The following is a 72089-nucleotide window of genomic DNA, read 5'->3' on the forward strand; positions in this document are numbered from 1 at the left end:
ACGTGATCCTACGCAAAGCCTACAAAAGCGCACTCCACCTCCCTCACAGCACTTCATCCGAAAAGCTTCTCGCCCTAGGACTACACAACACTTTCGATGAATTGAGAGAGGCACAACTAGTCTCCCAACTGCGCAGACTACAGCAGACCCCACCTGGCAGGGAGCTCCTAACGAAACTGGGCCGCGCCGATCCAATTCAAGAGATACAGAGGACAGAAACAATCCCGGACGAATATCGCAAAACTCTAAAAGTAACGCCCATACCCAGGAACATGGATCCCAACCTGCACAAAGCACGCAAAGAGGCAAGGGCTGAATACCTACAAAAGACATTAGCATCCCAAGAAACGACGGTATACGTGGACGCAGCTACGTACACCAGAACAGCGGGGCAGCACAACCGCAATGCGGTAACAACAGTGATTGACTCGACCCTACGCGAGATCACCAGCGCATCACTACAAGACTGTACTACAGTAGAGGCTGAAGAAGCGGCCGTCGCTCTAGAGGCAGCGCAGGGCTATCGATCTAAACGGTCTCCAACAATCCTTACAGACTCACAAACAGCATGCCGCAACTACCTACGCGGCAGAATAGGGCACAGAGCGATCCGCATACTCCGCTCTGGGGGCCACATAACACAACGACAACCATACGAAGAACCAATCAGGCACACGATAGTATGGACGCCGGGACACGCGGGAGTAACAGGGAACCAAGAGGCGGACAGGATAGCTCTAGGGTAGACTTACTACCAAGCATCCAAAGTAGGCGACTTCGAGGGGAACGAACCTGTACCCCAATATTATTCGGCGATACTAAACTATTACAAGGGCTGCAGAAAGCGGTATCCATCACCACACAACTCCCTTAGCAGAGAGGACTCTGTCGCGTTTAGGCAGCTACAAACGGGCTCGTACCCGAACCTACACGTAATGAACAAAATGTATCCCACACAATACACTGACAAATGCCCTTGGCGCCAAGAACCACCCACGCTGTACCACATAACGTGGGCATGCCAGAGGATAAGCGTGGTGCCCGTTATAACAAACCAGTTGGTAGGCCCGTGCACTCTCCTTTTCATCCTTCAGTCACAGCGCGGTGGGGCAGTGGTTAAGGCGCTCGGCTACTCAGCCGGAGTCCCCGAGTTCTAACCCGACCCCGGTGGCCGCGTTTCGATAGAGGCAGAACGTAGAAGCCGCCCATGTGCTGTGCGATGTCAGTGCACGTTAAAAATCCCCAGGTGGTCGAAATTTATTGTGGAAACCCCCACAACGGCACCTCTTTCTCTCTTTCTTCTTTCACTACCACCTTCCTCCCTTCCCTCACGGCGCGGTTCTGGTGTCCACCGAGATATGTATATCAGATACTGCGCCATTTCCTTCCCTGGTCCCTGGGCGTCGCCTGCTAAATCGCTTACACATCCAACAAGACTGCACTCCAGAGAAGGCGCAGCGTATCCCAGTACTGTGGCGCCATATGCTCTGGGTCTCCCCGCTCCCCCGTAACATGGACACCGACATACATGAAAACAGACGACAAGCGCGGGCTCGGGTTCTTGAGAGACAACACGGCTCCCGACCCGATGTATATTATGTAGACGTAGCAGGGCCATCGCCCACGGGATTTTACACGGCCGCTGTCGTTCTCCAAGAAATGCACGTTGATGGACTCTTCCTTCGAGCCCCGAATTCAATACGAGCCGATGAAGTAGCGATAGCGCTTGCTGCCGCCCACGCCAATTCGAGAATCATCATTACGGACTCCCGAAAAGCATGTGATCATTACTTGGCAGGGGAGATCTCCCCCTTAGCTGGTTGCATTCTAAGACGGACTGCCACTGATCCAACACCGAAAAGAATCATTTGGGCTCCTGGCCACCAGGCCTTACGAGGTAATGAGGCCGCGGACGCGGCTGCCCGAGCGCTTATTCAGCGGGCTCCTCATCCCAGCTCTTCTGGCTCGGAGACTCGCCAGCCGCTGCTGCGATTCAGGGAAATAATAACGCATTATAGCGACAACCACCGCCTTTTCCCGGCCCCTGCAAAGGGGCTGAGTAAGACGGAGGAGCGAACTTTAAGGCGCCTGCAGACAGGTACTCTACTCTGTCCTGCAATCATAAAACACTACGATCCTAACACGGATGGGCGATGCCCTAACTGTGGGGAGACCTGTGATATCTTCCACATGGTGTGGGCATGTACTCAAAATCCCCACCTCCCACCTTCCCCTACCCCTTCCAGAGAGGCATGGAAGACTGCCCTCCTCCACTGCTCCTCGCTTGAGTCCCAAAAGGCTCTGGTGAAACGGGCGAGAGACGGAGCTTTGTCATGCGGTGTCCCGGACTAGGGACGCAGACCATGTAGCGGGGCCACTCTGTGGCTCCCAAACTCTATCTCATCAATTGAAAGTTTTCACCATCACCACCACCGACGTGATGATAGCGCAATTTCGAAGTACTTGCGCAGACCTCGTCTTTGAGAACCAGGCATTGGTGCAGCAAGTAGAGCATACATCCGTTTGTCCGTCCACAAAGCTTCCCTCATGACATTTCGGCAGCGGTTAGCTTCGTCATGTGGCTTTAAATTGTATCGTCGCCACCGCGTGGGCTCAGTGGTTATGGCGCTCGGCTCTTTTAAAGACGAATGATCGGTCTCAGCCACGACAGTCGAATTTCGATTCTTGAGCCAAGTGTACGTGCACGTTAAAGAACTCCAGGTAGTAGAAATTTCCGCAGCCCTTCACTACGGGTTCCCCCATAGCCCGAGTCACTTTGACACGTTGTACCCCAATAAACCAAATTATATTGTCGCAAGTCTTGTAATGTTCACTTCATAACGAATGGCGCTTGCATTCAGGTTTATCACTGTGCGACGGTGGTGCTGGTTAAACGTTATTTCCAGCGGATATTGAGGAGCGAACCGAAGTCCCCCCCACTTAAACGGCAGCCGCTATCCCTTGGCAGGCGGCGGCGTCTACAGACCGCTGGAGGAGCTTGATCTGTGTCCCCCAGTCGGGGCTGAGCAATAGAACCTCCCAGTGATCAGAGTCGGTAATCAATTGACTCGAGAAGCAAGACTCGAAGAGAGAGATCTCGAGTGATCGCAGTCAGGCCGAACTGATTGTAAGTTGATCGAGTGTGCCCTATAGAAGCGAAAGGTGAAGTCAAGGTGACCGTGTCTGGAGATTTCACCTTCATTTGGCCTTCAGATAAAGCAAAGGGAAGGCAAGGAGCATAACTGGAACGCGCTTTATGCGACGAAACCGGTAAAGAGCGGTCACTTCAAAAGCAAAAAAAAGGCGCATACCTGGCCCCCTGGGAAACTGGACACCTCTTATTTATTTACTTATTTTCAATGACCCTAAGCGGTCCTGTGTGAGGGTACTACAAAGGAAGGGGGGAGATACAAGCAGGAAAATACGGCACAGGCAAGTGAAATAAAACAAAACAACAAACAATTAACATGAATAAAATATTAAGCAAAGGTATATTGCGCATAATTATGTGCTTAATTGTATTTTGGTTTTGTATTTTTGTTGTATTAATACATCGAAAACACAAAACTAGTTAGTCCATGGTTTGTATTAACCAATGCTGAAAGGATTTTAAGTTAACCTCAGTAGCTATATGTGATGCAGGTTATTGCAGTCTATTATGGAGCAATGAATGAATGATCTCGCGTAAAGCGATGAAAGGCACATTATGCGTTTTATTTTGTTATCGTGGTCACGGCGAGGAAAGACTGCAAAGTGTGGCCAAAAAAATTCATCGTAGAGGGTGGTGGTGGTGAAAAACATTATTGAGGAAGGCCTAAAAAAAGCGAAAATTATACAGCAGCATTGCGGGCGGCCTTCACGCTAACGGTTGTGGCGTCCAGGCCGTGCCTAATCGCGACGTCCTCTGCCCAGGTCACCAGCCGAAGTTGGAGATTCAGCTCGGTGGGATGCTGATAAAATTTGTGAAGTAAGGTTCGGCGAGGGAAATGGCGAAGACGTGATAGTAGTTTCAACTCGGCACGTTTAGTGCTTTGACAATGATGAAATGTGAATAATCTGAAAAGATAAAGCGAATAGCACTGTTTTACAGAGATTTATTGCCGTTTATGACGTATGCTTATTGAGGATGCCATATAGCAGAAGCGTACTCAACTTTAGGGCGGATTAGCTTCAAGTAGTCGTTTTTCGAATTGTGAAAGAGCGTGTTTGAGATTACGTCTAAGAAGGTCGAGTGCGCGGTCTGCTCATGCTAAGATTGTGCTAATATGGTAATAGTTAGTGCATACAGAAAGTGAACTATTAGGTCCTTATAAGGTCTTGCAAGTTCTACGCTATCGTTATTGAGGAAGTAGGCTGTAGGAGTTCGAGTGGAGCGGTCAGGTTAGTAAACGAAATGAACTTTGTTTTTACCCGCCGCGGTGGCTCAGTGGTTATAGTGCTCGGCTTCTGACCAGAAAGACGCGGGTTCGTTCCCGGCCGCGGCAGCTGAATTTCTATGGAGGCGAAATTCTAGAGGCCCGTGTACTGTGCGATGTCAGTCACGTTAAAGAACCCCAGGAGGTCGAAATTTCCGGAGCCCTTCACTACGGCGTCTCTCATAGCCTGAGTCGCTTCGGGACGTTAAACCCCATAAACCTAACCAACCAGATTGATTGCGGGACATAAGCCAGGAGGAACAGCAAGCCGTTACAGCGTCAAGATAAGTTTGAAGGGAATGGCGGTCGTTTTCAATAGTAATATTACAATATATCACACAATCATCCGCGAATATCCTAATTTGAGACGATACACACTTCGGTAGATCGTTAATAACGACTTTAGTTGTGCTTTAAGCTACACGGCGGTATGGCCAGATGTGGACTGCATTCGTTGGCAATGACAACGTTGTGGCAGAAGTGTGAGACAGGTTCTATTTACTTTTCACATAGGCCATCGGCGTTCATTCTCTTATTGGCGTTAGCGTCTTTAGAGTCCGACTATTTATTTTATTTATTTTTCATTCAGAGAAAATATTGGAAACTGAGGCAAGGAGGTAGCGACGAAGAGCGGCTGCGGCCGCTCATATGTTTCTTCAGCCAGCGTCCGCTTCGGCGGACCTGGTTGTTGCAGCGACACGCGTCTTTTCTTTCCTTTTTCTCTTTTCTCTCATCTTTTAACTCTCCTCTATCTGCATGTGGCAGCGGTGGTGGCTCAGTTGGAGCCAGTCGGCAGGCCCGTGTACTTTCCTTTTCATTCTTCTCTCAGTCGCAAAAACACAACAAGAACAACAAAAGCTGCATAAGCAGCATAAAGGAAAGGAAGTGCGCGTAACTAGCTTCTTGGGTCTGTGGACTCCTGAATCGTGTTTTCAGGTACGTGGAGGTGATGATGAGAATGATGAAAACGTTTATTTAAAGCCACAAGGACTTACATTAAGGGAAGCCTGATCGGATTCCTAATCCAGGACACCGTTGATAAAAGCCGCTGCCCGTCCTCTGGCGACAAGGGCTCGTTGTTCCTTGAGGTACAAGCTCGACAGGGCCAAACGTTGGCAGATTTATTATGTCAATACTATAATGTTCCTCACAAGCCCATACCAGAGGGTATAAGTTTGCCTTCTGGCCACAACAGAATCATCACTGTACACAACAGAATCATCATTTGCACTGTGCCGAAAAGAACTCGGGATCAATGGCGTGAAGCGTAGCTGGATTATTAAACGACATGTTTTGTAGCCTCAGAAGGTGGCATTCTTCTGATTTACTAAAACACTTAGCGGTCCTAGGGAGCGTTTGCCTTTCAAGGTGCAAGTGCTGTAATATCTCTGAATATGTTCTAAACAGAGAGGGTGAGCCTGAATCAGTGAGGGAGGATGTAGAAGGATTCCGCGGAAGAAAAGCTCCTTCCGTGCAGCTCAAGTCCTGCATTGACTCAGAATTTTGCAGGCTAGCGGGGTGATTCTGCCACGTATATACTTCGTTTTTATAAGCCGGCTGGGAATCTGTAACTATGTATTTCGATGCGGAGAGTGTTGCGGCCACGGCTATCGCTACTTCCTCCATAGCCTGTGCATCCCCGTTGCGAACTGAAAGCCCGTCCACGACCTGCATTTGGTGCACCCCTGAGATTGTTGATCTCCCCTCTACAGGACCCGCAGCGTCCACGAAGACGTCTCCCTCTTCTCCTGAATAGCACTCGTTCATCTTCCTGCTCCTCTCCACTCGTCTAGCATGATGATGCTCCGGGTGCATGTCTTTGGGAAGCGGAAGCGTAAGCAATTTGCTCATCCACTCTCTAGGTACATCTTGTCTACCAGCGACTTGTAGCGTAAAGCTAATGTTTAAATCTTCTAAGACCGTGCGGCCTGTTTTAGTTGTGACCATTCGCATTACCTGGCTTGCAACATGGGCTGTAATCAATTCATCAGCGGTATTGTGTACCCCCAGTTCAAGCAGACGCTCCGTAGATGCTTTCATGGGTAGCCCGAGCGCCTCCTTATAACCCCGTTCTGATGATAACGTCCAGGTGGTTTAGATTGGTCTTCCTCATATGAAGGCACATGGCCAAGTACAATACACTGCAGATGATAAAGTACTGTATTAGGCTAAGGGTATTCAGTTCTTGCATATCGTTCTTCAGGTTGTGATCCGAGATATGATACGGATGAATTGCTGGCGCACCGCTCGGTGTTTGGTGTTCGATGCTGCGTTCACACCCTTGTTATTAATAAGCAGCCCAAAAATCCGTATTGTTTTCACCTCGGGAAATGGTGTATCGTGGACCGAGATTTCCAGTGGTGCTGTATTCCCCTTCCCGCGCAGGACTAGGAGCTCGGACTTCTCCGGGCAACAGCGAAGTCCGCATTCTTCTGCATACTTTTGAACTGTAGTGGCAGCCTCTTGGATGGTCTCCTCCATCTGACCCAAGTTTCTCTCCGTTGCCCGTATGGTTATGTCATCCGCGTAGAGGGCGTGGCGGGTTCCCCTTATGGCAATAAATTGTTCCGGTAGGTGCATGAGGGCAACGTTGAAGAGCAGTGGAGAAAGGACTGCTCCCTGAGTCATCCCCCCGGTGCCCATGGGTATTGGCTCGGATCTCGTGTCGCCAGTTTTGATGTGCGCCTGCCTATCTTGCAAGAAAGCCTTGAAGTAATTAAAGATGGGCTTTCCGCAGCGAGTACCCTGTAGATTTCCAACAATATTGGAGTGTTTCACGTTGTCGAAAGCCCCCTTGAGATCTAGTGCCAGTATGGCCCGAGTGTTGCTTTTGCGCGGGGGATCGATAACCTCCATCTTCAACTGCAGTAACACGTCCTGGGTTGATAAGTGTGCCCTTAACCCAAACATTGCGTGAGGTATAATATCTTGGCCTTCAATATACGTAAAAAGCCGCATTTGTAGCGTTTTCTCCATCAGTTTCCCAGCGCACTACGTGAGCGAGGTACGTGGGGTGGTGAAAGAGAGATGTGGCTGCATGGATTAGCTTGGTGTACGTTTATGGGTACGTAACGTCCCAATGCGACTCAGGCTATGATGGACGCCGTAGTGAAGGGCTCCGGAAATTTCGACCACCTGGGGTTCTTTAACATGCAATGGCATCGCACAGTACGCACACATCTAGGATTTCGCCTCCATCGTAATGCGACCGCCGCGGCCGATTCAGTATGTTTCGGGCGTCTTTCGGGTCAGCAGCCCAGCGGCATAACCACTGAGCCACCGCGGCGGTTACATGCGTTAGCGCTGGCAACGTTGTGGTAGATACGCAGCACTGAAGCAATAAGCCGCGCCTTCTCACCAGTACATTCCTCTAAATCACCAAGTAGGATATTTCTATTCCCCCCGGATTTTTGTCTCCCCAACAATGAGGCGAGCATCTGGGGGAGGTTACAAGCTGGAAATTACATCTGCCCAGTCTGGGTCTACTTGACACAGACCCGGGATGAAAACGCCGCTAAATATAAGAGTTGCGGAAAAAGAGGCACTCTTCATCACATTATTTTTGAATGCGCCGATTCCCCCGCCGTCGGCATAAACACTAACAGTAGTAGCCCGGGAAGTTTTGCTGCGGAGCGAGTACCCCGCATTCCAGCAGCAAGTCAACCACCTGGTGGCAGAGGGCGTGAAGCAACATTGTAACTTCGCTAGTCATTAGTCTGCGGAGCACCCCTACCCGCGTCCCAGGCCTGCTTGCCGGAACCGGGGATCCGGGGGCTCCTTCTCGGCGGATCAAGAAACGTTTTGTTCCTTCATTGAGCAGCTAAATTTTCGTACTTTGTCTTGAAATTTTCGGCAAGCTTTAAACTTAGTGCCGCGGAAAGGAGCGTTTTTTTTGTGCGCACGGATCAGCTGATTGAAGAGGTACTTTTGGAAGCCTTTTTGCTGTCTTTGTGACTGCCGTGACCACTACGTGACAATTTGAATCTGTACTGATATTTTATAGAGCAATGGGCGCTAAAACAGAGTCCGTTACACCAATATAAGAATACAAAGGATCTTTTACATTTGCAGAGAATTCTGACTTCGTTTTGGTAGTTTTTTAGGAACGAAATTACGCAGTAAATATCACACCTCGGTGTACAACTTAGCAGCGCCTTAAGGGAACGGAGAAAGGGAGGAGCCGAAAAAGAAAGGCACCATCCAATAACGCTCCCAAGAACGAAAACAATAGAGGGCACTGCGGAAACCGCATTGTAGTAATGCGAAAGCGCTGATGTCTCCTCACCACCTCTAATTGGACCTCTTTGCCTCTAGATGCTCCTCTTTGCCTTTATGTCAATTGTGACGTCGTGTCTGACAATCGAATCACATAATTCACCTGAACCCATTGTAAATGCACGCTGCCTTATAATTAATTCGCATTTAATTCACGCTTAATTCGCTTACATCAATGTTTGACACAATTAACTCACAATTTATCCTTTTAAGTCCGCACTTAATTCACTTTTCCAGAATTGATTCTTTTATTTTACATTGAATCACAATTAATTCGCAATTTATTTACTCTAATTCACTTTTAATTCATTCCAATTCATTCCATTAAGTCACAATCAACCTACATTAACTCACTTATTTGATAATTCACTTTAATGCAATCTACTGCACCTGATTTCATCTTAGTTTACTAGTGGCGTTTCTATACTTTATTATTGATTAGATTTCGATTAACTCCAAAGCCGTCACCATTTCAACTCAGTATTCATTTCGAGCATTCAAATTTCGCGCCGCGCGTTGGCTCCGCAAAACTTTCTAGTCACGTGGGTCAATCACGTGGTGCATCACATGTTGTCACACGTGTCATCGCTCTTCCGGCGATTAAAATTTCGCGGCACTCCCGGCCCTACACGCTAACTCTTGGGCACTTCTCTGGCTCTAGTTAACTAAGGATCCGATCGGTACCAAAATTTTCGCGCCGCATCCGCACATCATCCTCCTTCAATTATAACCGGTTTTGAGACGATATCTTTTTAGTAGTTTCCCACAATCGCTGCGGACACGGTTTTTTGATGACAGAAACCCATCGATATAACCTAGTAATGCTTATGCACTAAGAAGAAACCGGATTCATACAAATCGCTTACCGAAAAAAAAAATTGCTGACGATATCGTTACTTCCTAATGCGAAATTTGAGCGCAGCTGATAGCTGTTCCAGCTTTTCGATAAACCAAGGCAAATAATTCGACAGCGACGACGGTGGCTTTCTGTTTCGGCGGCACGCACCTCTGGATTCTGGCGGTGACGGCGCTGGGCCTCTGCTCTGGCAGCTCGTTTAGCAGCAGCGGCAGTCGAATAACATCCACCGGTCGCCTCGCTCATGGCTCACAAAGAACTGGCAGAGAATAAACTATTAATGCGACAGCGCTAAAGGCCCCGTTGCGCAGAAAAGCCGGTGTCGGCTTCGGCAGCGTTGGCCGTGAGCGAAAAATCCTAGAAGCCCCTACATTTCGCTTGACTACGCTTGACGCCCACGTAGCGCCATCAGACGGCGCCCACTGAAACTTCCTCATCCTCGCAATGTACGCCACTGCCCGAACAGATAGCGCACTTCGGCAGCCCTGCCTAAGACCCCTAGAGGGGCTTTAGCCCGGCTTAGCGCCTCCCGCCCTTCTCGTTCGGGAGCAGTGGGGCCGTGCGGGGAAGCAGGAGTCAGACGGTGGGTGGTGAACAACGCAGCGCACATTCAAGGCGTGTTCACCATAAAGCTTGCGGCTTTGTGCATCGGGTTTGATTGAGAGGTCTCTTAGAGACTCCGCGCGATTTGTCCAACAGGCTAGGCGTCGCGCAGAACGGGCGATGGCGTTCCGTGGACTCCCTGGCAGGCTGCGACACGCTGTCGCATTCCACTCTTAAAGGCGAAGATTAAGCGTCCTCCAACTTTATATATAGGCAGGCGGTTCGCAGTGGCGAACGGCGGTGTCTATGCGTATCGGCCCGGGCGGTGCACATATCGTGAACCACCGCCACCGATCCGGCGCTCTGACTGGCGCCGCAAAGGGGTTTCATTGGAGGAGGCGCCAAGAGAGCAATTAAGTCGTCGGGAAGTCTTGATATGGCGCCGTGAGCGCTCGCAACTAGAGCAGCGCGCTGCCCCGGCTGGTGACCTGGTTACGAGAGACAACGGCGACGGCGACGCCGCGAGAGGCGGGAGCGGGCGCCAAAGAGCTGCGCTCTAAAACGTGCACCCGTACCTTAATACGGCAAGGAGAGAGTCCAGGGCAAGACCCTTACACACTTCGAGATCACGTGTGATGGTCGAAATGATTCCGAAGCTCTCCACTACGTCGCCTCTTACCCGACAGCGTATACACGTCGTTCGGTCGAAAAGCTATCGTAGTACTATCAGTCGGCACCGAGTGTCGGAAATAATCGGGGGCTGCGTAAAATCAATAGTGTCATGCCAACCATTTGCCGCAGAATGTTCCGAATATTGTCATACAATTCAGCATTTCGTGCAGCAGAAATTGCTGGTAAGTTAGAGCCTAGGTCACCCAGAGATTCGAGTCGGCGATCTGTAGGAATCATGCGGCGGTTGGGGTGTCCACGAAGACAAGTGAAACTGTTACCGCGTCATTTCCCTTCTTCAAAAAAGCCTATTTTCGATCTTTTTCCAACGGGCCACGCGTCGCATTGGATGGGGGATCGTGTTCCCTGAACCTTATGGCATCGCTGCAGCATGCAGTTGCGTTCTACTCTTAGAGAAGCTTAAGCGTCCTCCAATCTTTTTTCTTTCACCTTCCTACCATCGGTAGGTAGGTAGGAAATACTTTTATTGCTCTAGAAAGGTGCTAGTAGCAGACGAGGAAGAAGAGGTCCATCTTCCTTCTTCTCACAGGGTCGGTGCCCCTATTCCACGGCTCCGCTGAGCTTCGCTGCTCGTTCGGCGTGCTGGATCAGACCTTGTTGGCAACCCAGATCGCCGCTGGAGAGCCGGCTCTCCCACTGTTCTGCACTCGGGTCTTTGCGAAAGCTGTCGCTCTTACTGCATTCCCACGTGATGTGGTACAACGATCCATCGGGCTTTACGCGAAGCACAAACCCCTGGAATCCTGGAATAGTTGGGGAGCACCGTGGAAGAATTATTTTATTGTGAAAGCAATAATACGCCAGGTCTAACCGCTCGTGGCGTGGTCCGTTGACCCCCCAGCTCCTCGAGGAGCCGCCGCCGCGCATAACAGACGGTGTGACATCAGCCTCTCCGTTGCTATGGCGACGCGTGACGCCAGCTTGCTCTCTCCACCGCAGCTAGGACGAGCCGCGCACCGCAGCCGCGCTCCTCCAGGAGTCTCGCCATGGAAGTCACCGACGAAGAGTGAATCTGATAGGATAGGATAGGATAACTTTATTCGGCTCTAGCACAAGGTTTTTTATGTGGTCAGATGAGTCTATCCGCAACGGTCGGTTGCCCCTATTCCAGGGCTCCGCTGGATGCTGCCGTCAGCTGAGCTCGCCGTATCAAACCGATCTGGTCATCGCGGCAGTCGCTGGAGAGCAGACCCTCCCATTGCTCCACACTTGGGTTTTGTATAACTGGCACGATGTAAGAGTGAATCTGAAAAATTGGCAGAGGCTCAGCTCTGCTATGCCAGGATATACAGGGTCTGTTCTGAAAGTAGTAGGACTGGTATTTCCTGGGTGAACGGGCGGACGAGAGGTGGTCTGCGCGTGCAGGATCGCTGAAGGGGGATATTGGGAATGCTGGGGAAAATCGGCAGTCGGCTCTCGGCCGTTGAAGAGAGGAGGTCGCTTGTACTGTGAACCCCTGTCGAAACGTCTCGTCACGCAGAATCATCGAGCGTTTACTGGATCAGCGATACGCGATCAAATTTTGAGTAAATCTTGGTAAAATGGGCAAGGAGACTCACAGCATGATTAAGGAGGCCTACGGTGACGCTTCCATGGGTAGATAAGGTGTTTTTCGAGTGGCACAAGCTGTTCCGAGAACGTAAGAAAAGAGTGGAGGAAGACGACCGCTCCAGACGCCTTTCGACCAGCAAGACCAACGAAAATGTGTAGCGAGTGAAACATTTACTTAACAATCATCGTAGCATGAGTATCAGAATGATTGCTGATGACTTGAGCATTTCTCAAACCCAGGTTTTTGAGATCGTGACAGAAAACTTATCCATGAGGAAAGCGTGCGCGAAGTTGGTGCCGGGAGTGTTGTCAGAGGAGGAAAAGGCCAACCAGTGGGATCTTCTTCATCATGTGAATGAGGACTCCAATTTTTTGCCCAGCAAAAGGCGGCAACACTGCCTCAGCCCTCCTACAGTATCGACTTGGCCCCGCCAGACTTTTTTCTATTCCCGGGAATAAAATCGACGCTCAAGGGGAAACAACACGGATCGGTAGAGGAGGTTCAACAGGCCGTGACGAAGGAGCTAAACAGCATTCCGGTCCAGGCGTTCCTGGAGGCGTACGAAAACTGTAAAACTAATTGGCAGCAGCGTGTAGGTACGGAAGGGTGCTACCTTGAAAAATTGTAATCGTTTGTACAATTCTAACGAATAATTTTTTTTTTAAATGAGGCCTACTACTTTCAGAACAGACCATGTACGTAGCATTAGGTGAGGGCGAGGTGTCCACATCACGGTGGACACCTGAACCAGAGGGAAGGAGCATACATAACTGCCCCCTTGGAACAGTGGGCACCTCAACGTGCTTTAAGCTAAGCGGCGGTAGTGACAGGTGTGCGCTGCATGCATTGGCATTGAACACGTTGTGCCAGAAACGCCGCGCTGAAGCCATAGGCCGTCGGACTTCGTTGGGTTCGTTGGCGTTGACGATGTTTTACACTGCGATCATTTTAAGGAAAGGAAGTGCGCATAATGGCTCCCTGGGTCAGTGGACGCCTGAATACTGCTGACAGGCACGTGGGGTGATGAGAGGGAGATGTAGACTGCAGCCATTGACAGGGTTGCGTGACGTCAGCTTGCTCTCTCCACCACAGCCAGGAGGAGCCGGTCGTGCCGCCCTCGTCGAGGATTCTCGCCATGGAAGTCGCCAACGAAAAGTCTATATCTGAATCTAGTTGCTCTACAGCTCCTGAACAGTTTAACTCTATGGCGACAGCCAAGCAAGCTACGAAGAATGGAAGAAAGTGGTTACAACGTGCCCAAGAAACGGAAGAACGAGAACGACTGCGGAAACGACGAGAAGCCGAAGCAGCTAAATGAGCTGTATCGAGTTCAGAATCTGGGATTAGGCAAGCTAAACGGAATGAAGCCAAGCGAAAACAACGTTCCCAGGAAACATAGGAACAACGAGATAGTTTGCGAAAATGACGGGAATCAGAAGCAGCTAACCAATCCATGCTTTCTCAACCAACCAGGTTTAACCAGAGCTAAACCACACCAAATTTTCTAATAAAATTGTTGCCATTCACTCATCCTCCCTTCCTTTACGACACGGTTCTTGTGTCCACCGAGAGTCGAGACAGTTACTGCGGTATTTCCTTTGATAAAAAAATTCAGGGGCGCTGTGTCTCAAGTTCTGTAAAGGCGAAAGCGTTTTCTGCACCACTTTCCCTGCCTCTTTAGCAGTGACGACGCCACCACTGGTTGAAGTCACAAAATAACTAATGACTAATTACTAGGTAATGACAAACTACTAATTAATCGTTAATTATAGATTAACCACCAAATACTGATTAACTGTAAAATAAGGACCCTTTAGCTTCTTGGTCAGCTGTGGAATGCGACAGCGTGTTGTAGCGCTGCCAGGTAGCCCACGGAACGCCACCACCCGTTCGTCGCGGTGCCTTGCCCTTTGAACGCAACGCTTTTTGAGGAAGGGAAATGGAGCAGTAATTCTCTCTCATCTCGGTGGACACCTGAACAGCACCTTAGAGGAAGGGAAGTGGGAGTGAGAGAAGAAAGTGGGGCCACAATAAAGAAAATGAAAATTGTATTTGAGGAAAGGAAGAGTGAGAAAGAGACTGTCGGCGAGGCGATGGAGAGCGCGCGACTCCGGCGGCCAGCTGTGCTCCATGTGGCGTCACCCTCTCCTCGCACATGCGCAGTTTGGCCTTTCAAGAGCTCCGCGAATGAATGAATGAATGAATGAATGAATGAATGAATGAATGAATGAATGAATGAATGAATGAAAAACTTTATTGTATTACAAGGGTTCTTTCTCGCAGCGTAGGTGGAGCCCTCAGTCCAGGGCCCCAGCGGCTTTTGCAGTCTTGCCAGCCTTGTCGATCAGCTTGAGCTGCTCTTCAGGCTTCGAGCTGGACAGCGCAGCCTCCCACTGCTCCGGTGTTGGTGTGTTGTTTATATCAGAAAAATGTGAAACTGCCTTTGTATGCTCTTGGTAACCAATACTTCACAAAAAAGCATAAACAACCCGATACCTTAAGTACTTAATAAATTGGGTCGCGTCCTCGTATGTACACAGTGTGACTCAATACAACTAAGTCAGCAAAAGATAACTGAAGGCTATATTGCACGAAAATATTAAAGGTTGAGCAATAAAACATACATTCATTGGTCTCGACCGGTAAGGAAGACTTTTTTGTTCAGCCTTCTTCTTTACTTGGTGTGATATTCAAAAAAGCAGTCATTAGTGGCAGAACAGCCCGTGCCGGGCGTGCGCTCCGAGCCCGCGCTGTCCATCTTTATTTTCCTCTATCGCGGGCTGGTAACGCCGATCTCAGCGTCTGCGCTTTATAGCGTCGCCAGGCTCTATAGGGCCCCCCCGCCTAGACGGAACGGCAAAATTTATGCGCCGACCTGGCGAAGATGGAGACCACTTGTTGAGGACGTCGGGAAGGGGCGAACGCGTTCGCATTTTTGAAGCTGGCCCGAGGAACTGCGGTGGCAGCGTCCTGCCAAGTCCGAAATCCGACAGCGTTGTCCGAAATCCGACAGCGTTGTCCCACGGCGGTGGTGGTGAAAACATTTATTACGAATGAGCAGGAGGTATGTTTGGATCAGCCCGTAAGGGACCGATCCTTACAAACACTAGGTGGATGTCCCTAGTATGGGACCCCAGTGGCGGTTGCCGCCGCCCGGGCGCGCCTGACTAAGGCTTGTTGGGCCTGTAAGTCGTGGCAGCCGAGCAGGGTCGCCTCCCAGTCCTCCCGGGTTGGGTTGGGGATGGGGGGAATAGCGGGATTGGAAGGACAGGCCCACACCATGTGATAAGTGTCAGAAGACACTGCACTACAGTGTGGGCAGCTGCCGCTAAAGGAGGGGTCAAAATGTTTTAGCGCTGCCGGGCACAGCAATGTATTGGTGAGAAGGCGGAGAAGGAGCCGCTCATCCGCCTTCTTAAGGCCTTTACATGGGCTAGGGTAAAGGCGATGACAATTTTGATAATATGTTGTAATATCTTTGAATGTATAGACCGGATTAAAATCGGGTTCCTGATCGGACGGGGAGGAGAAAACAGCCCGGTGAGAGAGCGCGCGGGCGGCTGCGTCTGCTGCCTCGTTTCCTGCCAACCCCTGATGAGCAGGGGCCCATATGAGGTAACGGTGTGCGGGGTCCGTATCCCGTATGCAATTTTGGTATATTCGATAGGCTAAGAAGGGAGTCACGCGGGGAACCCCTCAAGGCGCGGTACTTTCCCCGCTGCTCTTCAATCTGGGCATGATGCACCTGCCGGCCCAGCTGAGTGGTGTCGCCGGCGTGCAGCACGCCCTGTACGCCGATGACATCACTCTGTGGGCCACGCAGGGCAGCACAGGAGACATTGAAACCAGCCTGCAAACAGCGGCGACGATAGTTGACCGCTACGCCCGCAGCTGCGGTCTTCAATGTTCCCCTCAAAAATCGGAATTTGTGCACCTCCGCCCCTCACAGAAGTGCACAACTAAAATATCTCTCTCTCTTGAGAGTGGTCCCATACGCGAAAGTGATGAGATACGGGTACTCGGACTCTACATCCACAAACACAGGCGGCCAGACACTACATTGGCCAAACTCCGTAAGGTGGGGGACCACAGGTGGGCCGCATGGTCCGCCGGGTTTCCAACAAACGCGGAGGGTTACGAAGTAAGGATGCCTTGCGGCTGGCAAACGCCTTTGTAACCAGTCGAATTCTCTATTCGACTCCTTATCTCCACCTACGGAAACAAGAGGAGGACGCCCTTGAGGTCATCCTTCGCAAAATTGTTAAACGTGCCCTTGACCTCCCCATCACTACTTCAAACAGCCGGCTTATGGCTCTTGGGGTGGTGAATACTTTCCGGGAACTCCGGGAGGCGCACCTTACAAACCAGTACACACGCTTGTCGCTAACGGAGTCGGGTCGCCGCCTTCTTGCTCGACTCCATATCCAACACACCCCTCCAATGGAAGACAGGTTTCGCATCCCGGAACTGTGGAGACGTTCCCTCCACGTGCGGCCTCTTCCAGCAAACATGTCACATGAAGACCATAATGGTCGGCGCCTGACACGAGCGGAAGCGCTAGCCCGATATTATGGAAACAAAACAGGTGTATACTACGTGGACGCCTCCGGCCCTCACCACGGGGGATGGTACACGGCCGCGGTAGTTCACAACAGCAACACAGTTAACGGCCTAACTTTCAGAGCCCGCAGTGCAACACAAGCAGAAGAGGTCGCGATTGCTCTCGCGGCCTCACATTCCAATTCAAAATACATAATCACCGACTCGCGAGGGGCCTGTCGGAACGTCGAACAAGGCTGCACTCCCACGGCGCAATTCAGCGTTTCTTTCTCCTCGTCCGGCGCTGCCTCCTTCTCTTCGGCACGCGGCTCGTGCTAACCACTGGCGTCACTACAGGGTCCCCTTGCCCCTATTCGGACAGTCGGCAAATGAAAGGAGAGAATGAGGGTCCAGTAAGTTCATGTCAGGGGCCGGTGGTGGTGAAAAGCATTTATCGTGCAATACATTTTTACAGAGAGGTGATTGGCGTAGACCCTATTGGCCCTTTCCCCTAACAATACTAGGTGGAGCCCTATTCCGGGGCCCCATTGGCAAGCAATGCCGCCCGCGTCCGGTGAACCAAGGCTCTTTGGGTCTTTAGGTCCTGACAGCCGAGCAGGGCCGCCTCCCAGTCCTCTCTGGTGGGGTTGGGGGGGAAAGATGGGTTTGATTGACACACCCAAACCATGTGGAATGTGTCAGCCACCTCCCCACAGAACTGACACGTGCCATCAAAGGATGTGTTGAAATGTTTAAGTACCGCCGGACACAGTACAGTGGTAGTGGTGGTGAAAAACATTTATGGGCAATTAAATATTTTACAGAGAGGTGATTGGGGTAGGCCCTATTGGCCCTTTCCCCTCACAGTACTAGCTGGAGCCCCTATTCCGGGGCCCCATTGGCGAGCAACGCCGCCCGCGTCCGTTGAACCAAGGCCTTTTGGCTCTTTAGCTCTTGACAGCCGAGCAGGGCCGCCTCCCAGTCCTCTCTGGTGGGGCTGGGGTTGGGGGGGATAGATGGGCTAGATTGACACGCCCAAACCATGTGGAAGGTGTCAGACACCTCCCCACAGAACTGGCACGTGTCATCAAAGGATGTATTGAAATGTTTAAGCACCGCCGGGCACAGTACAGTGTTAGTGAGAATTTTGATGAGGAGGCGCTCGTCAGCGCGATCCAGACCCTTACAAGGGGCCGGGTAGCGCCGGTGCTCCTCCTTGTAGTAATCGGTGATTTGTTTGAATGTAATGGCCAGATTGTCTGATTGGGAGTACCCTTCCAAGGACAGGGAGATAGCCCGGGGAGAGAGTGCGCGAGCGGCCTGATCGGCCTGTTCGTTTCCCTGGAGTCCCTGGTGACCGGGGGCCCAAATCAGGTTGCGTGGAGTTGAATCTTCAGATCGACAGCTATATTCCAGTATGCGCCAGGCAAGCGGGGGAGCCCAGCCCAACTCGTAGTTCCGATAGGCCCCTCGCGAGTCGGTGATGATGTGTTTTGAATTGGGATTCGTGAGAGCCATAGCAATGGCAATCTCCTCCGCGTGTGTTGCGCTGTAGGCTTTGAAAGTGAGCCCGTTAACTGTGTTTGTGTTGTGTACGACTGCGGCCGTGTACCACCCCCCCGTGGTGTGGGCCGGCAACGTCTACGTAATACACATGTTCTTGGTTACCATAGTATCGCGCCAACGCTTCTGCGCGCGCCTGGCGACGACCGCTATGGTCTTCTTTGGACATGTTGCGGGGAAAGGGTCGGACCCGGAGGGCGCGTCTCCAGGGTTCTGGCACTCTCTCCCTTTCCTCAATGTGGCAGTCGTGTTTGATGTGTAGCCGGTCCAAGAGGCGGCGACCGGACGTGGTCTGTGCAAGACGCGTGTATTGGTTGACTAAGTGGGCTTCTCGAAGCTCCTGGAATGTGTTCACCACGCCCAAGGCCAGAAGTCTCTGGTTGGACGTGGTGACCGGGAGATCGAGAGCCCGCTTGATGACTTTCCGCAGGATGACCTCCAGTTGGTCATCATCGTGTTTGCGCAGGTGCAAGTAGGGAGTTGAGTAGAGGATTCTACTCGTTACGAAAGCATGGGCAAGCCGCAGTGCATCCTTGCTTCGTAATCCGCCCCGCTTGTTGGAGACCCGGCGGACCATTCGGCCTACCTGGTCTCCCACCGTGCGAAGTTTGGCTATGGTGGTGTCGACTCTGCGTTGGTGGTGTATGAAGAGGCCAAGGACGCGGATCTCCTTGGCCTCCCGGATCGGTCCCGAGGGGAGACTGATGCGAAGCGGTGTTGTGTCCCGAGGGGAGGGACGTAAGTGCACAAATTCTGATTTAGCTGGGGCGCACTGGAGTCCGCAGTAGGCCGCGTAGTCGTCGACTACGGTCGCCGCTTCTTGCAGGCAGGACTCCATGTGGCCCAGGTTACCTTGCGTGGCCAAGATTTTAATGTCATCCGCATAAAGAGCGTGATGTATCCCGGGCAGAGAAGACAATTTGGAGGGAAGATGAAGCATTGCCAAATTGAAAAGGAGGGGAGACAGGACCGCGCCTTGAGGTGTTCCCCTCGAGCTGATGGTGTATGGCCCGTGTTCCGCACCTTGTATGCGTATGTAGGCTTGACGGTCTGTAAGAAATTGTTTTATGTAGTTGAATGTTTTGTGGCCACAGTTGGTGTTACTGAGGTGGTCCAGGATTACATCGTGTTTGACGTTGTCGAATGCGCCTTTCAGATCCAAGGCCAGGACCACCTTGTCGTTGTGGGGACATTCGACAGGATCTAAGATGTCGTGGTGAAGTTGCAGAAAGTATATCCTGTGCTGACTTGTGAGGGCGAAAACCGAACATGGTGTCCGCGAAAGTGTGCTGTGTTTCGAGAAAATCGGAGAGTCTGTCGCGCACCATCGTCTCCATCAGCTTGCCGACACAAGACGTGAGGGAGATGGGGCGAAGGTTCTCCACATCAATAGGTTTTCCGGCCTTCGGAATAAAGGTCACGAGAGCCGATTTCCAATCGAGAGGGAGAGGAGTCCCTCCGTCCCAAATGCTATTGATGTATTTGTGGAGCGCGGCGTAGGCTGCGTCGGGAAGGTTGGCCAAGAGCTTGACCGTAACCTTGTCGCGCCCGGGTGCAGTGCCTCGCTTCATATTGCTTAAGGCTGCCCGGAGGTCGTGGAGTTGGAAAGGCTTGTCCAGCTCCGTGTTCGCTTCGCCTGCATACGAGAACACCGCCTGCCGGGGGTCCTTAGTGGTGCACAGGTATCGATCCCTGAGCGTGTGCGCTAGCTGTTTTGTCGTTCCTGTATAGTTGTGCAAGGCCCTATGTAATTGGCGTTGGGTTTCCGTGCGTGTTTGTATTGGATCGATGAGAGCGCGGAACAGGCGCCACGTGTTGCGGCCAGACATCTGGCGAGCAGCCGCGTTGCACCGGTCCACCCAGTCAGTGTCGGCCAGCTGAGTAGCATATTCCGCTGCCTGTTGTGTGAGTTCGAGGATGCGGTTCTTTAGGCGTCTGTTATGTTTCTGTTTCTTCCATCGCTTCGTGAGGCTGCGACGGGCCTCCCAAAGGTGGAGAAGGTGGTTGTCCACGTCTGCTTGTGTTTCTGTGAGCTGTATCTGCTTTTCGTGTTGTGTGAGTGTAGACGTGAGCGATCTGGACCAGGCGTCGTATCCCGATTGGAGGGGGTCTACGATAGGTAGAGAGGTGCGGAAAGCCGTCCAGTCAGGGATACGAGCTTGTTTTAGTGGGCGTTTCAGGGGACGCATGTAAATGGTTGTGTTGATTATACAGTGATCACTACCTAGAGTGTCCTCTGTATTCAGCCAGTCGGCATGGCGTATGTTGCGTGTAAATGTGAGGTCCGGGCAAGTATCTCGTTGAATGGAATTGCCGACACGTGTTGGGTTGGCGGGGTGAGTGTGCAGGGTGAGTCCAAGTGTGGAAAGAAGTTCCGCAAGCTTCCTCCCACGCCTGTCCTCCCGGGGGTATCCCCATAGCCTGCTCGGGGCGTTGAAATCGCCGACGATTAGGAGGGGATCCCTACCCGCCACCTGCATAGCTTGAGTGAAAATTTCATTGAACGTGACGTTCTTAAGTTTCGGTGGGCAGTAAATATTTAGAATGTGTACAGGTGGGTCAGACCGCTTTAGGGGCAGCAATGAAACCATCGTGTATGGGAAAGACGGTGTTGTGGGAAGTGTGACCTCCTGCGCAGTGTATCGCTTGTGAACAAGTATACATGTCTGCGGGTTGTGTTGAAATGTAGTGCAGTTTGTGAGTTTGGTACCGGCGCCGGGTTCCTGAAGGGCAACCACGGCGACGAGGAACTCAAGGTTCTCAAGAAAGAGGCGGAGATGAGTCCGCTTCTTGTGGTTCTTGAGACCCCGGCAGTTCCACTGCGTTAGTGTAAGCGGCTGAATTGTTCTTGCTCGCGACTTAGGGTTGGGGGCCATGGTCGGAGGCGGAGGGTGGGGTCACGTTGTTAAGACTCCCCAGTCCGCTAGTGCCCGGCGCAGACGTGCAGGAGTCTTCCGAAAAGTCGAACTCATCGGGAATAGCTCTATTGAATTTTGAGGGGCGGTTAGCGTCCCTGATGGGGCCTACGCGTTTAAGGACTGGAGCAAAAACCTCTTTGAAAGGTGCTCCTTCATCAAATCTGTCCCTTCGTCGCAGCGCTGGTGAAATTTTAAAGCGTTTAAGGACGCGCGGATTGTGTTTTATCCATTTTTGGATAATGTGCGTTACGGCTTGTGTCACCTGTGCGATGACACTCTCCACCTGACGCGCGATGGTATCATGGATAATTTTGGGGAGGTCAGCCAATTGTGTTTCAATTGCGGTCACCCGGGTTTCCATGGCCGCGGCGCGACTCTCCACAGGAGGAGGGATCTCCCTGTCTGTTATGTTTTCTGCCTCGTCGCTCGACGCGGGCGGAGTATGGAATTGGGATTTGAGGGAGTTAAGCTCACTGGCTAGTTTTTCGTTTTGAGCCGTCGCGTGGAGCAACGCGTGGAGTGCGCGACTTCGGTAGGTAGGAAGGAATGGTCGCAAAGGGCGAGGTGTCCACATCTCGGTGGACACCTGAACCAGAGGGAAGGAGCATACATAACTGCCCCCTTGGAACAGTGGGCACCTCAACGTGCTTTAAGCTAAGCGGCGGTAGTGACAGGTGTGCGCTGCGTGCATTGCCATTGAACACGTTGTGCCAAAAACGCCGCGCTGAAGATATAGCCGTCGGACTTCGTTGGGTTCGTTGGCGTTGACGATGTTTTACACTGCGATCATTTTAAGGAAAGGAAGAGCGCATAATGGCTCCCTGGGTCAACGGACGCCTGAATCGTGCTTATAGGTACGTGGGGTGATGAGAGAGCGATGTGGGCTGCAGTCATTGACAAGGTTGTGCCAGAAACGCGGCACTGAAGCCATAGGCCGTCGGCGTTCGTTGTGTTTATTGGCGTTGGCGTTGACAACGTTTTACAGTGCGATCATTTTAAGGAAAGGAAGTGCGCATAATGGCTCCCTGGGTCAGTGGACGCCTGAATCGTGCTGACAGGCACGTGGGGTGATGAGAGGGAGATGTAGACTGCAGCCATTGACAGGGTTGCGTGACGTCAGCTTGCTCTCTCCACCGCAGCCAGGAGGAGCCGGTCGTGCCGCCCTCGTCGAGGATTCTCGCCATGGAAGTTGCCAACGAAGAGTCTATATCTGAATCTAGTTGTTCTACGACTCCTGAACAGTTTAACTCTATGGCGACAGCCAAGCAAGCTAGGAAGAATGGAAGAAAGTGGTTACAACGTGCCCAAGAAACGGAAGAACGAGAACGACTGCGGAAACGACGAGAAGCCGAAGCAGCTAAATGAGCTGTATCGAGTTCAGAATCTGGGATTAGGCAAGCTAAACGGAATGAAGCCAAGCGAAAACAACGTTCCCAGGAAACATAGGAACAACGAGATCGTTTGCGAAAATGACGGGAATCAGAAGCGGCTAACCAAGCCATGCTTTCTCAACCAACCAGGTTTAACCAGAGCTAAGCCACACCAAATTTTCTAATAAAATTGTTGCCATTCACTCATCCTCCCTTCCTTTACGACACGGTTCTTGTGTCCACCGAGAGTCGAGACACTTACTGCGGTATTTCCTTTGATAGGAAGGGAAAACTTTATTTACAGTAATGGTTATTCCTGCGGTTTGGGGGCTTCTTCAGAGACGTCTTGGTTCTACCCCCAGGAGCCTTCTCTGTCGAAAAAAATTCAGGGGCGCTGTGTCTCAAGTGCTGTAAAGGCGAAAGCGTTTTCCGCACCACTTTCCCTGCCTCTTTAGCAGTGACGACGCCACCACTGGTTGAAGTCACAAATAACTAATGACTAATTACTAAGTAATGACAAACTACTAATTAATCGTTAAATATAGATTAACCACCAAATACTGATTAACTGTGAAATAAGGACCCTTTAGCTTCTTTTCAGCTGTGGAATGCGACAGCGTGTTGTAGCGCTGCCAGGTAGCCCACGGAACGCCACCACCCGTTCGTCGCGGTGCCTTGCCCTTTGAACGCAACGCTTTTTGAGGAAGGGAAATGGAGCAGTAATTCTCTCTCATCTCGGTGGACACCTGAACAGCACCTTAGAGGAAGGGAAGTGGGAGTGAGAGAAGAAAGTGGGGCCACAATAAAGAAAATGAAAATTGTATTTGAGGAAAGGAAGAGTGAGAAAGAGACTGTCGGCGAGGCGATGGAGAGCGCGCGACTCCGGCGGCCAGCTGTGCTCCATGTGGCGTCACCCTCTCCTCGCACATGCGCAGTTTGGCCTTTCAAGAGCTCCGCGAATGAATGAATGAATGAATGAATGAATGAATGAATGAATGAATGAAAAACTTTATTGTATTACAAGGGTTCTTTCTCGCAGCGTAGGTGGAGCCCTCAGTCCAGGGCCCCAGCGGCTTTTGCAGTCTTGCCAGCCTTGTCGATCAGCTTGAGCTGCTCTTCAGGCTTCGAGCTGGACAGCGCAGCCTCCCACTGCTCCGGTGTTGGTGTGTTGTTTATATCAGAAAAATGTGAAACTGCCTGTGTATGCTCTTGGTAACCAATACTTCACAAAAAAGCATAAACAACCCGATACCTTAAGTACTTAATAAATTGGGTCGCGTCCTCGTATGTACACAGTGTGACTCAATACAACTAAGTCAGCAAAAGATAACTGAAGGCTTTATTGCACGAAAATATTACAGGTTGAGCAATAAAACATACATTCATTGGTCTCGACCGGTAAGGAAGACTTTTTTGTTCAGCCTTCTTCTTTACTTGGTGTGATATTCAAAAAAGCAGTCATTAGTGGCAGAACAGCCCGTGCCGGGCGTGCGCTCCGAGCCCGCGCTGTCCATCTTTATTTTCCTCTATCGCGGGCTGGTAACGCCGATCTCAGCGTCTGCGCTTTATAGCGTCGCCAGGCTCTATAGGGCCCCCCCGCCTAGACGGAACGGCAAAATGTATGCGCCGACCTGGCGAAGATGGAGACCACTTGTCGAGGACGTCGGGAAGGGGCGAACGCGTTCGCATTTTTGAAGCTGGCCCGAGGAACCGCGGTGGCAGCGTCCTGCCAAGTCCGAAATCCGACAGCGTTGTCCCACGGCGCGATTCAGCGTTTTTTTCTCCTCGATTGGCGCTGCCTCCTCCTCTTCGGCACACGGCTCGTGCTAACCACTGGCGTCACTACAGGGTCCCCTTGCCCCTATTCGGGCAGTCGGAAAAAGAAAGGAGAGAATGAGGGTCCAGTAAGTTCATGTCAGGGGCCGGTGGTGGTGAAAAGCATTTATCGTGCAATACATTTTTACAGAGAGGTGATTGGCGTAGACCCTATTGGCCCTTTCCCCTAACAATACTAGGTGGAGCCCTATTCCGGGGCCCCATTGGCAAGCAATGCCGCCCGCGTCCGGTGAACCAAGGCCCTTTGGGTCTTTAGGTCCTGACAGCCGAGCAGGGCCGCCTCCCAGTCCTCTCTGGTGGGGTTGGGGGGGGGGGGGGGGGGAGATGGGTTTGATTGACACACCCAAACCATGTGGAATGTGTCAGCCACCTCCCCACAGAACTGACACGTGCCATCAAAGGATGTGTTGAAATGTTTAAGTACCGCCGGACACATACAGTGGTAGTAAGAGTTTTGATGAGGAGGCGTTCGTCAGCGCGATCCAGAGCCTTACAAGGGGCTGGGTAGCGCCGGTGGTCCTCCTTGTAGTAATCGGTGATGTGTTTGAATCGGTGAATGTAAGGGCCAGATTGTCTGATTGGGAGTAGGCTTCGAAGGACGCGGATATAGCCCGGGGAGAGAGTGCGCCGGGAAGAGCCGTCGCGTGGAGTGCGCGAGCTCAGGTGGACGAGCCCGGCAGCTGCACAACGGGCGAATGATGCAGTGTGCCGCGCTGACAAAGGATATGTGGGCAATGGAGGCCATGGTCGGGCCGTCACCGACTGTAGTGCTGCCCGCTGGCACAAGTGTCAGTGGTATTGGAACGTTGCAGCTGATGTCGGCGGGAAGCTGGCACCCAGAGTGCGCCGTCACAAGCAATGGAGCGGCCGAAACAGCTCCGTGGACTGACATGGTCTTTATTGTGGTGTCGTGTAGCTGCTGTAGCGCCAGCTTCAAGTCCTCCAAGTAGGTGGCAATGGCAGGCTTACATGGCTCAGGTGCCCCTGATGTAGGGCGGGAGCAGTGTGGGCCGGCCACTAGGGTTGGCACAGGTGTGACCGTCGAGACAACGGCGACAGCTGTGGTGATGACGGAGGAAGTTGCTCGGTTCAATGCCAGGTGCTTGGGTGGTGGCGGTGGTGGTGAAAAACATTTATGGGCAATTAATTTTTTTACAGAAAGGTGATTAGGGTAGGACCCTATTGTCCCTTTCCACTCACAGTACTAGGTGGAGCCCCTATTCCGGGGCCCCATTTTCAAGCAACGCCGCCCGCGTCCGTTGAACCAAGGCCTTTTGGATCTTTAGGTCTTGACAGCCGAGAAGGGCCGCCTCTCAGTCTCTCTGGTAGGGTTAGGGGGGATAGATGGGTTAGATTGACACGCCAAACCATGTGGAAGATCTCAGCCACCTCCCCAGAGAACTGGCACGCGCCATCAAAGGATGTATTGAAATGTTTAAGCACCGCCGGGTACAGTACAGTGTTAGTGAGAATTTTGATGGGGAGGCGCTCGTCAGCGCGATCCAGACCCTTACAAGGGACCGGGTAGCGCCGGTGCTCATCATTGTAGTAATCGGTGATTTTTTTTAATGTAATGGCCAGATTGTCTGATTGGGAGTACCCTTGCAAGGACAGGGAGATAGCCCGGGGAGAGAGTGCGCGGGCGGCCTAATCGGCATGTTCGTTTCCCTGGAGCCCCTGGCGACCGGAGGCCCAAATCAGGTTGCGTGGAGTTGGATCTTCGCATCGACAGCTATATTCCAGTATGCGCCAGGCAAGCGGGGGAGCCCAGCCCAACTCGTAGTTCCGACAGGCCCCTCGCGAGTCGGTGATGATGTGTTTTGACTTGGTATTCGTGAGAGCCAGAGCAATGGCGATCTCCTCCGCGTGTGTTGTGCTGTAGGCTTTCAAAGTGAGCCCGTTAACTGTGTTTGTGTTGTGTACGACTGCGGCCATGTACCGCCGGGCCGGCAACGTCCACGTAATACACATGTTCTTGGTTACCATAGTATCGCGCCAACGCTTCCGCGCGCGCCTCGCGATAACCGCTATGGTCTTCTCTGGACATGTTGGGGGGAAGGGGCCGGACCCGGAGGGCGCGTCTCCACGGTTCTGGCACTCTCTCCCTTTCCTCAATGTGGTAGTCGTGTTTGATGTGTAGCCAGTCCAAGAGGCGGCGACCGGACGTGGTCTCTGCAAGACGCGTATATTGGTTGACTAAGTGGGCTTCTCGAAGTTCCCGGAATGTGTTGAACACGCCCAAGGCCAGAAGTCTCTGGTTGGACGTGGCGACCGGGAGATCGAGAGCCCGCTTGATGACTTTCCGCAGGATGACCTCCAGTTGGTCATCATCCTGTTTGCGCAGGTGCAAGTAGAGAGTTGAGTAGAGGATTCTACTCGTTACGAAAGCGTGGGCAAACCGCAGTGCATCCTTGCTTTGTAATCCGCCCCGCTTGTTGGAGACCCGGCGGACCATTCGGCCCACCTGGTCTCCCACCGTGCGAAGTTTGGCTAGAGTGGTGTCGACTCTGCGTTGGTGGTGTATGAAGAGGCCAAGGACGCGGATCTCCTTGGCCTCCCGGATCGGTCCCGAGGGGAGACTGATGCGAAGTGGTGTTGTGTCCCGAGGGGAGGGACGTAAGTGCACAAATTCTGATTTAGCTGGGGCGCACTGGAGTCCGCAGTAGGCCGCGTAGTCGTCGACTAGGGTCGCCGCTGCTTGCAGGCAGGACTCCATTTGGCCCAGGTTACCTTCCGTGGCCCGGATTGTAATGTCATCCGCATAAAGAGCGTGACGTATCCCGGGCAATGGAGACAATTTGGAGGGAAGATGAAGCATTGCCAAATTGAAGAGCAGGGGAAACAGGACCGCGCCTTGAGGTATTCCCCTCGAGCCGATGGTGTATGGCCCATGTTCAGCATCTTGTATGCGTTGTATGCTTGACGGTCTGTAAGAAATTGACTTATGTAATGGAATGATTTTTGGCCACAGTTGGTGTTACTGAGGTGGTCCAGGATTACTTCATGTTTGACTTTGTCGAATGAGGCTTTAACATCCAAAGCCAGGACCACCTTGTCGTTTGGGGACATTCGACAGGATCTAAAATGTCGTGGTGGAGCTGCAGAAGTATATCCTGTGCTGACTTGTGAGGACGAAAACCGAACATGGTGTCCGCGAAAATCTGCCGTTTCGAGATAATCGGAAAGTCTGTCGCGCACCATCACCTCCATCAGCTTGCCTACGCAAGGCATGAGGGAGATGGGTCGAAGGTTCTCCACATTGATAGGTTTGCCGGCCTTCGGAATGAACGTCCCGAGAGCCGATTTCCAATCGAGACGGAGAGGAGTCTCTCCGTCCCAAATGCTATTGATGTATTTGAGGAGCGTGGCGTATGCTTCGTCGGGAAGGTTGGCCAAAAGCTTGACCGTAACCATGTCGCGCCCAGGTGCGGTGCCCTGCTTCATCTTGCTTAATGCCGACCGGAGGTCGTGGAGCTGGAACGGCTTGTCCAGCTCCGTGTTCTCTTCGCCTGCATACAAGTACGCCGCCTGCCGGGGGTGGTGCAGAGGTATCGATCCATGAGCGTGTGCGCTAGCTGTGTTGTCGTTCCTGTAAAGTTGTGGAATGCCCTATGTAAGTGGCGTTGGGTTTCCGTGCGTGTTTGTATTGGATCGATGAGAGCGCGGGTTAGGCGCGACGTGTTGCGGCTAGACATCTGGCGCGCAGCCGCGTTACACCGGTCCACCCAGTTAGTGTCGGCTAGCTGAGTAGCATATTCCGCTGCCTGTTGTGTGAGTTCGAGGATGCGTTTCTTTAGGCGTCTGTTATGTTTCTGTTTCTTCCATCGTTTGGTGAGGCTGCGACGGGCCTCCCAAAGATGGAGCAAGTAGTGGTCCACGTCCGTTTGTGTTTCTGTGAGCTGTATCTGCTTTTTGTGTTGCGTGAGTGTAGATGTGAGCGCTTTGGACCATGCGTCGTATCCCGACTGGAGGCGGTCTACGATAGGTAGAGATGTGCGGAAAGTCGTCCAGTCCGGAATACGAGCTTGTGTTAGTGGGCGTTTCAGGGTACGCATGTAAATGGTTTTGTTGATTATACAATGATCACTACCCAGAGTGTCCTCTGTATTCAGCCAGTCGGCATGGCTTATGTTGCGTGTAAATGTGAGGTCCGGGCAAATATCTCGTTGAATCGAATTGCCGACACGTGTTGGGTTGGCGGGGTCAGTGTGTAAAGTAAGTCCAAGTGTGGAAAGAAGTTCTGCAAGCTTCTTCCCACGTCTGTCCTCCCGGGGGTATCCCCATAGCCTGCTCGGGGGTCCGCTAGGTGGCGCCGCCCTGGTTAGCTGGCTGCCTACCGCGCTCTGCTTTAACCTGCCCCTGGCCTGGTCCAGGGCCTCGCCCGCCCCTGGATTTACACTCCATCGCTTCAGGAAGGCTCCCGAAGCACGTGGAAACCATCGGCATCACGGCCCGCTGCCGAACTGGCCCTCCAAGCGTCTCCAAAACTGTGAAGCGGCGGGGCGCCTCGCTAAACCTAACGCGCCGCGCCTCCACCGCCGCAATGCAGCGTCTGACCAAGCCCCTGCAGCCCAGACCCACCGATGCCGCCACCGCGGGGCCTGTTCCAACCACGTCGACATCTGTCTCTCAAACGGGTACGTTCAACGCCGTCCACGCAACCGAGCACATTCCTGCCGCACTGCACGCCTTGAGCGACGCTGGGAGCACCGGATCGACGGCCGCGGCGCAGCCGGCAGCGTTCGTCGTCGGCGCAGCGTCCACACCTAGCCAACTCCACGCTCTGAGGGACGCCAAGAGCTTCGGGGCCATAGACGCGTCGCAGCCGGCTGCGCTCGTCGCCGCCGCTGGAGCCGCTGCACCTACTCCAGCCAAAGGTCCCATTGACACCAAGACCTCCAGCCCGGCACCCGCGTCGCACACTGAGACTCCGGCTGAGGACTCAGACATGGACCTTACGACGTCCCCGGCAGACGACACTCCTTCCCAGGAAATCGGCTGGACCACCATCGGTGCCAACCGTAAGCCTGCCACCGCAGCCCGACCCCGCGCCGAGCTCATCACAGTTGCCATCCAGCTTCCGCCTGGAACCCTCACCCCCAAGCTACCTCTCTACGACGTACTCGCCGCAGTCGCCTCCGCTGCACAACTTTCCTCGAAGACCAGTGCCGACATCACCCTTCAGGCCAGGCCATCCCAAAGCCTTGCGTTTCTAAAGACTCATTCTCCTCTCACCGCCCACCTCCTACCCTCTGTCACGCATCTTCAGCTTCATGGTAAGCCTGTCACCATCAAAATTTACACCCCCCATCCTCCCATCTCATGCCTCGGCGTCATTCATAACGTCGGGGGCCACTTCACTCCTGATGACCTCATGCATGACCTGGAATCTTTCAAAACAGATATTCTCGCTGCTCGCATGATGGGATCCACTCAATCAGTGCTCATAACATTCGCTGGTACCATCATCCCCCACTTTGTTTATTTCAAACGCGTTGCCTTCCGGTGCCGTCCTCATAAACCTAAACCTCCCACCTGCACCCGTTGTCTCACTCTAGGCCATCGCGCCCACCAATGCCCCCAGCACAGCGTTCCGGCCAAGTGCCGTCGCTGTGCTGCTCCTCTACCCGCTGACCCTTCCGCTCATGTGTGTGCCCAGCCCTGGTGCGTTCATTTCCAGGTGAACACCCACCCCTCCCTCGACCCCACTTGCCCCTTCATCTTTGCTAAGCAACGCGAGTGTGCTAAAGCTGCATACCTCCGACGCCTAGCTTTGCGCCGCGCCACTCAACCCACCACCCCTTTCTCCTCCCCTGCCTCCTCCTCCTCTAATCATGAATCTCCATCACGTCCGATCACGTCACCACCAGGCTCCTACGCCGCCATAGTTAAAGGATCCTCGGTGCCAGCGGCCCTCTCTTCCACTACACCACCATCTCCATCCTTGACTGACGAGAGCCGCTCCTTCGACCTCCGGCTCGCAATGCTGGAACGCCAGCAGCGAGAGCAGCAGCGCATTTCCCACGATCTACAACAGCAGATACATGCCTTGACTCAAACCCTCCAGACAACCACCTCCTCTCTTACCTCCCAGCTTAGCAAGCTAAATGAGCACCTTGCCACGTTCACCACTCCTTCCTCCAGCGCCCAGGTCGCCCCTTTGGCTGACCTTGTAGAAACCACCACACAGGCACATCACACTCGCTTGGTTCAGCTGGAAACTTCGGTTCTCCAGATCCTTACCACCCTCCAAGCACAATCAAAGCAATTGGAATCCTTCGCATCTATGCTCCAATCCGTCCATGAGTCACTGCCCCCGGCAAAAAAAGAAGGAACGCGTACCATCGCGTTCCTCTCCACTATCATAATGGCGTTTGGCGAGGACCTCGAGATTGTACAGTGGAACTGCCGAAATATTTGCCACAATAAGACCCCCCTCCACCAGTATCTACGCACCCGCCCCTCCCTACCTCATTTTCTCCTTCTCCAGGAGACCCGGACGGCCCGCAATGTCCCAGGCTACCGCGCCTACCATGCCACTACGGCCACACCACTTGCGTCTATTTATGTACGCAGTGACGTGCTCGTAGAGCAAATTGACATCCCCTCCACCCTCCTTAAATATTTAGTTGGTGTGGTTTATTACCACCCTTCCTCCCGCATCTCACTCGTCCTTTTGCCTTTTTACAACCCCCCTGTCACTTCCTCTTTATTCTCTGCTCTGGGCAAATTCCTTCACTCTCTTTCTTCTACCTCCCATCTCCTCTTTGGTGGTGACTTTAATGCCCCTCACACACTCTGGGGCTACACACAAACCCTCAAACCCGGCCGCCTCCTCCATTGTCTGGCCCAGGAACGCCACCTCACCCTTCTTAATACTCCTGGCTCTCCTACTCGAGCGGGCACTGCCTCACAACGCCCTACGACACCCGACCTCACTTTCTCTCGGGGTTCACTTTCCTTTCACTGGCAGGTGACAGCCGAAACTCTTCTAAGTGACCACTTTCTCATCCATATCACCACCTCTCTCTCCCACATCCCTCGCTGTCATCCGATTATTCACACTGACTGGCATACTTTTCGCACTAATCTCGCCACCGACTCCTTTCAATCCTACGACGACTGGACGTCGCGCATCTCTGCAGCGCTCACGTCCAGTAGCCGTCGCAATCGCTCTCGTTACCCAATCCAAGACCCAGATCCTCACCTTCTCCGTTTATGGCGTCGGCGTAAACGTCTTCAACGCTCCTTTCGCTCCCAACCACACAATGCCCAACTTTCCTCCCGGATCACTTCTTTGCGGGCCGAGATCGTCGCCCACTGCGCCTCCCTCGAGCACTCTCGTTGGAGTGCTCTTTGTGATGGCCTTGATTCTGCATTGCACTCGCGATCCGCATGGTCTCTCTTTAAATCCCTCCTTGGCACTAAGCCTGCCCTTGCTCCCACTCTAGCTAAAGCCCTCACTCAGGGGACTCCCTCCGAAGTTTTTGATCAACTCGCCTCTCTCTACCTCCCGCCCCCTCTGGCATCCTCCTACCCGGTGTACTCGGGTGGACCTAACCCCGATCTGGACCAATGCTTCACTCTCCGGGAGCTCGAATCTGCTCTGGCTGCTAATTCTACACGCTCGGCTCCCGGTGAGGATGCCATTACATACACCACACTTCGCAACCTTCCTGACTGCGCCAAAGAATTCCTTCTTCAAACCTACAATCAGGCCTGGGAGAGCGGCTGCTTGCCGAGCTCCTGGACATCCTCCCTTATTTCTATGATTCCAAAATCGGGCAAACCTCCCTCTCTCTCTAACCTCCGCCCAATCTCCCTGACGTCGTGCGTTGGTAAGACCCTTGAGCGAATGGCTCTGACTCGCCTCTCTGATTTTCTTGAGGCACGGGAGTTCTTCCCCATTCTCTCATTGGCTTCCGACGCCACGTCTGTGCACAGGACATGTTTCTGATTCTCCAGCAAACGTTCCTGTCCCCTACACCTACTCAAATTTACGCACTTGTGACCGTCGATGTTCGCAAGGCCTTTGACGGTGTTTGCCACGATCACATCCTTTCTCAACTCGCGTCTTTGGATTGTGGCTCCCGCATGTACTCCTATATCCGCTCATTCCTCTCTAAACGTGTGGCTCGCTTTCGAGTAGATACCCACTTGTCTAACCCACACCACCTCACTTGTGGAACTCCTCAAGGTGCTGTTCTCTCTGCTACCCTTTTCAATCTCGCTATGGCCGCTCTCGCCTCCCTGCTAGCTGAAATTCCCGACCTGCATCATATATTTTACGCCGATGACATCACTCTCTGGTGTTCATCTGGCTCTCCCGGTCACGTACAGGACACCCTGCAACGTGGCCTAGATCTCATCGACTCCTTTCTCACCACCGCTGGCCTCTCTCCTGCTCCTGAGAAATCCGAGCTTCTCCTTCTCAACCGTTCCTCCTACCAGCGCTCACACAACCACTTCGTCTCTCTCCACCTTTCTGGCTCTCCCATTCCTGTCGTCACACAGTGCAAAGTTCTTGGCTTCCCTTTGCATGCGGCTAAGAATGTGCAATCCCTTCACCGCGCTGTCACCACCTGCCACTCTGTAACTCACCTCCTGCGGCGCGTGGTCACTCGACGCTCAGGTCTCCACGAGGCTCACGAGTGCCGAGTTGCCCACGCGCTGGCCCTCAACAAGGTCCTGTACTTTGCACCCTACGCTTCCTTCACTCAGACTCAACTTAACGCTCTCGAGACTGCCCTTGTGGGCCTCTACAAGGCAGCTCTCAACCTCCCTATCACTACCTCTACCACTAAGCTCTTTGCCACAGGCCTCTTCCATCCTCTTCGTTCTCTTCTCAGTCTCCATCGTGACTCGCAGCTTGCCCGGCTTTCCCTTACCCGTCAGGGTCAGTGGTTATTGACTCAAGCGGGTATCTCGCCCATTCCAATCTCCCCGTTTACCTCTCCTATTCCCACCCCCGCCCCCAATCTTCGTATCCTTCCCCTCCCGACCAACCTGTCCCCCGTCCTGCACGCCGGACGTCGTCATGCGGCCGCACAGCACCATTCCCCTCTCTTTGATACCCAGGGTGTAGCTTACAGAGATGCCTCCTTCGTGGCTCCTCGAGGTTCCTGCGGCTACGCTCTGTACCATCCACACCTCCCTGCTCCTGAAACCCACACCAGCGGGCCGTATCTACACCCTCCAGACGCATTGTCCCTCGAGGTCCTCGCCATTGCGCATGCCCTCCAGTCATTTTCCCTCCTTCCCTCTCTCCAAGAGTACACAGTCTATTCGGACTCACAAGCCGCTCTACACCACATACAGAAACGCACCCTGACCCCTTCTCTCCAACAGGAGGTCGAACGAGCGGTCTCCGCACTGCAGCCGTCCATCGTTTTCCTCCGCTGGGTCCCTGGGCATTCAGGGATTGACGGCAATGAGCTGGCCCATCAGCTCGCCCGCGACACACTTTTCCGGGCACCGTTGATCCCCTGGCCCAAGCCCTCGGAGGACGGTCGGAGACTCACCCTTCGCCGCACCATAAAAGAGGTCTACCTTGAGCTCCGCCTCGACAAACGCCTTTACCCTCCCCTTCATCCATCACTCACTGTGCCGGAGTCTCGCCTTCTTCGGCACATTCAGATGAATGCAGTTATCACCCCGTCCCGCCTCTTCCTCTATCGCTATCGATCGGATCCTTCCTGTCCCAACTGCCCCTGTATCTATGCGGACCTGGCCCATTGCCTCTTCTATTGCCCGGCTGCTCAGCAGTCGGGTTCCTTCCCCCCACCCTTTCTATCCATCACCACCTGGCTCGACTGGCTTGGCGCTGAAGGGGAAGAAGAACAGCGGCTTCTGGTCGCCCAGGCGGTCGAAATGCTCGGCCTGTAAATTATGGTCGATTAAAAGTCTTTTACTACTACTACTACTAGCCTGCTCGGGGCGTTGAAGTCGCCCACGATCAGAAGGGGATCCCTTCACGCCACCTGCATTGCTTGGGTGAAAATTTCATTGAACGTGATGTTCTTGAGTTTAGGTGGGCAGTAAATGTTTAGAATGTGTACTGGTGGGTCAGACCGCTTTAGGGGCAGCACGGACACCACCGTGTAAGGGAAAGGCGGTGTTGTGGGGAGCGTGACCTCCTGCGCAGTATACTGCTTGTGAACAAGTATACATGTCTGCGGGTTGTGTTGAAATGCAGTGTAATTTGTGAGTTTGGCACCGGCGCCGGGTTCCTGAAGGGCAACCACGGCGACGAGAAACTCAAAGGTCTCAAGATAGAGGCGGAGATGAGTCCGTTTCGTACGGTTCTTGAGACCTCGGCAGTTCCACTGCGTTAGTGTAAGCGGCTGAGTTGTTCTTGCTCGCGACTTAGGGTTGGGGGTCATAGTCGGAGGCAGAGGGTGGGGTTATGTTGTTAAGACTCCCCATTCCGATAGTGGCCGGCGCAGCCGTGGAGGATTCTTCCAAGAAGTCAAACTCATCGGGAATAACTCTGTTGAATTTGGAGGGGCGGTTAGCGTCCCCGATAGGCCCTACGCGTTTAAGGACGCGCGGATTGTCTTTTATCTATTTTTGGATAATGTGAGTTACGGCTTGTGTCACCTCTGCGATGACACTCTCCACATGACGCGCAATGGTATCGTGGATAATTTTGGGGAGGTCAGCCAATTGTGTTTCAATTGCGGTCACCCGGGTCTCCAGGGCCGCGGCGCGACTCTCCACAGGAGTAGGAATCTCCCTGTCTACGATGTTTTCATCCTCGTCGCTCGACGCGGGCGGAGTAGGGAATTGTGCTTTTAGCGAGTTAAGCTCGCTGGCTAGTTTTTCGTTTTGAGCTCGCAAGAGGGCGAGCTCGCGCTTGAGTTCCTGCGTCTCGGCGGTGCTGGTGGGGGAGGAGGGAGGAGGGGAAGGAGAGGAGGCGACCCTCGCCCAGCTGCCTACCTTCGGTTGGTTGCAGGCGGCGCCGCCAGGTGAAACGCTGAGAGCTGGGAACTCTGCTGCTCTGGGTGGTGGCGTTACCGTTGCTGTCTTGCCAGGGGGAGGCATCACGCCAAGTCGTGGCGTCTTCTGGTTGTTTTGCTGCCGCCCTCCGTGTGTAGCGCCGGAATTGGCTCCCTTGGATGGCGTCCTGGGCCCTGGCTGCGGCAGCTTGATGAATTTGGCGGAGCATTCGCGGGAGCTAGTGAGGTGCGGGCCCCCGCAGATTAAGCACATAGGATTGCAGACGTGGGGGGCCATCCACTCAGTACCACGCCCAAAGTTTTGACCACAAAGGCCGCATCTTTCCTTGACCGGGGTGGGACAGTTGTCCACCCGGTGCCCCAGTGTGCCGCAATGGTAGCACGCTGGCACCGTTTTTTTATACTCCTTGACGGGAGTCAGTTCTGCATTGTAGTGGACGTAAAGCGGAACGCTGCGTCCCTCAAAAGTCAGCACAGCTACATTCGATTTTCCCAGCTTGAGCACATGGACTAATTCACCACCGTGCCACTGCACACTATGTTTCAAGGATTCGCTGGTTTCTAGGTTATGGACAGTAATCACACCACGACACACATCACCGGTGAGCTTGAGGTGTCCGTGAAGCGGGAGTGATCCTTTGCTGGTTGTAATTTGGATGTCCTTCAGAAGCTTTTGAGCTACCTCGGGGTTCTGCGTGCCACAGACAATAATGTTTTGTTCCCAATTGGGGGAAATTGTAATCGCATTCATATGCTGTCTGCCGATGAGTTGCGACATGGCACCGCCGAGCTCACCTTGCTGAAATGCTGTCTTGAGGGCGACGGTACTGCGTGGCCGCAACACGATCACGTAATCGTCAGGGGTCCACTTGGAGACTGGTGAAAATGACTTCTGTGGACATTTAGAAGACGGAGCGCGAGCGTCTCCCGTTGCTGATTTGTCGAGAGGAGTCTTGGGCATTGCAGCTCCTCGTGCGTTCTGCCGGCGGCGGCGCCGGCTCTCAACGACTTGAAAAAGGGCAGCTTGCTGCGTCGAAATGGTGGATGGGCCATCCTGTTGCTGGCTTGCAGGAACAGACGTCCACGACAGAGTCGTGGGGTCGTATCCGCGTTGTTCAGGCAGAGCCATGTTGAGCGGTTGACCGGCGGCCTTCTCCACATCCAGCGGCGGGGGAGCCGGAGCCGTTAGGCTCAGCTCGACCGCTACGTGGTGATGGGGAGGGTTGCTCGAAATGGCCGAAAATTGGGCGTACCTGGCTCATATCGATACCTCCAGGATCCTGCTGACTTCACGGTTCAGGTCCTTGGGTGAAAGGGGAGTGACAGTCCGGAGCACCTCGCCAGTGTTGATACGCGTGTGGGCATGGTCGGCTGTGGGTGGCTGTGTTATGTTTCTACCCCCCCCCCCTTAACTCTCTTTGTGTGTTCCCGTCACACCTGTGTCCACTCGGACCACGTGGGCCCGATCATGCAGCTACCGTGAACATTCATCGAGGTCGACAACCTCGCGACGACCATGGGAAGTTGGATGCTTGGAATGCCCCTCCGAGCCTCAGCGGATTAGTGTAGCAGGAATGTCAAAGGCCATTGTCAGCAGTAATCCCAGCGAAATTCCTTGAGCAGAGTGCAGCGGCGACGAAGGCAGGCGAGGCCCAGGAGCTATTGTCCGAGCAACCACCGTGAATGCGGAGGCGACCTGGCGGCGCCGGTCACGCTGGCGGATAATTGAAGAATTCTGTGTCCCCGACTCGCGTTCTGGGCAATCGGCGGGGAGGCAAGTTCATTCCCCTGCTGGAGGACTTCGGGAGATTCCTTTCCCGCAGTGCTGGATGAGTCAGCATTCTCCCCCTCTCATCGGCCCAGCTGTGGGAGAGTGGAAAGGCTCGCACCTGCCCAGCCGTGGGTGGTGACAAGAACGTCCCCTTCGGTCCATCCGATTGGACAGTGTTCGTCGACCATTATTCCCCAGCCAGGGATCTGGGGAAACCGAACGATATTTAACTCGGCCGTGAGTGTGGCCGAGAGAGAAGCCTGCTAGCTCCACTCGACTACGGTTGACGAAGACGTTGCCCTTCCACTGAGAGCCATTCTCAGTCCCGCTCTATGTAAATAATGTAAATATGTGAATACAGTTTTTCCTTCACTTCCCCTACTCCCCGTCTCCGGCCCACGTTCCTTCCTTCTTCGGCACTGCGGCGGTGCTCCTGGACCCGATGCCTGGTGGGACACGCTTCTAGCATCGACAAATATATCAACTGGTTGGCAGCGGCGGGATCTTCCACGCTTGGTCCTGGCTTCAGCAGTGGTGAGCGCTTGACTTTCTTTGAGAATCTGCCAGGCTTGATAACTCTGGAAATTTATCACTACCTGTAGATTGTTTTTCTGCACGTGCTCGCTTAAGCATTTCACGTAGCAGCTTATTTTTGAAAGTCCTCGTTCGGAAGTTGCCATGGATTTGAGCAAGCTAAAGAAGCCAGAGTTGATGTTGCTGTGTGAAAAGCTGGGTATTGAGGCCAGGAAGAGTCACAGAAAGCCGCAGCTGATTGAGGCTATTAAGGAATGTGGTGCTAAAGAGGGAGACAAAATTTTGGAGACCTGGGAAGTCATTCAGGAGGGAATCAGGAACGCTAAGGAGGAGGCCGACAGGGTTGAAAAAGAGCGCAAGGAGGAGTCCGACAGGGTTGAAAAAGAACGCCTTTACCGCAAGGAAGCCGCTAAGAAGGAGGCTGACAGGATTGAAAAAGAGCGCAAGGAGAAGGCCGACAGGGTTGAAATAGAATGGCAGGAGCAATGCCGTAAGAGACGCGCTGAGCTCGAGGAACTACGTAAACGAGAGCAGCAGGAGCTCATACGTACGACTCAATTTCTCAGATGGAAAAGGGCCCGAGATCGGTTGAGGACTTTTCAGAGAGGCGAGAGCTTCAGAACGTTCCTCGCGAGTTTTGAACAGATATGTGCGGAAGAGGAACTAGATCAGGGCGAATGGTCAATGATGTTGCTGGCCATCCTTCCTTGCGATGTCAGCGCCGTATTAGCGCGACTGTCCGATGAGGATGCCAGAAACTACGACAAAGCGAAAAGTGCCCTCTTCCGACACTTCAGAATTCGTGTACAGAGCGAGTCTAAAATCCGAAGTGATAGCAGCGAGCAGCGCCCCCATCAGTGCGTCAGCGACCAGCCAAAGAGCCCCGCTTGGTCAGCTACGCACAATGTAGTTGCTCAGAAGAACAGTGGCAGTCGGGAAGTTGATGTGATGATCTGCGGCACAGAGCGTCGTTGTCTGTCACCTGACAGCGACTGTGGCGCTCCAAGCCAGAGCGCGGCGTTAGCTGAAAAGCGCGATGCCGCGCAGATTTTCCTTGCAACCCATAAAGGCGTAGGCGCAGAGCAAAAATGTAGTCCTCCAGAAAGCAGTCGCGCGCTGAAAGCGGCAACTGCAAGTTCTATTGTAAGCGAGGAATGCGTCTCAGCGCTGCCTCGAAACCATGATCAGTTCAACGATGAGGGAACGACAGCCGCTCGCGACCGAACACCAGAAATTGAGTTATGCTCTACTGAAACCAGCGTGTCTTTGCCCATTGCCCGCGTCGCGATCGAGAGCCCGCTCGAGGTGCGTCTGACCGAGGCAGCCGTCTCCCAAAACCTGCCTAAGCAGCATCCCTCGATTTTCTCGAATCGCTTGGATAAGCTGCCCCAAGAAAAAGGCCTTTGTTTTGGAGATAACGCTGCGCAGGTCCTCACCATTTCGAAGGCTCGTGAGGTCGCGGCGCCAGCAGAGCACGTGGTTGAAGAGGGCAAACCTCAACCTGTAAGCCCGAAGCCTGTAAATTCTCACAGTGATGAGCTAGAGCAGGCTTTATTGCAAACTGTCGAAGAGACGAACGCAGGCGACTTAACCCGTGACGGCTCCGCGCTACCTAATGACGAGCCAGCCCAGGACTTACTCACTTTTAGCACAGGGGTTAAGAGCACCGATAGTAGTGCAAGCTACAGTGAGTCTTCCGAATCAGGCGCAAGTGATGAGCTGGAGCTAGGTGAGGAATTGAATACCAATCTGGTGTTACCCCACTCGGATGGCTTTCTCGAACTCCTTCGTGTAGACAGGGAAACGTTCACCGCTGAGCAAGAGAAAGACCAATCTCTACGCAACTTGAGTCACCAAAGTGACATAGGTGTGTCACGGAAGAACATACCTTTCCAGCTCCGTTCTGGCCTGCTGTACCGCCAGTATAAGGATAGGAAAGGTATCCAATACGACCAACTTACTGCCCGCGTCGCGAACGAGAGCCCGCTCGAGCTGCGTCTGACCAAGGCAGCCGTCTCCCAAAACCTGCCTATGCAGTATCCCTCGATTTTATCAAATCGCTTGGATATGCTGCCCAAAGAAAAAGGCCTTTGTTTTGGAGATAATGCTGCGCAGGTCCTTACCAGTTCGAAGGCTCCAGAATTCGCAGAGCCAGCAGAGCACGCGGGTGAAGAGGGCAAACGTGGCCCTGTAAGCCTTATAAACTCTGACGGTAGTGAGCCAGAGCAGGCTGGATTACAAACTGATGATGAGGCGAACGCCAGCGACTTTGCCTGTGACGGTTTCGCGATTCCTAGTGACGCGCCACGCAAACCAACAGCCAGGTTTTCCACAGAGCGGCAGCGTATAGAGGTGGCCAAACGGGGAATGTTAATGAAGGGGAAAGTGCGGCTCATGTTGACTACTGTACGAAAAACCGAACAGCCGTGTAACCGCCCCAATTTGGCACCTCAGCGCTCAAGAGATCGCACGCACCGCATGAAGGGAACACAGGCTAAGGGGACGCAACGCGCGAACCCAATCCGGGAGAGGCGGATTCGCTGGCACGGCATTCGCACTCGTTCGTTCCCTTCTCGCATTCTGCTTTCTGAGCGTCAGCTAAACTTCAGAACCGCGAGACTTGGACGAAGAACAGTGCAGGGTCCCAAGCTGAAGTTCCTAGCCTTGTGTAATTTTGCACCTGCTAGAGTAGCTATCGGACCGCGGCCGCGCAGGGGGCGGCTGAAAAATAGGAACCAGTAAATTCCCTGAGTCGCACCGCTGTTTGCGGGCGGGTTCGAGGAATAACCCGTTCTTGAGTTGAATGCTTGTCTCTTTTGTTCATTTAACTCTCCTGTACAGAAATGCAAGCTGAAATTCCTAGCATTATGCAATGTCTCATCTGCTAAAGCAGCTGTCGGACCGCGGCTGCGCAAGGGGCGGATATGACGCATAATCTCATATTGAGTTTAATGCTTGTTTTTTGTTTTTTTTTGTTCATTTAACTCTGATACAAAAATGAGAGCGAAATTTTGGAGCTTGGCATTGCGGGACTCAGTTTACATGCGTTTCAGAAAATTGCGAGGTAATGACAACGCTGATGGCCTCAGCCGAAGCTCTCCCGTGTAATGCCCTTTCCTGACTCCCCAGACGTTAATCCGCTATGCAAATTTGTATTTTGTTTTTTTTTTGCTTTAGCGGGAATCATTTTTGTCTGTTTTGTATGTGTGTTCAGCAGCTCCACCTTCCCTTCGTGCTCTCACGGGCGGTGGCTTTCTGTGACATAAACCGTGCTACGGCACCCCCCCAAAATTTTAGAAAATTTTCCTCCCTTTTGGCTAAACAAGCTCTGTGTATTCTGGTTTGGTCAAACATGTCAACTTTCGGAGGAGGACGTAAATTTCACGCTACAGCTCATTTTCTCTAAAGAGATTTTGTTGACCGAAAACAGCTTGGCGGTTCTTGAAGTCAGTTTGGCGCTTTCTGCTTGTTGGGCTTTGGACTTTGCTGGTTGAGCTCGTTACAGCTGTCAACGAAGCAAGAAGAACCTTTGGGCCCAGCTGTGACCAAAGGCCGAACGGACACAACTCCAGGTCTCTGCGCGCAGCAGCGTTGGCTGCAACCACTACGAGACCTCTTCGGGCGGCGGACGTGCTGTTATGTTTCTACCCCCCCCCTTAACTCTCTTTGTGTGTTCCCGTCACACCTGTGTCCACTCGGACCACGTGGGCCCGATCATGCAGCTACCGTGAACATTCATCGAGGTCGACAACCTCGCGACGACCATGGGAAGTTGGATGCTTGGAATGCCCCTCCGAGCCTCAGCGGATTAGTGTAGCAGGAATGTCAAAGGCCATTGTCAGCAGTAATCCCAGCGAAATTCCTTGAGCAGAGTGCAGCGGCGACGAAGGCAGGCGAGGCCCAGGAGCTATTGTCCGAGCAACCACCGTGAATGCGGAGGCGACCTGGCGGCGCCGGTCACGCTGGCGGATAATTGAAGAATTCTGTGTCCCCGACTCGCGTTCTGGGCAATCGGCGGGGAGGCAAGTTCATTCCCCTGCTGGAGGACTTCGGGAGATTCCTTTCCCGCAGTGCTGGATGAGTCAGCATTCTCCCCCTCTCATCGGCCCAGCTGTGGGAGAGTGGAAAGGCTCGCACCTGCCCAGCCGTGGGTGGTGACAAGAACGTCCCCTTCGGTCCATCCGATTGGACAGTGTTCGTCGACCATTATTCCCCAGCCAGGGATCTGGGGAAACCGAACGATATTTAACTCGGCCGTGAGTGTGGCCGAGAGAGAAGCCTGCTAGCTCCACTCGACTACGGTTGACGAAGACGTTGCCCTTCCACTGAGAGCCATTCTCAGTCCCGCTCTATGTAAATAATGTAAATATGTGAATACAGTTTTTCCTTCACTTCCCCTACTCCCCGTCTCCGGCCCACGTTCCTTCCTTCTTCGGCACTGCGGCGGTGCTCCTGGACCCGATGCCTGGTGGGACACGCTTCTAGCATCGACAAATATATCAGCTGCAAGAATGTTGTGGCAGTGACAGGCCGTGTAGTTGAGACTGCTACACCAGACGGCTGGCTGGCAGGAAGAGACACAGCTGGTGGGTGAGCAGTTGCCGCACTACTCGGTGTGGGTAGCTCTGCCATTCGTTGCTGAAGATGGCTGAAGTCAGACACCAAAGCCGACGCTTGCTGCGGCAGTATCGAGCTGGCAGGGTCAGACTCCGAGAAACTGGTTACAGCACTGAGGGCTTGGGGTGTGGCCCCTTGGGCAGGCGGTGTGGCCTCCTGGGTAGTGGGGCGGATAGCTGACAGATTCTGCTGTGCCCACAATCTCACTTCCCCTTTAGCACGCTCGGTCTGGTCAGTGACTGACGGCATTGGTGGAATGAGCGATGAGGCAGCAGGTCAGCTTTAGGCTGGCAGCGATGCCATGCAAGAATAGGTTACTGAAGTTGGCGGAGTGGGACGCTCGTCGAGGAAGCGCTCGGCTGACTGCGGCACAATTGCAGATGAAAGAAGGTGCTCGACGGGCTGTGCCGAAGGCACTTTAACGTCATTCTGGGAGCCGGTATGGCCAGAAGCGCTGAACAGGCTGGTGCGAGGCGCTACTGTCGCTGAGTTCACTGACGTGGCAAACCGTGGTGGGCCAGGCACCTCAACGAGCTGCTGAGGGAATGACTGCGGACTTCGGGCCGTGGACTCGCGGCACAGTGCTCCTAGCGTAACCGGGGTAGCAGGATGTGCTGCCGGAAGCGATGCGGTAGCGTCTGGTGTGGTCGGTGCTAAGGAAGCCGGGCCTGAGACGCTCGACTGGAGCGGCAGAGTACCTGCCAGTGACAGTTGCGGCGTGCTGTTTCCGTAGGATACAGCGGGAGACAAGTGCGATGCTGTTGCGGGCGCTGGCGAAAGCGGGTCCCTCTCGTCATAGAGCGACAGCGGGTAGTAGGATGCGCCGTAGCAGGACAGCAGTGCGCAACTCGTCGTAGGGCCGGCATCCTGAGGCAGGGCAGGCGAGTCGGCAGAGGAGGTCGGGCGGAAGAATGTCGGTGGTGGTGTTGAAAACATTTATTCAGAACGGACAGGAGGTGTTTGGATCAGCCCGTAAGGGACCGATCCTTACAAACACTAGGTGGAGGTCCCTAGTTTAGGACCCCAGTGGCGGTAGCCGCCGCCCGGGCGCACCCGACTAAGGCTTGTTGGGCCTGTAAGTCGTGGCAGCCGAGCAGGGTCGCCTCCCAGTCCTTCCGGGTGGGAGAATGTCGCAAAGGGCTGCCTGTTTAAACGGCTGGATGGTAATGCCGTTCAAGTACATCGCAGCCTCCAGTTGGGCGAATCACCCGCCGACGCGTGCAGGCCGGAACGCTGGGAGCGGGGGGTTGAAATCCAGGTCTTGCCAGCCTGCCATGCTAGGACGCCGCTGGGATAGAAGGCACGCACGGCTCGCCGGGTCACCACTGTTGAAGATTTTGCGGGGTCGCAGCGGAGCACCAGAGCAAGATGACCAGCGTGGCAGGCTTCTAGTTCCGAACAGCCCGTGCCGGGCGTGCGCTCCGAGCACGCGCTGTGCATCTTTATTTTCCTCTATCGCGGGTTGGTAATGTTGTTCTTGTTGTGACTGAGAGAAGGATGAAAAGGAAATTACACGGGCCTGCCTACTTGCTCGAGCCAAGCCACCACCGCTGCCACGTGCAGATAGAGGAGAGTTAAAAGTTCAGAGTAAAGAGAAAAAGGAAAGAAAAGACGCGCGTCGCAGCAACAACTCCGTCCGCCGGAGCGGACGCTGCTGAGTGAGTGAGTAGAAACTTTATTGATTTATAAGATTTAGCCTGCGGTGGAGGTCTTCTTCAAGTCTTCTCTTCAAGTCTTGAGGTTGCCTCCTAGCCTTGGGTGGTCCCCTAGTCCAGGGCTCCACTGAGTCTGGCCACCTCGCTTGCGTGTGCTATGAGTGCCCTTTGGGCCTCTAGCTCGCAGCTGGTGAGCCGGCTCTCCCGTTGCTCCGCACTTGGTGTGTCGTGTTTGTGGAACGATATGTTTCTGTCGCATTCCCATGTTATGTGGTATAGTGTGGGCCTCGCTTCGCACCAAGGGCATGTGGCGCGGTATTGTGTCGGGAACATCTTGCTTAGTATATATAAGTTGGGGAAGGAGCCTGTCTGTAGCTTCCGCCATTTTGCGGCTTCTTCCTTGCTTAGCTTTTTGTGTGGTGGGGGGTATTTGTATCTTAGCCCCCTGTATAAACTTAGTGTTTCAGAGTACCCAGCCCCTAGGCTAGTCCAGAGCTCCTCCGGGGCTTGTGACCCCCCAGCTCGGATAGTAAGCCCTCGAGCTAGTTCGTCCGCCCTTTCGTTGCCCCAGACCCCCGCGTGGCCTGGTATCCAAACTATGTTATGTTTCTCTCTCCTCCCCGAGGGTGTCCCCTCGCTGAGGATCCTGAGTGTCGTTTTGCCTACCCTTCCTTTTGTGTAGTTTCGACACGCTTCTTGTGAGTCTGTTAAAATATTCAAGGGTCTCCCCTTTCTATCCCCCTCCCTCATTGCTAGGGCTATCGCTATCTCCTCCGCCTCTGCTACATTTGATGCCCTGGCCGTGAGGCTCGTTATGTGTTCTCCCTGGTGGTTGACGACTACCGCCACCATTTTATTTCCTCGTTCACCATAGTACGGGGAAGCGTCGGTGTATACCGTGCTGTCCCTGTGCCCTATTGTTTTTTCATAGTATTCTGCTCTGGCTCTCCTCCTGCTGGCATGGAGGTTTGGGTCCATGTTGCGGGGGATGGGTTGTACGCTTATGTTTCTTCTTAGTGCGTCTGGTATGTTTGCCCTGTTGTTGTGATGGTTCTCCGTCTCCCGACCCAACCTAGTCAGAAGTGCTCGTCCGGTTCTTGTGTCGCTGAGTCTTTGAAGTTGTGCCTTTATTTGGCATTCACTAAGCTCTTCAAAAGTGTTGTTTAGCCCTAGTTGCATTAGCTTCTCGTTGGACGTGTTCCTTGGTAGATGTAAGGCTATCTTGTACGCTTTGCGAAGGATAGCTTCTGCTTGCTCTCTTTCAGCGTTGATGGTTACGTGGTATGGTAGTGAGTATGTTATTCGACTGACTATCAGGCTGTTCACCAGTCTGATTGTGTCTTCTTCCTTCATGCCATGCCTTTTGCTGGCTACTCTATTTATCATTCGGCCTACTTGCTCCGCCGCTTTGCGTAGCAGGCTGAGTGTGTGGCTGCATTTTCTGCTACCTTGCAGCCACATACCGAGCATTCTTATCATTCTTTGTTCCGGTATGTTCTGCCCTTCTAGTTTCACCTCGAGGTTAGCCTCTGTAGGGTGCCTTCCTACTCTGAGAAGTTCGGACTTTTCGGTGGAACACCTTAGTCCCCTCTTCTTCATGTATCCTTCAATGCAGGTGGCTGCCGCTTGTAGACTTTCTTCTTTGCTTCCTAGCGAGCCTTCGCTGGTCCATATGGTGATGTCATCCGCATACATTGCGTGTCTGATTCCTTGTATCTGGCTGAGCTCTTTGGCTAGGATGATCATTGATATGTTGAAGAGCACTGGTGATATCACTGAGCCCTGTGGAGTTCCCCTGCATGGTGTTTGAAAGACCTCGCTTCGTAGGTCTCCCAAACCCACCGTTGCAGTTCTGTTTGTGAGGAAGCTTCTCACGTAGTCGTGTGTTTTCTTTCCGCAGTTGGTGGCGTTGATGCCTTCCATGATTGCTGCGTGGGATACGTTGTCGAAGGCCCCTTTGATGTCCACGGCCATGACTACGTTTTCCCCTTTGCTTGGCATTGTTTCTAGTACTTCTTCTTTGAGCTGAAGCAGCACGTCTTGGGTCGATAGATGTTCCCTGAAGCCGAACATGGTGTTGGGGTACCATCCTCCGTCTTCTAGGTGTCTTTGTATTCTTTTAGTGATGATTCTTTCGAAAAGCTTGCCCAGACACGATGTTAGCGAGATAGGTCTGAGATTTTCTATCTGCAGTTTTTTGCCTGGTTTGGGTATCATAACGACTTCCGCGTGTTTCCACTCTTTCGGAACCGTTCCCTCTTCCCAGAGTTTGTTTAAGTATTTTGTGAGCTGTTCTACCGCTTCATCGCTGCGATTTCTTATCAACGAGTTCTGGATCTTGTCCGCCCCCGCTGCCGTGTTCTTTGTCGTTGCCCTTATGGCTTGAATAACTTCTTCTCTTGTTATCGGTTTGTCCATGTCCTGGTTTTCTTTCCCTTGGTATTCTCCTTGGTAGGCTTTCACCTGTTCTTTTCTGTAGCATTTCTCTTTTACTGCTTGGATTAGCTGCTCCTCCGCCCCTTCGTATTGGTGGACCAGTCTTTGTATCGATTTGTTACTTTCTGCTTTGTTCTTCGATGGGTCCATGAGCTTCCTTAGTATTTGCCACGTTCTGGCCGTGCCTAGGGTGCCATTCAGTGTTGTGCTGAATTGTTGCCATCCCTGTCTAGCCAGTTGTGTTGCGTATTCTTCCGCTCGCTGGGTGATTTCTGCTATCTTCTTTTTTAGTTTCCTGTTAAGCTTCTGTTTCTTCCAGCGTTTGGTTAGGCTTTTCCTTGCCTCCCATAGGCCGAGGAGTCGTTTGTCTACCTCTGGTGCCTGTTCTGTGCGGTTAACTTCTTTGGTATATGTATCTCTTATTTGTTTAAGTTGTTGGCTCCATTCTTCTAAAGACGTGATGTCGCCTTTGATGCTTTTGCAGTGGGTGCGGAAAGCGTCCCAGTCTGTCAGTCTTGCCTTGCCTATTTTCCTTCTGATGCTTTCGGCTTCAATGGACACCCTGATTATAAAGTGGTCGCTGCCTAGGTTCTCCTGTGTGTTTTCCCACTCTGCTTGTTTAGCTCCTCTGACAGAGGTTAGGTCGGGACACGTGTCTACGCTTACGCTGTTGCCTTGCCTTGTGGGTTGGCTCTCATCCGTAAGTAGCTCGCAGCCTGTGTTTTCTGCTGCTGTACATATGCTCCGCCCTTTTATGTCCTCTTTTTTGCTGCCCCATTGCGGGCTTTTCGCGTTGAAGTCTCCTGCTATAACTAGGGTGTTCTGCCCTGCAAGTTTCTTTGCCTCCGCGAAAAGCTTGATGAAGTCTCCCCTGTTTTTAGGTGGGCTATATATGTTTATAACAAAGGTGCTTTTTGCTTTCCTTTTCCTTTCGGGAATTATTTCAGTTATCACGTGTTCTAGCTGTGTGTCTGCTATTTCCCCATGATTTATTGCTGTTATTTTGTCGCTAATGAGTGTTGCTGTTTTCCCTTTTTCCTGGCATGAGTAGCCTCTTAGGGTTGGGGTACAGTTTGTTTCTTGTAATAAGATTAGGTCTGGTGGGGTTCCCCTAGTGCTAATGAATTGCTGCAGGAGCCCCTGCTTGCGCCTGTAGCCCCTGCAGTTCCATTGCCAAATCTCTAGTTGTTGTCCTCCTGCCATGTTGCTGTGTTGCAGGTACTATTGTTCCCTTGGGTTTCTGTACCGAACCTCCGCTCATTAAAGAGGCGGTCTCTGGCGTCGTTTAGTGTTCTCTGTGTTGTTTGATTTTTAACGTAATTACGGAAGCTCTGGTCTTGCAAAGCTATCTTCTGGCTTAGTTGTTGCATTTGCAGCATGAGTGTTTTTAGGTCTTCCCCTGCCGTGTTGGTCTCCCCCATGTTTTGTGGGTTCTGTATAGTTTGTGGTGGTGGTGTTGCCGTTCTCACTGGTGAGAAACCTGTTCTCCGTATCTCCTGTAGTTCTGCGATTAATTCGCTGATCTGCTTTCTTAGCTGCCTATTCTCCTTTCTTATGTTGTTGATTTCTGCTCGTAGGCTTTCGTTTTCTGCCTTGGTGTCTGTTGTGTTGTTTTCCTCGTGCGGAGCAAAAAGTATTTTGGGAGAGCCGCCTCCCCAGCTTACCTTAACTCCGCCGCTTTTCTTCTGCTGCGTTTGCTGCTGGCTGGCCGTGGTCTGGCTCGCCTCGCCTCGTCCCCGGCTCTGGCTCCGGTCCCGGCTGCGGCTGTTGCTGCGTCCCCTGGACTCGCTTCCGTAGTCAGGTTGTTTCTCCTGGTCCTCGTTCCGGAACCAGCGTGGTCGTCGTCCTCCATTTCTGCTTTGGCTGCGGCCGCGTTGCTGCTGACCCCAGGCTCGTAGCTCTCCGAATGATTTTAGTCGCTGTGTGCATTCCCTTGCTCCTGTGACGTGGGAGCCCTTGCACACGAGGCACTTCGGTACGCACTGGTGTTGCGTCTCCGGATTTGCTTGGCCGCATTGCCTGCACGCCTTGCTTTCCGGGTTTGGGCATACATCTGCTCGATGCCCTTGCTGGTAGCAGTTGTAGCATATCTGCCTCGTTGGTCTATATGGGTGGCACCACATCTCTCCCCCGTAGAGCAGGACTTGCTTGGGAAGGATTGGGCCGCTGAAGGTAATGACTGCTGTGCTGGATCTCCCTAGCATTCGTGCCGCCAAAATCTTCACTCCGTGCGTTCTTGTCCTTAGGTTGGCCTTTAATTCTTCTTCTGGGGTTCCCGGGTCTACCCCGTGGATGACTCCCCGTAGCGTTCCCTCCGGCGCCGCCACGTGTGCCGTGACTTGGTAGCTTCTTCCACCGAAGTTGAGCTGCGCTATGTTTTTGACTTGTTTGGCTGTCTCTTCCTTATTCGTGCTGACGATTATGATGTTTGAGCCGTTGCGCAGCTGGATTATAAGGTCTTCTGCCTTGCATCCATGCCCGGTGGCTGCAACCACCGCTCGCGCCACTTGGTGTGTTTGCAGCTCTCGCACTGCTAGTCCCTTTGGCCTCAGGATCACCTTTAAATCTTCTTTCGGTAGGGGAGGGAGTCTCCTCTTCGGCGCTCCTTCCCTCTCGCCTTGCTTGGTTGTGCTTTGTTTGTCGCCTGTGCTTTTCCCTCCGCTTGAGGGGCTCGGATCCCCCGTCACGTGGCCTGCCGTCGCTTCCTGGCTCTTCCGTATTTTCTTGTGCCGCCGTTGCGACATGGCTACTGTCCAGTCTGAGTCCGAATCGTATTTGCGACTCGCCTGCGCTGTTTTTGTTAGGGTGCTGCCTCCCGGGATTTGGGTGTTCACCGTCGGGCCCTGTACGTGGGATCCCCCGGCGGTGGCGTCTCGTTGGTCTTCCTCCATTCTTTCTTGGGTCTCCATAATTCGGTTTGCCAAAAATTCATGTCTGGCATGGATGTCTTGCGTCTGGGCCATCTTTCCGCTGCCTCCGTCGCCTGCCGAGGTCGAGGAGTCCGCGGAAGTCGCCGCCCGTGAAGCCTAGTCGCTAGGCCTAGCGTTGGCTTAGCTCATTCGTCCACGTGGTTGATCTTCAAGACCGGATAAATCCAAAAATATTGGGCCCACCAGTTTGAAAATGGTGTCCTCGTGGTCCGCTTCTCTTCCTGCGTCGCCTCCCACTAAAATTTTGGCAGTTCCGCTGAGTTGACCGGGCCACAAAGCCCAAAAACTGCGGAGCGCATGTGGCGTACGTCCGCTCGTAGGAACGCACAAATGCCTTTGTGCGTTCCTCTACGCTGCTGAAAAAACAGATAAGCGGCCGAAGCCGCACTCGCCGAAGCGAGGACAGATCCCGATATCAGCGCCTGTGCTTTATAGAATCGCCTGGCGCTATACACTGAGCCTGGGAACCACTTATGCGCCCTTCCTTTCCTTAAAATCTTTGGAGTGTAAAACGCTCTCAACGCCAATACCAATGAACGCACTTAACTCCGACGGCTTATGGCTTCAGTGCCCCATTTATTCCCCAACGTTGTCACTGTCAACGCATGCAGCGCACATCTGTCACTAGCACGACGTAGCTTAAGATATGATTGAGGTGTCCACTGTTACAATAGGGCATAAACAGCGTATCGAAGTTACCTCAGGGGCAGGATTGCACGACTAGCAGCTAAAATCCTGGAAGACAGCTACACCCGTGGTTACCAACCCACACACAAACACTTAATATGGGTACCAGATTACCGGGGCATCCCAGGGAACGAGAGCGCACATGCCTCAGCCCGAGAATTTCTCCCCCGGGCACCCGTTGCGGATACCGTGGAACCTTACCCCACTACTAACAACGACATACTTCAGCACTTAAGATTATCCCGTCGGGTATACCCTCCGCCGGCTAAGACACTGGACAAAGGGGAGGAACTACTCTTCCGAAAGCTACAGACCAACACTTACAACAACCCACGAAGACTACACACAATAGGCCCGGAGTCATTTGACTCACACTGCAAATTCTGCGGGGAGAAGGCGGACCTGTATTATACGGTATGGCCCTGCCAACGAAATCATGCGGTCACTGTCAATAACCAGCCAGCGCAGGAGGGGTGGGAGGCAGCTCTGACCAGCTCGGATGAAACTAGTAAAAAAAATGGCAGAGGCTCAGCTTGGTTAAGCCCTGAAATTGCGAAAGCAACTTCATGCGTTTCTTCAGCCCGCCTTCATTTCCTAGCTTGCGCGAATTCAAACTAATCCAATCCAATCCAATGCAATGTAATCCACTCCACTCCAATCCAATCCAGTCCAATCCAATGCAATCCAATCCTATCAAATGTAATCTAATGTAATGTAATCTAATCTAATATGATGTAATTTAATGTAATGTAATCCACTGCAATGCAATCCACTTCAATTCAATCCACTCCAATCTCCAATCCAATCTAATCCAATACAATGCAATACAATGCAATCCAATGCAATACACTCCAATCCAATGCACTCCAATCCAATCCAACGCAATCCAATCCAATGCAAAGCAATCCAATCGAATTCAATCCAATGCAAACCAGTGCAATCCACTCCGATCCAATCCACTAGAATCCAATTCACTGCAATGCAATCAACTCCAATTCAATGCAATCTAATCCAATGTAATGTAATGTAATCTAATGTGAGCTGTGCGATGTGATTGCACTTTCAGATCCCCAAGTGCTGGAAATTGCGTACACCTCCACTACGGCACCTCTTTCTTTCTTCCGGAATCCTTTCACTCCTTTATACCTGCCGTCATGACGCAGTTCAGGTGTCCACTGAGACATCTGAGACAGTTATGCTCTTCAGGCGGAGCCCTTCTCCTTCTCCCTCCTATCAGGCGATACACTAAGCCACGGAGCCCTGGTCCCACATGTCACTGGTCATTTACTTTCCTCAAAAGCAATTTTCATTTCCATGACTAATTGCTCCCTGTGTACGTGTGTTTCCCAGCAGCAGCTGGTACCCTAAGAGAAACGATGAGCCTTTGTTCGGTGTTGGCAAAATAAGGGATGAAGATTAGATAATAAACTCTTGCATGCCGTGAAATGTAATACGGCAGCAGCCCCGGCAATATCGATGTTTACAAAAGAAATCAGTTATGAAAAAAGACTAACGTTTTCAACCAGGTCACCATTTAAAACTCTATGGAAAGACTTGAAGGTATGAAGAAATGAACAGCGATTTACTAGCGATTTGTACCCACGTAACGAGGGCGCGCCGGTTAGGTGCATATGGCAGAATTGTATTGTCGCAAATCTCTGTAATGATATGTGATGTCGAAAGGCGCTTGGGTGCAACTGTGTCACTGTGTGGATCAACATTCCATTGCAGCCGGCGGAACCGTTGTAACGTTGATCGAGAGACTAGTGCCCTATTTGTGTGCCTTGTCTCGAAAGTTGTTTGCCTTCTTTAAATTGAGTGCGGTGGAGAGAGAGAGAGAGAGAAAACTTTATTTAGAAGCGGCCTTTTGTGGGCACGGGACAGCCGAGTAAAAACGTACTTTTGGAAGCCTTTTCGCTGTATTCCTGAATGCCATGACCACTACGTCACAATTCCAATCCGTACTGATATTTTGTACAGCGACGGGCGCCAAGAAAGTGTCCATTACAGCAATTTCTCAATACACGAGATGCTTCGCAAGCACAGAGGTATGACTTCGTTTTAGTGGTTCTTGAGGAACGAAATGGCGCAGTAACTGACACATTTCGGTGGACAACTTAACCGCACCTTAAGGGAACGGATATAGGAAGGAGCGAAAAAACAAAGGCACAATCTTATGACAATCCGAAAAGCAATAAGATACCGGATTCATACAAAGCGCTTACCGCAAAACATGCACCCGGACATTAATACGGCATATCCTGCAACCACTTTGAGCATACTGTAGCCGGTTTCGTCAATATTGTTACGAAGACGACGAAGCTGGCAGTGACGCGGGAGGGAGCGCTCGCGCTAGGCCAGCGGCCATTAAATCATCTATTATCCATCGTTCATCACGCCTCATTCTTCGGCTGGCCGCCACATTACATTTGGAGCGAGGTGCTGGGGTCCCTTCATCGCCATCCTGGTCCCGGAGCTTTGGCGTCCTGCGCCTGCCGTGGACGTCGGCCGTGAGTGCCTGGTGCGCGCCCCGCACGGCCGTGCCCCAGCCCGCCCGACCTGAACCGACCTTGCCGCTCACCCCAGCCCCGTCCCCCGCCCGGACCACAAGACACGACGACCCAAGACCCGACCGACCCAAGACCCGACCGACGCAAGACGCTGCCCACACATGAGGACACCGCCCCCCTGCCCCTGCCGTTCGGTGCGTCCAAGGACCTCGGTCGTCAGCTCCTGGCACCCTAAGGCCCGGATCCTTCGTGGACTGGGACTCATCCGCCTATAAACTCATCCACCGTTGCGGCCGGCACTTCATCACCTTGCCACTTCTTTTCTGCAATGAACACCATCGCTGAATAACGCATCCCTTCGTCCCCGTCTTCCTTAGTTTACGATCGGGACGATCGCTCGGTGGCCCCGGGGAATGTTACGAAGAAGACGAAGCAGGCAGTGGCGCGGGAGGGAGCGCTCGCGCTAGGTCAGCGGCCATTAAATCATCTCTTACCCATTGTTCATCACGCCTCATTCTTCGGCTGGCCGCCACGTTACAATATTATAGTAACGCACTATGAAGCAACCCCAGTAGCACAAGGTGGCGGGCCCGTAGGGTTCTGACATGGGAAATGAGGGCTGGCGGCTGCCTGTTGGTGGCCGTAAAACTTTATTTCCCACAGTAGGGGTCCTGAAGGCCACTCGGCTAGGCGCCAGGTTTAGAGGGCAACTCCCACGTCGGCACAGGGAGCCCGAAGCTCTCCGCCGCCGCGTGGGCCTCCTCGATAGCCCGAAGATGGTCGTGTAGTGAAGCACTTTTTTTTCCTTTATTTGTTTCATAGAACATGTCTAAGGGGGGGGGGGGGGCCGAAGCTAAAGGCGTAACAACGCCTGACGGGGCCTCGGCCGCCCAATACAAATTCAGCACAAAATATTAATTATTACGTTTCGGCAAGCGGCACTGCACTTGTGAGTCAAACAAAACATTTGCACATCTGATAATGTAAATAAATGCATAAAAAACACGGTAGTAGCGAGGCTAAATTAATGAACTTTGGGTAGAGAAAGCACAGAATATATATTTTGTATCTGGCTTCTTTCTTTCTAGTGGATATTACGCATGCAAAAACACACAATGTATTTACAAAGCAAAGGAAAAACCGCTTGAAACGAAAACATTTTTACACTCTTTTTTGAATGCGGGAAATCTTTTGTTGAAATCTACATTTAAATGTGTTCAGTTCAACATCTTAATTGTTTAAAAGTTTAATGTTTGTCGTCCATAGTTTGTTCTTACAGCTGGTAGTTTAAGTTTAGGGTTTCGGATTGAAAGCGAGATGAATTACCTGAGGAAGGTGGATAGAGCTTGTATTTATGAATCCATAGAAGTATCTTGAAATAGTACACCTGGTCGGCCCGGAGCATGGAATATTTTGTGAAAAGCGGTTGTGTGGGCAAGTTTCTGATGTTTCCATGGAAGTTTTCGTACATTCTTAACATTCTTTTCTGTAGGACCAATAACCGGTTGTAGTTAGAATATGTCGTTGTGCCCCATGTTAAGATGCCATAACATAACCAGGAGTAGAATAAAGAGTGATACAATTTTATTTTCAGCCACGTTAGTAATAGAGTCTGTATTCTGCATATGCTACCTACTACTCTGGAGAGATCAGTGGGGAGCTTAAGAATATGTCACGTCCATGAAAGATCCTCAGAGAACCAGACTCCCAGAAATTTTTGTTCACTTACTTGGCTGATCAGCATGTTTTCAAACTTTATATTCATTGCATAGGACTCTTTTTTATTGACTGGCTTAAAAACGACATATTTAGTTTTACTAGTATTAAGTCCTAGCCCATTTATTCGTAACCATGTAGAGAGATTAGAAAGGTAAGTGTTAACTGCTTTTTCGAGGGATTCATTTGACTGGGCCTTGAAGAACACATTTGTATCATCGGCGTACATTATTAATTCGGGAGAACTGGGTATTCTTGTTATATCATTAATGTACACCAGGAATAGCAGCGGCCCTAAAATGGATCCCTGGGGAACGCCATCCAGAACTGTCATTCTGCTAGATAACATTTGGTTAGCAGATACACACTGAAACCGGCTGTGAAGATATGTTCTGATCAATGCCAGTGGGACTCCTCGTATTTCATATGTTTGTAATTTATTAAGCAGTATATTGTGCTGTAATGTGTCGAAAGCTTTTCTTAAGTCTAGAAACAGACCAAGTGTCAGGTCCTTGTCTTCAGTGTTTTCAAATATCTTATGTTTTATATTGATGAATGCCTATTCTGCATACTTATGCTTCTGAAACCCATACTGAGCACTACTAATTATATGATGCTTTTCAAAGAAGCTCGACAGCCTGACATAGATGGCACGTTCGAATATTTTTGAAAACACTGGTAGAATCGAAATAGGCCTCTAGTTGTTAACATCGGTTTCTCCGCCACACTTATACACATGAGTTATTTTAGCAATTTTTAGTTCCTCAGGAAATTCTCCAGACTGGAGCACCTTATTTATAATATCACTCAATATCAGGCTAAGTGTATTTGCAACATATTTTATGGGTGGGACTTTAATGCCATCGACTCCAGCAGCGACACTATTGGACAGACTTTGAATTATGTTATATATTTCAGTAGGTGTCGTTGGTAGAAGCATAATAGATTCGAGTTGCTGATCTGATGCCAGACTGCATATTTTATCATGAGCCTCTTCACACGAGCCTATGGTAATGAAATCTCTGTTTATTTCTTCAGCAACTTCCGTTACGGGAACTCGAACGCCGTCTTTGTAAATGTCTATTATGTCTTGGTGGCGGTTTCTACCCATTACTTCGTTGACGATGTCCCATACTTTCCTAGAATTATTTTGTACATTCATGAAGCGATTTTCATAATATGTGTTCTTGGCCTTTCTTAAATCGGAATTTAATTGATTTCTAAGCTTCTCGAACTGTAAAAGTACGCTTGGATCTTTGCATCTTGTAAATTCGTGGTACTTTCTGTTCTTTTGCGTTATTCTCTCATATAATTCACGAGTGATCCATGGTTTCTTTATTTTCTTGCTCCTTGCTTCATTCTTTTGCAGTGGGAAGTCCACGTTGTAACATCCAGAGAACTTCTTCAAGAAGGCGTTATAGGCCAGATTGGCGTTGGTTTCTTTATATACTTCTCCCCACGATTCTAGGTCAATAATTGCTCTAAACCTCTGAAGGCCCTCCTGGTTGATTGCACAGGACATAAATTTTCTAGGACGTAAGTCGCTTTCTATTGGTGAAGAAGTGAGGCAAAAAATTGGCATGTGATCACTAATATCATTGATTATAACTCCAGAAGTGATATGGCTGCAATACGTGTTCGTGATGCAAACATCTATCGAGGTAGCGGAGCCGCAAGCAATCCGAGTGGGCAGTCGTATGGCAATAGTACAGGCATGAAGATTCAGGACATTTTGAAATTCTTGTGCTTCTGCATTTGTTGATATTGTATATATATTTACATCACCAAGGATTAGGATGGACGAAGTTGAAGACTGAAGCAAAAAGAGTGCATCATCTAGGAAATTAAAAAAAAATTGATATATTACTCGCTGGCGGTCTGTACAAAACGCCAATTGCAAAATTTGAGACCCTGACAAAAAGACTTTCAACGTCGTTATCCATCTTTGTCAATTCATCCATAGCTTGGAAATGTGAACTGTTCATCAGATAGAGCGCAACACCCCCACCTCTCTTCCCCTCTCTACTTAAGCTCATAGATTTGTATCCATCTATGTGGGGCGATACATCCGTTTCAGACAGCCAGGTTTCAGTGAGTGCTAAGGCATGAAATTTCATTCCGAGTGAACCAAGAAGTAATTCGAAGTCATCTATCTTGTTTTTGATACTTCTAGTGTTTAAATATAGTGCTGAATTTTCCCTGAAATTTTCAAATTTTGATTTGAAATTTTTTGTGTCATAATAACAGCAGTGTACATCGGTATCGCCATCCATAGATAGCGCTATTGCTGATGCCTTTCTTTACGTCTTGATTCAGTTTGAGATTTTTTCAACATCGGACAAGCTGGCAATGCTTATCATATAAGCTTCTTTGTCCTTCCTTGCAAGTATTCTTCCGCCCCGAGTCCACACAAACTTCCATCTAGCACTTCCATTTAGCACTTTGTCCCAGTGTTCCTTGTTCTTGGACTAGGCGTCACTCGATGCACAACCGCACTGCATATGGTTCAAGTCTACACGGTCACTGCACTGTTCACACACATGTTGCCCGTCGTAGTCTGGGTCGATGTGCTTCATGCGCCATGGGGTTGGGGTATGAGTTCGTTTGGAGCAAGCGTAACGTGACCGACTGGCTGCGGGTTAATTTGTTATACGGGAGGGTAAACGCTCGTCTGCCTAGATAAAAGTGCTTAGTGAGCTCGTTTTACGTGAATAATTGATCCCTGTGCTCCATATGTGGGTTAGCGGGGGGGAACCGGAGGGACGCGGTCGATGAGCCCTCGCGCCGCCTCGTGCGCAATCTCGTTCAGATTTCAGAGGCCGCCCCCTAAGCTGCCCATATGTGCCGGGAACCATACGATAGAGTTTTCGTTGACGTTACTTTCCCCTAAGATTCGTAGCCTCGTCTTGTCTATCCCGCTCTTGGCGAAAACTCGAGTGGCTGCTCTAGAGTCACTGTATACAGTTGTGAAGATCGGGTCTTTGAGAGCTAGTGCTCTCGCTGCTTGTTCAGCTACCTCTGGCTTCTTGGTGTAAAGTGTGAGTTGCGAGTTCGCCCGTGTCCGTCGACTACCGCTACAAAGTACGTATGCTTTCCCGGTATGTACGCTGCATCCACGAATGCTCTCTGGTTGGGAAACCTTGCCGCGTCCGCAGCGAGGGCTTTGGCGCGGGCGAGTCTTCTTCCTTGATTCTGGATCGGGTGTTCGTTTCTTGGAAAGGGGGACACTTTAATTCCTTCTCGCACGACATTAGGTAAGTGCAGGACGTTGTCCCTTTCTGCTATATTGTTCAGGCCGAGCTTGACGAGAATCTCTCTGCCTGCTTTGGCGCTTGAAAAGCGTATAATCTGTGCCGTGTGCTGTGCCTCGATGATTTCGGCAAGGGTACTGTGCACTCCTAGCTGTAAGAGTAGATCGGTGGAGGCATTATCGGGGAGCCGCAATGCTGTCTTGAAAGCTCGGCGTATGTGTACTTCGTGCCTTTTCCGATATTCTTTTTCCACTTCAGCATCGCAGCCACGTATGTGATGTGACAGAGTACAAAAGCGTGGACCTTTATAATGGCGTTGTCCTCGCTTAGACCCCTGTGCCTATTCATGATGCGCCGAAACATCAGGATCACGTTTGCAATCTTGATCGTGATGCTGTCCAGCATCACCCAGTTTGACCCGCTACTTTGGATGATTAGTCATAGAATTCGTATTTTATCAACCGCAGGTATGCGATTTCCATCCCTGTCGTGTAACTCTACGGAGTGTGGTGTCTGCGCCAGTCGTTGGACGGGCGCCCTGGTCTTGGGGGGGGGGGGGGGGCGGTAGGTGAGCAGCTGGTTTTTCTAGAAGAGCAGCGAAGTCCCTTTGGGGCGAGATGGGCCTTGGTAACCGATATGGCTTCTTGCATGAGAGCTTCCTATTCCGCATCACTGCCACCGGTAATCCAGATGGTGACATCGTCTGCGTATATAGTGTGCTCCACATCAGCAATTTCACCTAGTGCGCAAGAAAGATTTGCCATCGCCAAGTTAAATAAGAATGATGAAATTACTGAGCCTTGTGGTCTTCCCTTATCGCCCAGATCAATGCTCTCAGAGACGTACTCGCCTATCCGGACAGTGGCCGTTCGGTCCTCCAGAAACGCCTTGACGTAGCGGTAGAAGCGTGTTCCGAGATTGTGGTCACATGTAGCTTTGAGAATGACTTGATGTTGGATGTTGTCAAAAGCTTGCTCCACGTCGGTCCCAGTAGCGCCTTGGTGTCTCGTGCGGAGCGATCCAATAGACTGTTCTTGATTCGTAGCATAGCGTCCTGCGTTTATAGACCCGGCCTGTAGCCGATCATACTGCAGGAGAAGTACTCATTTTCTTCTACGCATTGCGATAGTCTATTCAGGATGACGTGCTCGGCTAGCTTTCCTAGGCAGGACGTTAATGAGGCCGACCTTATGTTTGGTAGGCCAGCGGCTTGCCCTGTTTTGGGATTAGGACCGTGTTGGCATGTTTCCACTCTGCAGGAAGATGGTTTCCAGGCTTCGTTGATTTATTGCATTAGAAATATGACCGAGTTTTCATCTACATTTCGGAGAGCCCGATTTCTGATACCATCGGGGCCTGCTGCAGTTACTGTTGAGTTCGTGAATTGCGAAGCGTACTTCGTTTTCTGTGAAGTCCGTATCTAGCTCTGAGTTTGGGGCACCGTCGTTGTTTTTGCTTTGTAAGGTACTGGGTAACCCCGATTTACGCGGTATGTACCGTTTGGCAAGGTGATCCAGGAGGGCTTCGGCAGTACTGGTTTGATTCGCGCGGTGTACTAATTTACTTAGCCTGGTCCGTTGCATAGGTTTGAACTTTGTTCCGTGCTCGTCGAGGAGGTGTTTGATAAGCTTCAACCCACTCCCACTGCGTATTTGCCCCTTGAGGAAGTTATACTTCGTCCCATTGTTGTCGGAAGAGAACCACGCAGTATTCCTCAATGGTCTTGTTGAGTTCGGTAAGTTTCTTTCGTAGTCTTCCGTTGAAACGTTGACCCTTCCACCTGGCTAGAGTGGAATGTTTGGCTTCGAGAAGATACGCAAGTCGACTGTCCATTCTCGCTACCTTAACGTCCGTGGTAATCGTTCGTTCGGAGGCTACGATCTCTGCTTTGAGCTCCTCGGTCCAGCTCGTTATCCTGTGATTTGTGGTTTATCCTGATGGGTTGGATCGCGGCGTCCGTATTGCACGAAATTTGCCCTGCTGCAGTAAACCTAATTGTGTGCCTAGTGGGTGCAGTGCTGGCACAAAACGCTTGGGGTGCCCACTTCATGCCTGAGTGGGACCCTCCTCGGCAATGCATGGTCTTAAACAGACTGGACAGCCCACCTTGTTCCCATCGCAGAGGCATGCAGGCAAAGATGCTGGCAATATTAGGGTGATGTGTGGATAGCCCCGAAAGAGGCTGCTCGTAAATTACCGTGAGGGAGCCGCAGTGGTTTCGTGTAGGCTAGGAGCTAGTATTCCCGCCCTTCAGCCTACACGGCGTACAGTGTAGAAAATACAGGGGCTATATATTGTTCAGGCTTCACAGTGGCGAAGCGTTATAGACAGGTAGTTTGGCTGTCTGAGCAAGACTTGCGACGGTCCCATATAGGCTGGGCACACTTCGTATTAATACGCCTTACCCGCCCGTATCCTAAATCGGGTATGAAAGTGCTAAGCATGGGCTACGTGTAGTTCGTGTGCATAAAAGACGGGGCGACATTACGGTGAAGTGCAGGCGAGCCCAATATAGGCCCACACGCAGCCAATTAGGCTGCGTGTGGGCTAACACCATTATTAGCGCCTGTAGCCTACATGGTTCCTGCATAGAAAATACATTGCCTGGGCATTGGCACATTTGCCATTCCATGTTACCCGCCTGTATCCTACAAATATGGTTGAAAAGGGCTAAGTGTGGGCTGCGCAGTGGTGAAACAAAGCGTGTGCATGGAAGATGCGCGCTACATGACGTTGAATTGCGGGCAACCACTATGGGGGCTTCCCTTACAGGACATTGACAAAGCCAAGGCTTCTATGTGTGGGCAAGCAGCTAGTATATTTCCCCTGCAGTCTTCGTAACTCCTGCGCAGATTATTCTAGGCTTCACGGTGCAGAAACGTCACACGCCATTATCGAGTTGCGGGGCAACACCTATGCATAGTTCCACGTACATTAACTGTATACAGGAATAGTTGACATTCTCACATTAGGCCTGCGTGCATATTATACATTGGATGTTAAAGGCCAACGCGTGATCAAATAGCGGTACCTTCCATGTTTTACTCATGTGAAGAGCTGCTGTTTAAACATCACGAAAACAAAGAAGCTCGCTTCTTTATCCGGGATTTTTTCGCGCTTGTTTAGAACGTATCGCATTGTATTTTTTTGTGGTGTACTACGGCAACTGCGGAGAAAGCTGCCAGCATAAAGTTTCTCACTTGTTTCACTGCACATCACTAACGCCCTCACTGCAAGCGCTTTCGGCGCCTTCATGCAACAGGTGGCGAATGGCCTTCACGACTAATTCACGAACATAGCGAGCCTCCGTCGACTGCGCCAGAGGCTGCAGAAGTTTTGTTAATGCCGCCGGTCATAGCAGCCCATTTGTTGACGTCCGCTAGCCAACCGTCTGTAGCGACGCGTCGATAAGAAAAAGAAAACTCTTCGCTTTCGTGCAGGGATCACTACCTCCTCTTCTTCGCCAAGTGATCGCCCCATAGATAACACGCACCACCGGAAACTGTTCCACCCTTCACCATATCAGGAAGAGATACTAATCACAAAATCGCTCACAGCCGTTCAATCGGCGGACGAGAAGAGGTTAACTCAACTGCGCCGGCAGCTTGGGGTGTTCCCTTTAGGGCGACGCTAGGGTTAGCGAACAGATACAGCGCTCGAGAGAACAAAACCAAAAACATTACCGAAGACACTTTGGAAATTCTAAAGTGTGATTGGCGAAAGCTTTTTCGGGAACCTACTGCATATACCATGTTGTACATGGCGCCCCAGAGGAATGGCCACAGCGTTCGCCGATATTCGTTTGAATTACCCAAAGGTATTGCAGTAAACGAGGGACTCTGGGCCGCTTCGGAGCCATGCGTCTAACTCACTGGACTGCTACTAGACGTCTGGCGAAGGAGCGGCGGTGCACCTGCCACCGACGCGCGCGCGCTCGTTCTACTGCTACTGTGTGACGTCACGGTTGCTGTGCACAGCTGCGCCCCCACCGGCGCGCTGGTTGCTAAGGAAGGGAGGAGGTTGCCCTGCTGCGCGGAGGAGAGGCCACACTTGACACGATTCGAGCGGACGGACGGACACCGCGAGTATGAGCCAATCAAGGCTTTCGCCTTCATACCCGCACAAACGGCATGTCAGCGGCACGTCTTTGGACAAATTGTTTTAAAGCGCAGCTTGTTGGCCCCGTTTCAGCGTTTCGCGGCGTCGCCGTCGTCCGTTGTAACCAGCAGTGGACACCTTAGCCACGCTTTAAGCTGCGAAACCAATAGAGCGGGAGCTTGGAAAGCAAAGGGGCATGACTGCCCTCTTGGAACAGTGCAAAACCTAGATCGTGCTTTAAGATACGTGGCCGTAGAGACAGATGTGTGCTGCATGCGCTGGCATTGACAAAGTTTTGCCATTTTAAGGAACGGAAGAGCGCATAGCTGGCTCCCTGGGTCAGTGGGTCAGATCAGCCATATACTAACGGCAACATAATGGAATCGATCTACGTCGTTGGCTGAAGGGTCGTATTTGAGGGGCACGAACCGCTTCCTAGCTGCGTTGAATCCAATTAAAATCACCATTAATCAGCCCTGTCCAATTGTTTCGACAATTCACCTGCACCCAACGATCCTTATCTGCGCAAACCTTCCAACACGAGCATAATCGCAGGCATCACGCAAGAGAATCCCGCCATACAAGCAAGAAACTTTCCTGCCCATCGGCAGCGACCCCACCGATTCACCCAGCGCTAACAATGCAGTCCAAGAAACACGTGCTACTAACGCTCTAGCCATAGGGAACTACTGACGACCGCGAACGGACGGGGGCCACGAGCAAAAGCAGGAAGATAAGCCCCGCATGCGACCGCGCCAGGCTGGCGCCGCTCCCTATCAACGCTGCAAATTTACGCCGCTAGGGGAGGCACTATTGCTGATTCCACGGGAGAAAAATGGAGACGTTGATCCGGGTAGGGACATTGTCCTTTAAAATTAGCATGTGATACGTGCAGTAGCCATGATGGTACAAACTGGGTTCAAATAATTCACGTAGGCTAGTTGATGGGCTTCCTAGTTCGCTGAGGTATTGAGGCTAGCCCACTAATCAATCAATTGTTTACTTCCCCCTAGAACAACAAATACGGCGGGAATTTACAGTAGGCCCAAATGATTTACCAGGTCCTTTCAGAGGTAATCTGTGCGAATACAGGAAGCATTTTATGTCAGTTTCTGCAATGCGCAGCAGGAGTGTGTTATCAATATAAATAATCTTAGTAGCGCATCATCTCACTGCACTTTTTAGTTTTCGCTCAATAATAGATAAAATACTTTCCAGTGAGCTTCACCACTTGTAAGTAAAGAACCCAATTTTTTTTCTTTGTTACTTTACAGGGTTTTAACAACCAAAAGCGACTCGGGCTATTAGGAACGCCGTATCGAAGGGTTCCGGATAATTTCGACCCCCTATCATTCGTTAACGCGCACAATACACGGGCGTCTAGCATTTCGTCTCCATCCAAATGCTATCATTGCGGGCGGGTATCTCAGATCATCTGCCGAGCACAATAATGACTGAGCTACAACGGATTCTAAAAGAATCGATTGTATTGGCTTCTAGGCCATTCAGTGTGGTTCATTTTGTATCAACAGCGTTCGAAATATCTTCATGATGAGAACTAGTGTAATCAGTCCTCTAAAAATGTAGACTTATATATAAGCATGCTACATCAGAGCCATTAGGGTAATCTGAGGCTGATTACTATTAGTGAAGTGCTCCTAAAAGCGCATTGCTTAAAGGGCTCCTACAAATTCGCCTAGAGCAAGGAGCCTCTTAAAAGTTTGTATGCCGGGCATAGTTCGGCGGCAGCAAAGGTTGCAACTTTGCTTCTTGCCCTGAATTCACGAAACGCAGCTGGTCATTGTTCACAATAAAAGGCACGCTAAATTGCTCTATTATATTTATTTACAGCCCTATTTTACACTGAAAGGTTGCACTAAAAACAGAAAGAGGCCCGCTATCTAATCGAAAGAGAAATTTCTTGACCGAGAGAGGAGGATTCTGTTGCCCTCTCGACAAACTCATTTCTTTTTCAAGCTATATTACTTACCCGTTGCTCATAGTGCCGCAGAGCTGTTTTGCGCATATATTGTACATGTTCTGCAGAAACGCGATGAGCTCAAAAGTAGAATCAAGACCGCATTTAGGTATAAAGAAGTTGTGCGCACGGCACCTTTTTTTTCAAGTTCCTCTTATATTTCTTCACAGAACACTTTTAACTTCTTTTAAGCTGAAATTTTATTTCTGCAAAATATTCTGGAGCCGCACGAAGGAAATTCCTCTTCACCTATCACCGTCAGCAAAGATCCAGAAGAGCGAGGAGACTGGCATCGCACCGGTAGTCCCGCCAGCAGCTGTGCGCGGCACTTCTTGTTCAAGAGGCAACAGATTCGTGCGTGAACCGACACCTTGCAGCGATTCCAGCCAGGGCAGGAAGGTCATCCAGGTATGCGAAAGGGTATCGGGATCGGAATCTCTGCGCAGCCATGAAGGTTTCTGTTAATGCGTCAGCAAAACTGAGAAAAGTTTTCTCCAGCTTCAACATGTTCTTATCTTGATTTCAGTGCGGTTACATTTGCGAACAGTGCAGAGATATGAGCGACCACACAAAAGCCCGCTTACTGAAATTGCAGCAGGTCACCCTTTTTCCACGGCACCCTTTATATCTTTTTCTGAGGAAACGAGGACAGCGCTTTTTCTTCCTGCAACTGTATCCTGCACGTATGCAATGCCTCGCCAGGCTGGACGCTGCAAGAGAACAATAAAAAGTATGGCACCGTAATGAGAGCTTAAATGTGCGAGGCATGCTGCTTTATTTTTGATAAGGAGATCTGCCTAAAGAGACCCTTTATGGAGCGAAGGCTTTCGTTACACGCAATATGAGTGCAGATCTTCGCGAGGCAAACGCAAGAGCATCAATTAGACATTGCATAGAAACACAAAAAGCGTTTGTTGAAGCGGTCGTTGTTAGTTGCCTGTATCCGAATGACGGTATCAGAACCACCTATCAAACATTTTGTCTCCCCTTGCTGCGTCGGCCTTGTCTTGAAATCTTCAGGTTAACCTACTGGCTTATCGGTTTTCTGCCTGCCCTTTAGATGCCCTGCTTATGCCCATTTCTTCTTTTTGATTTGGGCTATGATATGATTAATTTGCTTTAAGTTTTGATTCCGGCCGCGGCGGTCGAATTTGGACGGAGGCGAAATTCTAGAGGCCCGTGTACTGTTTAGTGTCAAATTGCATGTTAATGTACCCCGGGTGGTAGAAATTTCCGGAGCCCTTCACTACGGCGTCCCTCATAGCCTCACTCTGGGACGTTAAACCTCATAACCCATAAAGTAGGGACCCAAACACAAACCCCTGTGGTACACCTGCGTTGTACGTACGTTGTAAGGACGATGTTGCGTTAGCAATGGACGCTATTTGCTGTCGATGGGCACTGAAACTATGAAATAAATGTAACGTTTTTTCCTAGAAGCCTTATTTATATGGTTTTGCATATAATATAAAGGACCACTTTAACAACGGCTTTCTGTATATCCAAGAACACCATTGCAGCAAGCTTATTATTATGCAAGCGGTCGTAATTATTTGGCTAAGAGAAAGAACGGCTGCTAATAACCGTGTAAGGAGTGCATGTTGCTATGAGTAAAATGGTGTACTTTTCAAGAAACTGATCGACACTTTTTCTTATTAGATTTTCGAAATTATTCACAACACTCAAAACTGAAATAGGTCTCCAACTGGACGGGGCCAATCGGTCGCCTTCTTTAAATACGGAGGAAACTTTGTCTCTTTTTAGGCGTGATAGACATATGCCACTAGGTAGAGAGTGGTTAAATGGGCTGCATAACATGGAGCCAAGGGTATTTATATTCTCTATAATGAGGTGCACGTTGATGCCATCCAGGCCTGCTACTTTATTCGCAGGTAGGATGTTGGCACTGTAGATTATTTCATTCGAATCGGTGTCTTCTATTTCAAATGTGTTTGTCATTGAATTAAAAGATGTATTTTGCGTGTTATTATTGTAACTTTTCGCGGCCAAGGCAAGGCCAGCAGCGGTGAAGTAAGACTTGAAATTCTGCTCTGAACTTTGAGTAATATCGCAAGTGCTGAATGTTTGTGAGAGTTTCCTATAGCCTCCCTCACAATATTTCAAATATACTTTTTCTTATCAGAAGCTTGCTTAATCAGCAGCGAATAATATTTCTTTTTCCCGGCCCTCATTAAGGCAACAGATTGATTACGAGCGGCCGTCATAAGCAATATTCATTGGCGTTGTCATGTGTCCATTTGTAATACCGGTAGTCTCTTTTATTAATTGTAAAATTTGTTTTTTTCATCCAGGGGCATATTGGCTTCTCTCTACAGTGACCAGGTGTGTTCTCGCTAGTGCTGGCTATCGTGCTGGTGAGGGTCTCTATAAAAATTTAGAATTCTTTATTTAAATAGTCGTGATATACCAGATCAGGATTAAGTAAGATAAGGTGTTTGAGTAATAGCCTATTTTGGGAATTAGTTCCTGTTGTCATCTTTTATGGCTCCCGAACAACCGGACATTCCGAAAAATTGGGAAATGATCTGAGATCAGAGTGTATTAAATACCAGCCTTAATGACTGTATTATGTTTGTTAAAAAATGACCTCTTAACGTCTCCGAGGAACCGCTCACACATGGTGGTGTCGTAATTAGATTACGGAAGCTGTAAGATTCCAGCAGGTTAGTATACACCACTTTAGATGGGTTCATAGTATCGATGTTAACGTCACTAACGACGACTATGTCTTTTTTATATTCGCATGTAATACATACAAAAATATTTTCGAGTTTATCAAGGAAAGAACCAAGACTGCAATTAGGAGGCCGATAGACCACGCCAATAATCATGTCGCGTTCTATCAATGTAAAATGGGCTTCAACTTAGGGCACAGAACATGCGACTGTTGACAAGGCTGAGTATACGTAAGATCTTTTTTTCTAACAAACGTTGCTACGCCACCACCACGGGTATATGAGTCACGTGGCTCCGGATACCTTTCGGATACCTTTGGCTCTCTAGCACGCACTGTACTCGTAATTATGAGTCTACATATTGTGTGCATCTAAATCCGAGTGGAAACCATTTCCGTGACGTTCAAGCTAACAGCACACTGCAGCCACTGAGACACCACTGATTTGAAAAAGCATCAAAGCAACTGGGCACCCTATGGCTAACTGCCCTGCATAAACAATCAGAGAATCGAGCAAATATAACTTAGTAACAGGAAAGGACGAGAAGATCATTCCTCTCTGTTTCGATCAAAAACAAAACCTGTTTTTTTAAATTACACTTCGTCGACGGCGTAGCGAATCACTAGTGGCACCCACTCTGGTTTTACGAGAAGAGCGCACTCTTCCGTGGATTGCTGAACACCGCGCTTATGAGTGAGGAACAGCTGCTCCATTTTCCGTTTGCGTCGCGAACATCGCTTCGTACTTCAGCTTCCCGCTATAAATTCACATGAAAGCATATACACCCTCACTCCGTTGATATTGCATGCAACGGCGCCCAAGCGAAGGCAGGAAAGTCGCAGTCACATTGGAAAACTATGTTTTACGCAGTGTAGGTGTATACTCTGCGTCAGCCTTGTGCAGAGCATCCAGTGGAGCACTTCCCGCGACAAATAACGGCTCCTCGAAAATTTTTCTAGGTTTCAAAGATGCCGCTTTTGAGAAAATTGAGCTACATAGACCGACAAGCCAGGTGAGAAAATATACACCAGAATATAAAGATAAGCTTATAGGCATGCGCTGGTTTAGCCATAAAATTGAGAATGAAGTAATGCTCTCTTCCATAAAGTTTTAATCCCTTTTAAAAAAAGCAAAAAGTTTCAACGCTTCAAAAAGGATTTAAAGCTTCCTGTCAACTGGCAAACTGAGGCTAGGAACACTCACGCTTGGATGCGCTATGATCAAAGAGTTTATTGTTTATCGGTAGTGCTGCATTGTTCAGCTGTTAATACTTTAAACGCGGACGTCGCTCAAAGAAGAAGTGTGTGTGCTGACTTGCAGTGACCTAAGTTTCATTTAGTAAAGCTAGGAATGAAATACTGTGGTTTGCATCAGTATACAAATTACCATTTTTCAACACATTTCTTCGACATAACTGTTGCGCACGCACATAGAAGACAGCCGAGAATTCTGGCATTATAGCCAGTATATTACTTCAGTATTAATTAGTTTCATTTGTAGGCTAGAGAAAAAAAGGGGTGAATTGCTCACAGATAAAGAGAAACAAGAAGAAGATTACTATCATAGTTGAGAACTTCATGGCAACACAGAGCTCTTGCTTTCCTTCAGGGTTATCTGTACCGCTGGGGATCTTGTTCATTTCGCACGCCTTGGCGAGCGTGCGATTTATAGTGCTGCTCTCGCAAGCGCCCGATGTGAGCGAAGTTGAAAATTTTTCTTTGGTTAGGCGCGGCTAGGCATTGAATTTGGCTGTGCAGAATTCTCGGAACGATGTTGGTGGCACGTGGGAAGTTTTGCTACGTTCGTACCTTGCATTTCTTTTGCGTGTTGTAGAGACTGTTCGCAAAGATTTTTTTGTCGCGTTCTGTAGAATAACCATGATCCTTTCGTAGAATAACCATGATCTATGCGTGCATTGTTAAGAGAACAATGAAAAGAACAGAGATTCGTGGCTTTACAGTTCCCATGCTAATATTTATTCTTTAGAAACAAGGCGTTATGTTAGTTTTTCGCTGCTTCCACTTCTCATACTTTGAGAACACTGAGGCAGATTATATATTGCCCGCGGCCAAGCGTGACTACTGAAAGACAATTGGAATAGCGAAACTTGAACAACAACGGCTTTTTGTTCTGTGAATGTAATGATATTCTTATACCTATTTCAAAACTTTAGTTGCTAGCTATCGGAAAGCAAGAAACCTTATTCCACTGCTGAATGCAATTGTTCTGAATCGTGGTTATAATCTCACATCTTTTTGACTCAAAGCCGTGCTCCTGACAACTGCAAGACAAAAGAAATGAACAGCGCACATTCGGTTTACTTTCAGCATGCTTTAAAGTATCGCTGAATCTCTGGCAAGCTATCTGCGCAGAAAATTCCTGCTTACGTGCAGTTTATCTTGGGCTTCGAAAATTCAACCAAAATAAATATTTCTGGTTTTGCAGTAGTAGCGACTTCGAAGGGATGTTAGTCCCACTGAAACTATCCATGGTAATGTAAGCTACACAACATACGTATGTTTTCATTGTTGACTTTTAGCCAAGAGGCAGGCCTTGCACTACAGAGACGATATACATTCGGGCACAATAGTTTCGTAATTGTGGAGCTAGTTAGGTAAACGTTTCGGCATACCATGACGACATTCTGACAGTTTCTTATTTTTCAGGCTGTTGCAGGGTCGTGAAAGCTGTGTGTCTATAAGTTCGCTATCTGTTATGATTACTCGGGCTTGAAGAGCATCCTACTGTTGCCGCCTGTCCTTCAACTTTCTTGTGCAGCGGGGCTCAATCAAACATGGCCCTTGTTTCGAGCATAGTCCTGCGAGTCTTTGCACTGTTTGCTATGCTCGTTATTCAAAGCAGCTCGAGCGCGGCTTTATCGCTTTGTTCATGATGCAAGACGCGACCGGACTTACCTCGACTAATCGCATCCAGGCGGAGCCGATTCTACGTTGTTCCTTACTGCTGCAGTAATTTTGCACGCCGTATCTCGAAAGTTCGCTACCAGCTTTAGCTGGGTCGAGAGCGGTGGGCATTCTGGTCGACGACCGCCGAGCACGCCTGTTTCTCGCCTCCGCCGAGGCATTGAGTTCTTTGTGGGCGCAAGTCAGCCTAATAAAAAGCTTCGTTTGGAAGCCATTTTCGCTATCTTCCTGCACGCCTGACTGCCGGCACTACCAGGTGACAATAGGTTTTTGGTTTTTCGGGGTTTAACGTCACAAAGCTACAGGCTATGAGGTACGCCGTAGAGAAGGGCTCCGGAAATTTCCACCACCTGGGGTTTTTTAACTTGCACTGACATCGATAGTACACGGGCCTCTAGAATTTCGCCTCCATCGCAATTCAACTGCTGTGACCGGGATCGAACCCGTGTCTTAAGGAACAGCAGCCGAGCGTCACAACCACTAACCCACCGCGGTGGCTTGGTGACAATAGAGACATGAAGTTCTGAACCGTGCAATCAATACACCACCTGATCGTTGTTGTGGCGCTTCAACACGCAAGACTAAAAAGTTAGAATGTATAAAAGTGCATCGCGATGACAGTTGTTTCCAGATTATGGGGAAAAAGGGATTGCGGACACACACACCGCGCATCCATCATGCACCCGCGCTCTAAGGATGATAGGCAGGAGGCTTAGTCGAATACGTCTAGGCCAACTGGCTTCAGCATATGGAGAGATTCAAGTAGCGTATGCTGCCATTAAGAGCACACAAGATTCGTTTCCCAGATCAGTTCAAGCAGTAATAAAAAGAGACCCTTCGATCGAGTTGCCATCCATCACTATTCGGTTTGAAGTTACCTCTTAATACACATCTTCTGTCCGTTAGTCTCTATTTTGTCGCTATTCCTGTTACTTCCGAAACAACACTTGAGCTTCGACTAAAGCGCTCACATTGGCACCGCTAGTGCGTTTCAAGCCGAGCTTGAATGTCAAGATGGAACGGCAGTATAATTTAGCGTCGCCGTGAGTCCATCACAGCACTGAACGTGAGAAAAATGCGCACTGGCTCTATAGTCCCAGAAATTTAGCAGACTCTTCCAGACCTAAGAATTTGTCATTGACTTTACTTTCCTCCAGCTTTTTTATATCTTGAGCGCTTTTGTACACGTTTCGAAAAACATGTAGCCGGTTGCAGTTACAATTGCTTCGTCTGAAATGTAGCCGATTTCAGTGCTCAGTTACCTGGAGCGGCGGAGCTCACACGCGCTGCGAGACCAGAATGCCAACTTTTTAAGGCCCGTACCTGTCTTTGCTTGCTCTATTCAGCCTTGGCACCAGTTCACCTACGAATAAAGCCCGTTTCATCTTGGTAGAGGTGCGGGGTAAAGCAGGCAAGGACAGGTCGGGCTCAGAAAACAGTTGTCACTCTGGTCTCGCGACGCGTGTCAGCTCCGCCCCTGCAGGTGCCGATCATCTTCCTGTTTACGAACTGTGTACAGTTACAGAGAAATAAACCATGATTACTTCGGCATTTCATTGCGAAAGCAATACTGCTCTAGGTTTGGGGCTTCAGTGTCGTCCCGGCGGATCCACGTTTGACTGTTAGCTTGACCTCTCTTGTAGCGTTCATTGATGCGCTCTCACATAGACAGCGTTGTGTAGACAGCGTTGATTTGGAGGAAAGGAAAGGCGCCTTACCAACTCTGTGGTTTAGTGGACACCTCAATAGCACTTTAAGCTCATTCCGGCATCTGTGCAGCACTCAGGCTTTCGCCTTTCACTACTGTAGTCGCTAAACTTGCTCGTAGTTTGCTTTCGCAATCTTCCGGGCTTCACCAAGATAAGCCTCTGCCAATTTTTATTAATTTTATAGTAGCATAACACAAATATGCACGGACGAGAACCAGCTGAGGTTTGCTTTATTTCTAGCCTGTTGCAGTACATACTTTGATAATTTCACCCACTGTTGTGTCTCCAAGTTTTTTCGACAATTTCTCCATGTATCTTTGCAAACACTTCACTATCGACACTGAAAAGTTTCTCGATGTACGTGCCAGAGGATGCTTCGTCACTTAAACAACCTCGAAATTGCACAAAGCGCCGTGCTTCGCACTTGTTCGCGCTCTGAGGGGACAAAGCTTAATAAGCATACTGAACATCGCATTACATTTAGCCGTCATGTTGAAATGCGCAATGGGAAGAGCGGACCAGTTGATAGTCAAACGCTAGCTGCTTGGGCTGGTAAGAGCGCGCATCCTCGCACGCTTGGCTTCCCTGCAGCATGACCGTTGTTGATATGCGAAAGAATTCTATTCTTCACCTCTATTAGACCTCTTGTTGATGCTGTGAATGTTACATCACTCGTTACAACTTGTTTTTGAAAAATGGATGCAACTGGTTTTTAGTAAATTTATAATAAAAACGTATTGGATTATCAAGGAAGTTATACGTTACGAAAGAGAAACAATGCGTGAAAGTTCAAAGAAAACGTAATTTATTACATTTAATTATTTTCTTGCCAAGTGCTACGAACAAGATTCTTTTGGGGGCCACTTGGTCTGCGTAAAATATACGCGATATAAGGAGTGTAATATCTCTTCAAAACCTGGTCATCCGTTAAACTTCACTTCGCCGAAGGCTAGAGGATGGCTCACTGCACGAGTGTAATGGATATTCATCCTTACACATCATGGCGCAATCGGACGAGATGGTGCACAGTGCCAACATGGCATAATGACGAATTGCCTGTCT

At 50.9% G+C, this 72089-nt stretch overlaps 1 pseudogene; it reads right to left on the reverse strand.

The window, feature by feature from the left end:
- Positions 1-25736: 25736 nt before the first annotated feature.
- LOC149370307 (uncharacterized) lies at positions 25737-36644 on the reverse strand (annotated as a pseudogene).
- Positions 36645-72089: the final 35445 nt, after the last annotated feature.

The sequence above is a fragment of the Amblyomma mixtum genome, chromosome 1 (assembly GCF_055824585.1).
Source record: "Amblyomma mixtum isolate Tamu chromosome 1, ASM5582458v1, whole genome shotgun sequence".
Lineage (NCBI taxonomy): Eukaryota > Metazoa > Arthropoda > Arachnida > Ixodida > Ixodidae > Amblyomma > Amblyomma mixtum.